This window comes from Plectropomus leopardus, chromosome 20 (assembly GCF_008729295.1).
Source record: "Plectropomus leopardus isolate mb chromosome 20, YSFRI_Pleo_2.0, whole genome shotgun sequence".
NCBI lineage: Eukaryota > Metazoa > Chordata > Actinopteri > Perciformes > Serranidae > Plectropomus > Plectropomus leopardus.
This window is the reverse complement of record NC_056482.1, coordinates 17,535,890-17,596,837: the sequence shown is the minus strand read 5'-3', so window position 1 is coordinate 17,596,837 and position 60,948 is coordinate 17,535,890. Positions and strand designations below refer to the sequence as shown.

Sequence of the window (60,948 nt, the reverse complement as noted above, 5' to 3'; positions counted from 1 at the left end):
GTTATTGTCTTCCTGCAAAAACTCAACTCACAAGACTTCAGAATAAGACTTCTCCTGGAGCAAGACTTTGTTAAAAAAATGTTAAGAAAAGCATTTAATGTATTTATCAGACACTTATAACAATCTAAAGCTGTCAGTGGCAAAAACAAACATTTTAATGGGTGGACATTGACGATGCGCACTTGTCCCGTAGGGTAAATTGCAGCCTGTTTCACAGGTGCTGGCTGCAGTGCTCGTTTTCAAATTCTGGACTTATTTCATTGCTACGATTATTTACTTAGGCAAAGAGACATGGAAAAATAGGATATAGGATGAAAATTACAGAAGTTACCCTTAAGTCAAAAAGTTTTAGAAACTGTTCTTTTCCACCAAATCAATTAGATGAACAAACTCAGCTCTTTAAGATCAGACATGAGCAGATGGGGAAAGTTAAAAATATTCATGAATGACATTACACATAACAACACCTGGCAAGTACATTCATGCGCTTCTTATCAACAAACAGAACTACAAGCACTTTGACTTCCTAGGAACTTTTTCACTTTTACAAGATCGTTTTTGAGAAAATAAATAAAATTGACAGTTGATGTTGCAGAGAAGCACACTTGTTTTTCTGTTTTCCCAATCAGAATAAATGTATGATAGGCACATTTTAAAATGGCACAATCTGATTGAAAACAGATATCTAAAGGACAGTCCAACTTAAAAATACAATCAAAAGACAAGACTGCCGTTTTACTCTTACTTGTGACTGACAATCCCCTTTTCAACCGCTTTAACTTTGCCCATGAACTAGGAACCTTTTGAGGAACTCATGGCTTTTTCGACAACAGGGACCAGGATCTGAATTAAGTTCCTGGAACATTTTACCCTCAGAAGTCTCTGAATGGGTTCAGTACTTTCATCAAGTGCAGAAAATTTTGGGGTGACGTTAGCAGGTATGACGGTCACTGACTGATTAAACAGCGCTACTGTAATAAAGCTCTCCTTATTTGTGTGGAGAAAACTAATTGTGTCCCGCTGAATTAATTGCAAAGATAGAGGGCTCCATCATGAAGAGATGGGAAACACAAAATACAAATATCTTCCTCTTGGTTTCAGTTTTTACTCAAAGGAGACCATAGCACAAATGGAGCAGATGTTTATGCTGTGGCTGACAAAAATATGTAATATAAATTCAGTTGGACTTTAACAAACAACAAATTCCGGCTTTCATTTTGACACCTGAGCCACTCTGGCAGCCCACAGTGACTACATGCTGCACAATACTGAGAAACTGTGGTGCCCTTGGCTTATGATGTGTCCTTGTTCAACATTATTACTCTCCCATCTTATGGACCCTGTTTATACTTTGTTTTGAAATGAGTTTTGGTGATCTAAAAGCAAGTGTACAGCTGATAAACATTCCAGTCCATATCCATGTCTATTGTGTGTCCCCAGTTGACCACTTGTGCTCAGATTTCTTTACTGCCTAAAATCCACTAGAAGGTCAAAGGGCCCCTCGCAAAGTTATTACATCCACACTCTTGTCAGCCATGTTAGTAATTTTGTGGCTACAGCTGGAGATTGTTTTTATTATTATTATTTGCACATACATGTGTATTGAAAAGACAGTAAGAATTTTAAAAGTTTCAACATTGTGCAGAAAAGGGTAGAAGCCAAAAATGGCTTATGAAGATACCTCCCATATGAAATGGCAACAATCATAAAAGAAACTGAAAAAAACAAAGATTAAAATGTACAAATTACAAGAAAAGTTATATTTACAAGTTGAGATGCATTACAAATTTCTCAAAGAAGTGTTAAAACAATAATTTCGATGTTGATTGTAGCGATGGAGGAGATGATCCTCTGTATTTCAATGAATTTAATTAAAGAAAGTCAGAAATTACGGACAGACAAAAGTCCCTAGAGTGTATTATGGAATATGAGTGAATGTCTGCAGAAAACTTAAACTTTAAAAAGTTCCTGTAAGCAGAATCAAATACAACTATAGGGCAAAACAATGGACAGTCACAACACTTGATCCAACTTGTGATATAATGGGCAAGTTATAAAGAGTCAGCGCACTGTTACCAGAACAACGGACGCATCCTGCATTCTTATTGACATTTTTCCTGTTATGCATTGTCAGGAATGCACCGGGACACATCAGCGTGATTAGATTACAATGGATCTTTGTGGTCATTTACACTAGGGCTAGGGCGATGCATAAACACAATCAACATTGTTGATTATGAAAATACGTCAATTTGCAAAAAGTGCGTTCATCACAATAAGTTCAGCTGCATCGGAGTTGCACCCTGCAGGACATGAAGCATTCCTGAGAGTAATATGCAGTCCATGTCTGCTGCTTGAGCTTGAGGTCCAGTATTTTTAAGACATCTGACAAATAGGTTCTATTATAATTATTATTATTTCTGTTGATATCATAACACAGCGTTGATGTGGAAATTGGACTAATTTTTAAATATGCCACTATTATCACTGCTTTTAGTGTTGATATTTATTTGGGGGCAAATAGATTGTTTTAGTATTAGAGTAATAAAAAAAAATTCAGCTTTAGAATTAATGGAAAATAAGTTGCTGGATTAGTCAACTAATCAAAAAATATTGTTAGATTAAATCAAGAAAAAAATTATCGATAGGTGCAGCCCTAGTTTACAATTGTATTTAGCGCTGTCCACTTGTGAACCAATCACGGAACCACATTTAATAAACAAGTGTAAATAGGTTCATGTTTACTTCACTATAACCTATCAAAAAGAAGACGGTCACTGACTACTGCATCTACCCTCCTATTTTCATTCCACTTCCTTACTTGCTCTTAAATGAGACTTGTGAGATATCAGAAACATTACTTACATTCTTTTCACACCATCTCTCTAGACTCCTGTGAGTGTGTGTGTGAGAAGAGAACAAGCGGTCGGTTGTTTAAACTTTGGCAAAAGAGCAACAAGACACATGGGACGGAGAGAAAAGAGAGAAAAGAGAGCAAATTAATGCAAAGACTTCTTCCTGTGTAGCCAAATAAATCTGAAACAATGGCAAATGAAGGAAATTATTCAGGAGCAATTTAACCACTATTCAGGCCTGAGGCATGCAGTACAAACAACTTAGCCAACCAGTGAGCATTAGAGATGTAGAGTCATGAATAAATGATCCTCAGATCTCCAATTTGACATCACAAAGACGCACACTGGGCCCACCATCAAAGGGCCCCCATCAATGCCAGTGAGTTGTCACTGCAAAGGTAATAACTTTGTAATTCTGTCTCTAACTCCCTCCCCCTCTCTCCGTCTCCCTCGTTTCATTTTTCATGCAACACAATGTAATTACATCTCTCTGCCACTGAATCCGGGGTGGCAACGTTTGATACTGTCACACCAGGCCCACAGACGTCCTGTGGGTATCAAGACATCAGACGGCTGTGGAAGTCAACCACCTGCTGGGTGCACCCCCGCACGTCGCTGCCTCATCGGCGAAACCAATCCTGCACTATTTCAGACATGTAGTAATACTGACAATCAAAGTCCCATGTCTCCAAATGACACCCTCTTCCTCGTGATCTAAAAGCTGTCGTGGACAGCGCACCCATCAGTTCTGGTGACAAGTGCACTGATGCAGACACTGCCAGATGGGAGCCTGAGGTAAATATGTGGGTTTCTAAATAAATTCTTCTTCTGAGGATTGTTTCTTTGTTTTACCAGCACCATTGAGTTTTACAACCTAAACAGCGGGATCGACATGAGTTAATGCAGAAAAAGCATTTAAAGTGGCTTTTTTGAAAGTTCATGTTTGTACATCATACCAACAAGTGTTCAAGTGCTGACCACTGTATTAAGCTGTAATTGACTGCTTTTTAGTCCCCACCACATAAAAAGTCCAAGGGTTATAGCTTCCCAGTTACATGTGCCCTTTCAGACTTACTTTGTAGACTTGTTTTCATATCCTGCTCTTAACGGCAGATATTCACCTTTTGTCACGTCCATTTTGGCCAGGCTAAAATGCAGAGCTCAAGAAAAACAGCATCCAATCGTTCCAGGCGACAACAGAAAACATGTTTGGGACAAAAGTGGATTTTCCCCGGGACGCCGTCAGAATGAAAGAATGTAGTAAACTCACTATGGGTGCATCAGAGGACACAACAGTGTTTGCAGTGTAATGCTGCATGGTGAATAACAAATCCCTGTTGATGTCAGAGGGGAGCTAGTTGATGTTCGCTGTTGGCAGCCTGTAGTTGGAAGTAAGTTTTTTTAAGCTTCAAGCTCTGTTCAGTAAAAATGAGTATTGGGCAAGATAAATTCTTATGTCCTCATGATGTTTTCAAATGTAAACTTGTGAAATGTAGTTTTTGGCGAGGAACTTGAATAAATACAGTTGTTTGAAGGAGACATTTATTGATTTTTTCACAGCAATATAAAACAGATATTAGAAATTTAATTATACGATATATATTATAAAATGGTTTATATTGAATATATTGGGTTATATTAAAGGTTGTGTGTAATGAAGGACTGAATGACTTCAAAGTGGTTCAGTTATTTTTTTTAAATGAATATTTCTTTGTCTGGGAAAAAAAGGGGGAATAAATAACAACACAGTTAAACTAAACAACAAAAACAAAAATTCTTTCTGTAATGGTGAAAAGGTGGAACTTCCAAACTTTGACATCAATACATTTTAAATATGTCGGTGCTCTATCATAACATTTGCCATATACTGTAGAGACATGGAATCAAAAACCATCTGTCAAAAACAAATGAAAATGAAACTCAATAGATCACATTGGAGAGTGGAAGTTGGCTATATTTCCTTTCACTAGACCCCGACTGTTAGTACAAATGTAAATTATTTGACTGTTAAAAACTTAGACACAACTTACAAATAAAGCATTTTGGATAAGGATCTCTTACATTTAAAGTGTACTACCAGCAAAACTTTTCAGCTGAAAAATCTACCTGTAAGTGCTCTCTGGTGGACAAACTCTGTAATAGCGACACTTTCTAAATTACCTCTCAAACACTTATTTCTGTCCTGCTTAATGGCTGACATACCTATGCTGATAAGTTAAACTGGCTGAGAATATATTGGCAGTACATACATAAGTTTGTGTACAATACACTGTACATTTAAATATAGGCAGTAGCTTATAAATGTTAGGATATTCAAAAAACCTGACACACCTTGGTTAAGTTACGGTATGAGATTGTTATAATTATGGCTCATTCAACTGCTGTCCACCATTGTGGCTGCTTTGTGCATCAAGCCCAAAACAGCTAGCTCCCTTATACCCCAAACACAGCATCTAACACAGGTCAACCACGATTAAGAGACAGTTTTGACTAGTGTTAACCACCCACTTTGAAAACAGGACCCACACGTGCAAAACTGATCACTATCTCAAAAGGGCCACTAAGCCATGAGTAATTAACTGTGTATGTGACCACAGACCTGACAGAAACATGAGACTCTGCCTGACTTGCATCTCTAGTCCACATCCTGCGTAAATGGTTTGACACAGGGTTACTCCGGGTCACTGACTTCAGTGTGAGATAGATCCTCATAGATCAGCCCTCTGTTGGGAAACCAAAGTTTAACACATACTCTGTAATTGGTGTATTATTTTCTCCTATCACTGAATGCCTGCATTGCCCACAAGACATCACACCGAGGAAAGATTATTTGGCAAGAGAACAAGCTGTCACGTCTGAGTCCGAGAGACAGATTTCCTTTATCATTTACTGTGCAGGTAAAGTAAGTGTGCATAGTGTGTCATTCAGACTGTGTTCTTTTATGTGTGTTTGCTTTGTCATATGATGAAAAATTCATTAGATATGTGTCAATCAAAACAATATTAGGCATGTATCTGCTATCAAAATAAGTTGTCAACGTCACTTCAAAGCCTCTCACACTCCCTACAGCAAATCATTTGCATGAACTCAACTGATGGAGCTGCACACCACAGGTGTGGTCTGACACTCGCTGCGATTGCCCTACGGAGCTGTACTGCCAACCTCAAAGCAGCAGAAAAATTAATCAAGACAACTGCTGCAGTAAACACTACTGCTGAATTAGTATTATCTAAATAGAATCGCCCTCTCTTCTTGGCCTGGATAAGACAAGTTTAGCACCGTGGCACAATTAACATAGTGGCCTGCAGCCGAATGTGGGAGAAAGTATGAGACAGAGATAAAGCATGAGAGAAAAGAGAGACAGAGCAGCAATAAACCTACAAATCAACTTGATGCATTCATGGCTCCTGGTTGGTAGCGCACAACAAGTTCAGATGCATAATGCTTAAATATGAATAAAATATATTCCCAGCTTTATTTGAGCAAAATAAGTCTTTTCAGTCTGCCAGCGAACAAAGAACAAAGGTATTTTGTGAAAAAACACAGTACAACAAACACAAGAATAGGAGTGATTTGGCATCTTTGCTCTGACCTCATCACCACCCACAAGCTCAGGACAATAGTAAACACACACAAACCACATTTGTGACAGATCCCAACACAGGCTTTCATCGACTACAGTATTTGAGACCAACCGCTGTGTGCCAAGGCACCTGCTGAGCACCTCAGACCACAAGAGGAGCATTTTATCTAGTGACCTGACAGGGATAAATCTAAACCCAGCAATGCACCTGCACAGTGCACTGCAGCAGCAGCACCAGCAGGCTGAAGCCCTTCAGCTATGCAGCTGATAATTATTAACAGCATATCACAAAAGAGCAGAAAGCTCTCCTTAAATGTATAATAAGCAGCACTGACTAAGTGCAATGAGTGCAGCTCTGTGTAAAAACAGAAGAACAGGATATCAACTGTTTACATCTGAATACGACAAACAGTAAAGCAAGCTGTCAAATAAGCATATTGTTTTTCATTTAAAAATATCTCAATAGTTAGTCTAGTGGGCAAAGAAAATGTAAATACTATTATTTAATAGGGCTGCAACTCATGATAACTTCGACTGCTGATAAATTTCTTAAATATTTTCTTGATTAATCGGTTAGTTGTTTGGTCTATCAACTGTCAGAAAATGGTGGGAAATGTCAACAGGCGTTACCCAAAGCCAGAGATGACATCCTACAACCCCAAAATATTCATTGTATGGTCATAAAGGAGTAAAAGAAAAGACAAGAAAATATTTTTACATCTAAAATGCTGGAAGCAGAGAATTTTTCCTTCTTTTTTTCCCTAAAAATTATTCAAAACAAAGTCCAGAACAAAAGTAGCTGGTGATTAATCTAATAGGTGACAATTAATCCATTAATCGTTAAGATTGACAAACTGATATGATGGGAAAACAATTGAGCTTAGTCATGTAAAGGGAATGCAGTCATGTTTAAAACTCTGTAGGAAGAACAACACAAGAAAAGCAACAACCAAGGTAGAAATAGGCAAAAAAAAATATTATCACACATAAACAACATGAATACACACTCAACAGATAGAAAGCATAACAGCAGATCTCCTAAACAAAAAAGCAAAGACCAGCTTAACCACAATTAGCTGCCAATATCAATGCAAACAGTGCACATATAGGACTTGACAAAAAATATGCTATAATAGGAGGAGCATCCAAGGTTGAATAAGCCAAAAAACAATTTAACACGAAGACAACAACATGCCAGGGTAGGCCTACCCAAAAAAATAGAAAGCATAACAGCACACCTGCTACACAAAAAAAGTGAAAATCAGCTCAACCACAACATGAACTGGATTAATACTTAGCAACTAATTTTAAACTGCACATAAGGAAACGATTGACAGAAGCAAAGAGCAGAAATTAGCAGCCAGCATCACAGAACAAGCACTGCAGCCAGCAGCACTGATGCACCAAACACACAAACAACAAGAAAGCAAAGCCAAAACATCATTGCAGATATTAAAAAACGGCAGGCACATACCTTGATCGAAGTCAGCTGTCATCTCTCGCACTTTATCTCAGAAGTCCAGAAACTCCACTGTGGGTTTGAACAGGTGTTCAACAGCGCAGCCAGCACGCCGAAGATAACTTATGCATTAAATGCTGCACTAAAGGCCGCAGTGTTATTATGTCCAACAACGTTAAAATAACTTTTAGTTAACGAGGTGTCCGTTACAACAGCTGTGCGCAGGCGTACGGTGGTTTAAACAGCCCGCCATAGTCTTCTCCTGCTTCTTATTTTGCTTCTTCTTCTTCGTCTTTGAGATTTTCGGCAGTCTTGATGTCTTGCGGCATTTTACTGTCACTCACAGGTCAGTCAGTTTTAAAGTAATCCTGCGGAAGATATAAAATCCAGGGATGCATTCCACCAGTACATGTTTTACAGTTTGCCAGCCCGCAATATTGAAATCAGGTGTGTTTGATATGTTGCAGCAACGTGAGGACGTCAAATAGTGCGTGCACTGAGCTGTGTGCCATGGAGACCCGAAAAGTCCAACATTAAATAAGCCTAAATATTTAAGTAATTATCAAATCTATAAAACGTGGAAAGAATATTAATTATAACCATAATATGTGGGGGGAAACATCAGATTAGATCAGAAATCTTTTTTTATTTTTCTTTTAAATTTATTTGACTTTTTTTTTTTATTGGAGGACACAACACACAAACACACACAACATAGAGTACAGTAATCTTCCTGTAGTTTTTTCCATATTAATTATTTATACATATTATTTCTAATTTCATGACTGCATATATATATATAGAAAGAGAGAGAGAGAAAGAAAGAAAGGGAGAGTAATGTGTATAATGATATGTTAAATTTCATAAATGAAAAATATATATTTTCTTATGCCACAAAAAAAGTAGTGAAAGTGAACCCAATATTGTCAAATAATGAAAAAAAAGAACTATCATCTATTCTGCTTTTTATAAACACCAGAGTTTATCACTCTTTATCAGGTCATTCCTTTATTTGTTTAAATGTGTTTATTTTACAAATAACCTTATTCACAATGCCATGTTTCACCACAAACTATGTCAATCAAAACAAACCGGGCCAAACCACTTTGGCTGTTGTTTTTGTTAGAATGGGCAAACAGCCAAGACATCGGGTCTCCATTTGCTGTAAGCATTTAGTTTTGTTTCTTTTTTTTTTTTTCACAAGAAATCAATACTTAGGATAATATTTTTTTATATATACAGAGTCTGATTTTTTGAGTCTGGGATCTGTGGCAGTTAATTAGTAAATTAAGAAAAACTAATGATCAAAAATGAAAGAATAAACATGTGAGTCTCATGCTGTGGTCTTCATACTCACCAGATCACAATGGAATTGCACCTACAGTTTAAGAGAGAAACAGAGCTCTCCATCACTATCATGAAAACAACAAGTGATGGATTCTTTTTTCAAATAATTTTGTTTATTCCTAGAGATCTGGGAACTTGTGGCCTCTTAGCCAGTGTTTGCCAATCTGCAGGTCCTGACCCTCTCTAGGGGTCGCCAAAGCTTCACAGAAGGGGGGGTTAGACAAGTTTTTTAAAAATATACAGTAGGCCTATATGTCAACATTTTTTATTTCTGTGAAAAAAAACTAAATGAAATTATCATCTTTTAAGTTCAAACTATTATTCAAGATATAAACTTGAGCTTAAATCTCACTGGATAAGGGTGAGGTGAAGTCCGATACACAAACCATACTCAAAAAATAAATTGACTAATTTTGCATTAGACATATGTACATAAATTCCTCAAAATTGCTAATATCACACAAACATCCTTTTTTTCGTTCAGTTTAGGTTAATTGAACAGTTTATCAGCTGCTCTGCACTGTACTGTTGTGAACTGAATAAAACATGAAATATCCATAAAATATTCAACTTAATCACTCAATCATATTTTACTTATTGACAGAAATGGGTCCCTTTGGGTAAAAGGCTGTGAAACACTAACATTTACCAAGGAGCTGGAAGCTGTCTCAACTCCAAGAACGAAGACACCTTAAGTTGGTTTTTCCTTTTATCACATTGATTCATCATCTGCCATTTTTAAATTGTTACTTATTTTGAAAAACAAATGTTGTTACAACTTATTTAAAAAAAAAAAAAAAGACTGTTCCTGCAATTGACAATTGAAATAGGAATGCCTCCTAAATCTTGTAGTTTCACCTTGTCTCTGACACTGAGATATTCCGCAGACAGAGGAAAACACAGTGTCAGCAAAAAACTTGAGGGGGAAACAAATATCAAGAGTATACAGTGAGAGTGGCAGGTGTGAGGGAAGCAAAAGGAGTGAGGAAAATAGCAAGACAGGCAGTCTTTGTTTAAGGGCTGTAGGCAAGATGAATGCAGCATGTGTATAAAGTGTGAAGCAAGTAAAGAATCAAGTAGAAGAGAAAGAGACAGAGAGACAAAGAATGAATGGGTGGGAAATAATGGTCTGGTTATGGAGAACTGTCTGCTGTATACGAGACCACATTTCCAAAACAAATGGGCAGACTGAAGATGAAACAGTGATGCTCACTGTTGCTTCAAAATGTCCGTCAGCTAAAAAGGAAGAAATATTACATCGGTCTGATACATCTGTGTGAGCTTCAAGAAACTCTACCACACCGTCCGTGCCACCCTGTCATGTTTTGCTTATTTTTGCTGCGTCTGAAAAAATGGCTCTGTCTTTTTTACCTTCATCCTTAACCCACACCTACACAGGCACACACAGTCAGACACAGGCACACTCGCTTTGCAAGTGTGAGTGTGTGTGCATTTCTCTCTGGCACACACACACACACACCCACACACACACACTGCTCTTCAGATCTGAAATGAGGTGGAAAAGTAACTGCGAAGCCAGACGGGCGCCTGCAGCTATCTCAGGGATGAATACAACTATTCCATTACAAACACCTTTAATGTCGCCATGGTGCGTCTGACTTGCTATGCAGTCCCATCATTTCATTTTTCTTGAAGGTGCCAACACTATTATTTCTGGCTACAACTTTGCAGCATGTGAATAAAAAAAAAAGGGCCCAAACAGCAATAAACCAATATGATTTTAATGAGAAGGCATAAAAAGTCCTTCATGGCTTCCCCAAACAGGGTTTATTTTTGTGCGACACAATAAAGAAAATAAATTCAGATTATAGAGGCGAGGTGCTGGAGGTGAAAGAAACTCTGCTGTGATGTGTGAAAGACTTGTGACATCTGTGGAGGCAGGATTACTATAAATGCGACACTCCCCGTTCCCGTAGACTATTTTAATCCGCCCGTCACAGCTGTGTAATCTACTGTGAAGTTTGTGGCAGATTTTATCAATTGTTTTTGCAAATGATATTCCTTTAAAATCTCAGATTTTCTTAAACTGGGTTTTAGCAAAGCTGTCTTTGTGAATTTAATTTGCTGCAGGTGTGTTTTGCACAAAGATGATTGTTATACTAATGAATGACAATAAGTCATGAGGATCAAAACATTTCTCTGTTACAAACTTGTGACATGCTTTGCACCAACAAAGAATAACCTGTGAAGTACACTATGAGAGATTTTATATATTATGGTATTATGGCACACCCTCTGTTGTCTGACAAAAATTTTGTTTATGCCTGCATAGTAGCCTGCCAAAAAAATTACATTTTTCACTTGAGGTGTCAGTTTTGGATAAATTTACTTGGAACAGCCCAGCACCCATTAACTGGTAACCAAATTGTTATTTTTTAAGGGAAACATATTGTAAAATAGACTACAAAAGGTCTTTCCTTTTATTCTGGTGCTCAACTAACTCAGTGTGACCATTTCAAAGAGCTATTCATTTAAATGTGGTTACATTTTAATGTCTTATGCCTTTTATATTATTTTCTGCTGGCTTGCTGACAGACAGTAGACAAGCTGCGTCAGCCATATACTCTACATAAAGTTGTAGCTCTCCAAAAGTGAAGCCAAAACATTTTGAAAGCCAATTCGTCATTTTAGGTAGTTCACTGTATAGACACCATTGTATATATGTTCAAATGTTCATTTCTCTGACAAGTTTGATCTTAGTTAGTTATGTGATGCTATTAAAGGGGGATTTGATGTCATAAACTGTGTGTGCCAGTCGGTGTGCTCACAATTAATGACACTGCTCAGGATTGGTCAGACGGGCATAAGTGCCAGATATATACAGTGAAGATCGCTACTTAATCACTAATTAGCGGAGCAGCTCATTCCTGATTACCGCCGCAACTGACATGATGGTATTGCTGCTAAAATACTCCTCTGTCCCTGCTTGGTTGTGTGTCTCTGGCTGTGTGTCTGTGTCTGTGTGTCTGAGTGTGTGTGCGTCTTGGTGTGCACGTCTGTCTGTGTCAGCACGTTTCTCCCACTCTCTCTGTTAAGACACAATTGACAAGCATTGTGGAAGCACTCTGTGCCTATTTTTATAATTGATCATGATCAGATCATTCATATTATATCAAATATATCCTTTATATTGTTCATTATAGATTATCAGTGTGTTTTCCTGCCAGATAAAAATCAACCCTGATATGCGTAATGGGTCAAAAATATCAGAAGGTGATTAAACGATTGACAGATAACATCCTTGTACCATATTCAGAAGCTGCTTACAATACCAAATTGTTTCTTGTTGTTGTTTCCAACTTTTTAAAATCTCCTCCTCTCTTATAATAAATACCTAATGAAAGCATTAAAAAGATGTTGTTATCCTGCGAGGATGTTTCCTCTCAGCCAACTAGTTCCAAATTATACCCATGCACAGGGACACGATTGTCTGTACAAAATAAGCAGAAGGACAGTGTGTGGTTTTATTGATGGTTGTTAATGTAGACCAAACCTGAACAACTGTTGGCCTTGCAGCATGTTTGGTGTTAGTTTGTTTCAACCCAAACTCATCTCACTCTCTATTTTAAAGGAAAAGGAAACCACTTAAAGCCTGTCAGAGCTTCTTTTGTATAAACCACTCTGTCTTTCTCTCTCACTTTGCTAATGTGTGCCACAATGCCTGGTGTTGAATGAGAGTAAAAACGTACCATTTTGACCGTCACTTCTAGGGAATGTCCTTGCACTTGTATGTTTTATGTCTTTCTGTCATTGTAGTTTGATAGAGTAACACATCAGTAAACTAGCTTTTCTGGTGAATGTTTAAGCATCAGTTTTTGTTTTTTCTGCATCAATATATGGTGGAAATGTCTTTAATAGATTGATTAATTAATAATTATTATTTTTTAACCATGCTGTGCCTCTGAATTTCTATAGTTATTTGTTACTGTATGTTTTTTTTAGCATATCTTGGCTGCCTGTCCACCATTTTGGTCCTGAACTGGATATTTTGATAAAAGTTGGATCATCACAAAAGTTTTAAAGTCACCCTAAGGCTCATGTTGGTATAGCAAAACTTCGCAAGGATCTTAATCATTGTCTATGGCGAATTACCTTTAATTACAATTAATTAAGTGCAGAATTGATGTTTTCTTATGATGTGAAGTTGAGGTTTTTGTGTGGCATTAAGCTGCTTTCTTGTGACAAGAAGTTAATGTTATTATGAGTTGTGAAGTATTGGTTTTGTGAATTGAAATTGATGTTTTGTGATGTAAAGTTGATGTTTTCTTGCGGCGGGAATTTTGATGTATTCCTGTAACATGGAATGTAACATTCCTGTTTAACATGAAGTTAATGTTTTTGTGTGATATGAAGATAAGGTTTTCTTCTGACTTGAAACTGATGTATTTCTGTGTTGTGAGGCTGATGTTTTCATGTAACATTAAGATATTGTTTTCTTGTGACATGAAGATATTGTTTTCTTGTGACTTGAGATTGGTGTTTCTGTCTGACATGAAGGTGATGTTTTCTTGTGTCGTTTAAGTTGTTGAATGTTTTTTAAATGCTGCGCTTGTGTTGTTAAACTGGTGAATATGTTTCTTCTTTTTTGTCTATCTGCAGTGCATTGAGCTCTCAGGGCCACCATGATATGTTTTGTATATTGTCTCCTGTATTGTGACCATAATCTTTACCTGTTGCCCTCTCACTACTTCATCTTTTGCCAATTAAGGCTGTTCCTTCTACTGCTCCGACAAAGCTGTTTTCTCCCATCTGTCTCATTAACACAAAGAACTTCTCTGCTTTTTGTCCCCTTCTTTGTAAAATTGGGTGACATTATCTTATGATGCACGCAGAGCAATGTCACTGTGCTGACAAGCAATGACAGCGACGAGTACAGCGGGGAAGCACGAGGTACTTTGTCTTAATGAGCTGCCATACAGTCTGAGTTCCCCTCCACCTGTGATATGAGCGTTACCTATCTCGTCTTATTCATCTCAGGACTGACTTTTCTCAGTGCCTGTCTCCTTTCTTCTAACTTTGTCTGCCTATCATTTTGTGTGTGTGTGTTCTCTTTTAAAAATCAAGTTACAGTACTTTTTAGATTCACTCAGTTAAACAGACTGCACAATGGCTGAGAGTAGCATCTCGACTGCAGTGCATTCTCACAAGTGAGTTTTTCTATTTGCAGCCACACCTTCTCACAAACACCTGCCTCCATCTGTGATCATTTGAGTCCAACCTGTGAGAAAACAGCCTTGTGAAAGAAGCGACCTTGTCTCTTTTGGCCTACATTATCAGGAGTGTGCCATGGAGAGGGTCCACTAATGCACACTAATCCTCCAACACAATGACCCCAATCCCTTAAATCTGTCAATAGGGAAGCTGATGCTCCAGATTAGAGATCCTGCTGTAATGATACCGAGGGACTCTACTCCTGTCTTGTTGTTTGCAAGACAAACATACAAGGTTCATGATCTGCATACTTCATCATATGCAAATTAGCCCTAACTGCCACATCTATGGCCCCAGTGGATCATTGCCAAAATAATGTAACTAGAACTATACTACATTATGCTGTTTCCCAGCAAACTCTTCTTGCAGCCAAAGCTTGCATGATGAGTTTGATTAACTGAAGATCCTCCCAGTATTGTGATTAAGTCGAGCATGGGTGTAGATTTCATTTAGATGGATTGAGAAACAACCAAACTCAACCGAACAACCAAACCACTGCTCTGTTGGTGGACATCTGTGCCAGACACTGACACACAGAGGCACCTTTCTTTATGGTATGTTGTGTACCAGGCATGCCAGTTTCAGAGGCAGCGGGCAATAAACCCAACTCGTAAAATACCACCATTTTGTCAGTGGATATCAGGGTCAAGCACGGATGGACTGATGCACCTTTTGCGGTGGTATGATATGCACCAGGCACATCAGGTTTAAAGGCAGCAGGCAACAACCCAACTTGTCGAATACCTCTGCTTTGTCAGTGGACATGCACCAGACACAGAAGCACAAAGGCACCTTTCATAGTGGTATGATGTGCACCAGGTTAATCAATATTCGAGGCAGAGGGCAACAACCCAACTCATCAAATATTCCCGCTTTGTCAGTGCCTTTGGCACTGGCACATTGCAAAATGGATGCAAAGAGTCACCTTTCAAGGCATTCTGTTATGCAGCAGGATTATCATTATCAGAGGCAGCTGGCAACAACACAACTTATCAAGGAAGAAAGTCCAAATAAGGCAGAGTGGTCAAACAGATTCCAGCCAATCCATGATGTTTCTAAACCTAATCATGTGCTCTTGCTACCTAAGCCTAAGGAAATAAACTTTAAAGCAAAGTGTGTTACCTTTATTTTGAAAAAGACAGTATGCATGTAACATGTAGAGATTGCACACTTCCTGTAAAAATGAAAATGCATTTTGTAAGGACATGTCCATTACGTAAACATGAAATGACATGAAGCCCGAGAGCATCCAAAATAGAAGCAAGAAGGATATCAAGTATCCTACTTAGATGTGATAGTCCACCGACTTATTGATGTATTGTAATGAAAACATGTTGTCAAATTCACAATGCTTTAATCAATGCTCAAAACTTTCTGACCCCCCAAACTCCAATTTCATGTGTTCCCCACCAATGTTGAAACAAAACCTACACTCTTGAGGCAAAATACTTCACAAAGACAGCATAGACCATTTGGATTGTGGTCAGATTACATGGGGGAGAATAAAGGATGAATTTGAGTGTCTGAGGAATCAAGAAAAGCAACAGCATTTCAGTGGAAAAGCACATTGAGACATATTTTGTTCCCCCATTGTTGTCATACAAACTGTGCAGCTTTTATATCTTAATCATAACTGTGTCTGAACTTTTGAGTTCTGAATTCAGCGTCTTCTATGATATGCTGGGTCCGCAATCAAAGATGCGGGGCCACGATGCACCGCAGAGACAGCTTTGAATCACTGCTTATCTCCGAGGCAAGTTTGTTTACTTTTCCTACTGCTGCCGGACAGATAAATCGACTGGGAAGCAGAGAGAGTTTATACTCGCACAAAAAACGTTGGGGCCTCTAGGTAGAGAATTTGGGAGAAAGTTATTAAAATTGCTTTTATCAACAGTCTAAATCCACCCGATGCTGTTGTGCACCAGGGAGAGACGACGCTTGCTGTCATATCCACAGCTGCCAATTCCTGAGGTGCAGGGCATCAGATAATCTGGGTCTTCTTTAAGATGGGGACGCTGTTTCCGCATCACAGCTCCCAGAATGTAATTTTGAGAAGTGGGGCTGTGGTCACCTCAGAGACAAAGGAAGGGAGGGTGGAGGAAAAATAGACAAATGAGCCTTGAGTTATCATATGAAAACCTCCACCATTGATAAAATACCTGTAATTCTTTGGGGACACTGTCACAAAACACCAAATGAGGATCACTTTCTTTTCCCATCTCTCTCTGACTCTCTGTGTAGCAGTTATTTCGTGCAGCAGCACAGAATCCAAATATTGGCAAGCACATCAAGTACGTTGCTGTCAGTCTGACATTTCGCTGAATGAATGATGACATCAGCCTTAAATCACATTCAGAAGTGATTAAACATAATCAAATCCGACTGATTCATAGCAGAGCTTTAGCCTATAATCCAAACCATTCACTGTGCTTCCCTATGAATGATACTTTACTATTTTTAAGGCTTTAGAAACAATGATTAAATTAAATCCAACTAGAAGAAATGCATCTTTGTGTTCTTTATTGATAGGATCTTGTAGGAAATACACATCACATTTTGGTTTCAAAATAAGAGATTGTTACATAGAAAAGGCATCATTGTTTTCCATTCACACTTGAAAAACCTTACAGTTGAATATGTATTGCTCTGTCAAGATTAGACATTTTTACAAATTGTAGAAGCAGCCCCCCAGGAGGAGCCTGAAGCCTAAGGTAAATTTGTTAAAAAATTCAGAAACAATGTCCACTTCAAACGCAGCGCAGACTATATTTGCATAGTGTGCATTTGATTTGAATAAATATCTGGCACAGACTGCAGTGACAGATTGCTCAAAATAACTTGATAAACGTTGCATATTCTCTGACAAATTGCACAGACTCTTCAGGTATTCTCTGGAGGAATCCAAGAAAAAAAAATATAAAAAGGCTGGAAAAGAATAGAATTACTTACAAGAAATAATCCCTCCCGTATACTGCATTTACCCTGACAACTAGCAATATCTGGAGTAGTTTCTACAGGGGCAACAGGAGCGTAGAAGAGTGAGAAGGGATAAAAATTAATTTCTTTTGAGTTATAAATGTAGAAATAAGTTAGCTATATGTATATTTACAATATCAGATCTGCAGAGCAGAAGAATCTTGCATTTCCAGGGTAAATTCATGCTTTTAATATTTAAAAATCAACACAGTATCTCTTTTGCTCATCATGGGTACACCATTACATAATTTATTTACAGGCTTTCACCAAGCGCATACTTCAATATAAAATGTCCATTATCTAATCTCAATAAATACATCCTCTAAAGTTATTTATTAAAAAAAAACATAAGTCAGCTTTTTCTCTTTTAGACATTCACTACTAGAACTTGCTTTTTGTTCTCTTTTACTCATTCATACCCAAAAAACTCACTGCGGCTCTCCTAGAGGTTTGACTACAGGCCACGGCATGTCAGGTAAGGGTGTCTGGGGCTCGACAGGAGCCTGTGTCTGCTGGTTGGCCCAGTTTAAGTCAACGCCATTCTTCTTTAGCGCAGCCAGGTGCTTGATGTCCAGCGTGGTAAAGGTGGTGAACTGGACCTGGTTCCGCTTACTGGTGGGAGAATGAAGCGGCTCGCTGCGATGTGGCCGGGCCAGCAAGGTGGCTGAGCGGTTCACCATGGGGTCAATCGCCTTTCCTTGAAACTGCTGCTGCTGGGAGCTGGTCCGGCTGCGGCCCAGGGTGGCAGTTCTTTCGGGAACGGCGGGTGCGGCGCTCACAGTGGGCAGGGTGCTCTCCATGCCGTGGTGGCCAATGGAGTCTATGGAGTGACGGGACTCCAGAGGGCCATGAGGCTCATGTTTTAGCGTGGATTCTTGAGCCGGGGCGCCTGGTGCAGGAGTGCTGTGATTGTTGCTCCCCAGCCACACCCAGTCATGCTTGTGATCTTTTGGGTCACCAATGGGCGGCGGGCCAGCCTGTATGGGGGTTTTATGATTCCGGAAACAGAGGTTATACGAAACACAGTTGAGCAAAAAAGCAAAAATAGCTATGCAGGAGACCCCCACTAAGGCATACATGCCAATTTCCATGTCCGACATAGCTTTGAATGTCCTAATGAGGTCACTCTCGATTACTTTTGGAGTTTTAGATTTGGGAGGCTCCTTCTTTGGGGTCAGCTCTTGTTTAGAAATGTCTTTGTTCAGTGGCGAATTGGGGTTTCCGAGCACGTTTCCATAGCTTCTCTTCTGCCCTTCTTCTTTAATAACTAAACCCACTGTTGTGTCTATAGGTCGAGCAGTGCTCATAGTTGTAGTGGCAGTTGTGGGAATGACAGTATATGTGATATCTCTTGTAGCTTTAGTTGTACTTCCAATCCATATGATTTGCGGCTGCATGGATTTTGTTGAAAATGTGGTTGAGGTTGTAGTTTCTGCCACGGTGGACTCTCGCTGGTCAACTACTGTGCTTCTTAACAACCATTTATCCATATCTGTGACAGACTGCTGTGAAGTCACTGTCGTTTTAAGCACACCTACCAATTCTGATGCACCGTCAAAATCTTTATTTTCGTTGGCGCTTCCTCCTCCTGCTACGACTCTGCTGTTACTCTGGAAGTTCATTCGGAGGAGCCCAGTGCCCACCGCCAGCTTGCTCTTCCTCTTGGACTTCTGACATTCCTCACAGATTCTCAGTTCCACTCTCACAACCGCCCCCTGGCCTCCACCTTCGCCTTGCGCTACTAAAAAAGTGGACTGTGGGGTGCGGCGTACTGTTGCCACCCCCTCATCTGGGGTAGAGACCGTCAGAGAGTATATACTGCGGTCAAACAGCTCCAATGGGAAGACTGCGCCATCACTGAACTGGACCCAGCAGCTAACCACTGCTTCCTGAGAGAGAGAGAGAGAGAAGAAAACTACATCAACTATTGGACTTCTACCTCAAAAAATCTCAAAACCAATGCTTTTTGGATCAAAACAGACAAACACAACAGCAAACTATCTGAGTGCCCTGACAGATCAGAAACTGAGAAAGACACTGACTTTGTACAGACTCAGTGACCACTGCCTGGCCACAGAGACCAAGAGACACATACAGAGCTGACTGCCTGGAGAAGGCAGACTGTGTCAGCTCTGTGGTCAGCTGCTGGGTCCAGAGAGGTGGAGACAGAGCAACATTTCCTGCAACAATGTAGTTCATATTTAGATATTAGAACAAAGTTCTTCACAAAAATGACAAGTTAACTCCAATATTTTGATACACTCTGACCAGATTAAAATGCAACATTTGCTTGGAGGAAATAGAGTCAGCACCATGTCAGTACATGTCACAGCTAAACAGACAAGATACATCTGTATGTATGTACGTGCGTGTATGTGTGCGTGTATGTATGCATGTAAGTATGTATGTATGTGTGTATGGATGTGTGTGTGTATGTGTATGAGAGAGAGAGATGTAGAGTGACGGAAAGATTGATTGATCTATGAATTTCATAAATAATATAATAATGAATGAATGTATGTAATATGTGTAAAATTAATTTTTGTAAACTTTTTTGAACTGCTTCGGTGATAGCACGTTTGTTCATGCTCATAAAAGTATTTATATATGAAATTCGAATTTGAGATAGAGAGCAAAAGAAAGAAAGAGACTGTGATAACTGAGCAATAAAGAGTTCATATGTAAAAAGGAGGTCAGCACACACCAATCAATACCCCCCCCCCCCCCCGGCTTTCACTGAGTGCTACATTCCCATGATTGTTAATAGCACTAAATTGCCTATGCTAATCTCTTTATGATTACACTCAGTAGGGTGCTATTGTTCCATAGATTATAGTCCATTGAAGTTAGACTATGAAGCATAATTCAACCAAAGTTGATAGAGAGTGGAGGAAAAAATGGAAGTTCTTTCTGAACAAAAAAGTACAACCACAAGGGTCATGTTAAGAGCCAATCCAATCACATGAATACATAATGACCTATTTCCTGTTGCTAATGTGAGCCACTGGGTCACCACAGACCTAACCTATATTTTGGGTTTGAATACATTATGAATCGCCCTGAGCAGAACATTAACAGCTTGCCATCACAGACACAATTGGCTGGTCATCTGCACTGGCATGGTTCCAACAGTGTGTTATTGGCAGGGGCAGAGCAGCCCCGGCGACAGCGTACTGTAGGTAAAGTGAGCTGTCGCTCCAGCAGCTATAGACCGCCTAATTGCTGCCCCATGCCTGCGTCAGGGAGCTGGTTTAAAATGGGCAAGCTGCCATGGCTAAATGTGTGAGTGAGCTTTTAAAATGATCATCTGTGCACCCTGTCTGCCTCTTCCGCTCGCTCACACAGCATGGGAACCACAGATGATGGTCAGAGCTGTGAACACAATGAGTTCACATTCTGGGAGGCAAAGAGAAAACACAAATATTATTACACCCTTAAGGTGATTGTTGCGCAAATCTGCACAGTTGTGGCAATTAGAATAATTCAGCTTCTCTTTGTAGAATCCTGTTATGTCTTTGCTGGGGAATATACATTTAGGATACTTTAATAGCACACTATTTTATCATGGCAAGTTTAAAGTGTAATTTTAAGCTCCCCTCACGGAGGGTTTACAAAAAAGTTGTTTTGAATGATATTGTTTGTGGTGTTACCGCTTCTGCTCCCTGTGCAGAAATAACATCACTGGAGGAAACTGAAATGAATGTGAGATAGTGTTGTTATCACCTAACATAGGATTTTTTTTCTCTCTGCTTTTGGTCTTTAAAGTGCAGCTTGAACAAGTTGAAATTCATCTTGGTGAGACACTCATCCTGCAGTGCTTACAAATGTTAATGTTTCACAATAAAATAGCGATCACTGGTTACTATTGCCAAATTTCCCCCAGCACATCTATAGCTATTCAAAAGAATATACGTGGTGAAGCAAAATTAATAACAGTGGGAACTGTTCAAGGAAATATGGTTATCCAGCCCAGTTGCAGAAGAAAATGTTGGCACTGTACAGTTTTGCAAACCATGGATATGTTATATTCTATGTTTCATAAGTATTAAGGTTGCAACAATATGAGATTTCCACAGTAGAACAACCAACTCAGAAAATATTGTGGTTTCACGGTATCACAGAATTATTATTATAAGTGTCCCTAAAGGGAGCTCCCCAGAAAATGAGAAATAGCTTATTTTCACTATTTGATTCACTATAAAATTGAGTCCAAGGTGAGTAAAAGTCGTAACATTTTCTCCACAGCTATCTTCTCGACTGCAGTTGACAAATACAGAACTCTGGTCTTAATTAGGGGTCGGCTGATTATCGGCCTGGCTGATTATCGTGGCTCATATTTTGCATTTAGCAGATTATCTGTATCACTGTTTCATTTTAATGATCGCCAATAAAATTAGTGTGTGTGTCAGCATTGGAGGAACTTTTAGTCTGTAAAACCTCAGGTAAAATTTTATTTAATTCAAATTTTAATTTGCCTTTATAAACAAAGTTGGTGGGAACTTACTGTATTTGATGTTGAAAGTTCCAGTTTTGATTAAACATTTTCTAAAGGCATATAAACAAAGTTTTGTGTTGGACTTTGTTATATTCCAGATTCTAAATATTGACAGAAAGGTCATTTTTATTGTAAATGCATATTGGTTCCAAATATCTTTTATCGGTCTCATTAACTACTGATATCGCTATCAGCCGCGAACAAACAATATCGGTCAACCCCTAATAATACCTAACAACCTAATTTTTTTCAGATGGAGGTCCTTGAAGCAAATCAAAAAGGACCTGTGTCCTACTGTGCATCAACTGAGGTGTGCTTGACATGAAAAAGGTCGAGAACGACTGGTATAGTACAAAGTTTCTTTGTCCAAACATGAGAAGACATTTTACAAAAGATATTCCTACTTGAAAGCCAAGACTCCTCTGTGGACCCCACAAGTGGCATATTCTACAATACTGTATTATTCCAGCAGAGTTCAGTGCATACTTTCATCTCCAACTACAGTATGAGATGCCAAAATTTTCCTCCAGACACAAGATTGATTTTTCATTCCTTTATTCGGGGTTGCCAAATTTCTCTCAAAACTGTGTCTCAAAATGTCTTGTCTCTATCGTGTCCATCCAGATTTGAGTTTTTTAAACCTCCGACCACCTCTCTGAACAACAGGTGAGGGATCCTTTCTCCTTTCTATTCAGAGCCTTTTGATTCTTTACATGATCACTTTCTATTACTTTTACACACTGCACCCTAATACAACAAATAAATGTTTCATTGAACATAGCACTGTGTAACAATTCTCTCCCGACAGATGTCTTGCCAAACACTTGACATTCTTGCAGCATAACCACTGCTGCCTTAAAATAGTGATGCAATCAAGCTGTCTCCCTGCTGGTAACAACTACTCCTATAACATCCTAACAACATCCTCTCAGGGCACATGTATATAACCCAGTAGATTGAGGATCTAATCAAATTAAATTAAAATTAAATTCAATCAAATCAATTAAATCAATGTAGGTGATGCATTTGGCTCAAGCCACTCTATGATTAAGTGCTAAATCCAAAATCTAAATATTAATATGAGTACTTTAGTCTTATGTACAAGGTTTGATTTACAAGCGGGACGATCACAGGGCAGCAGCACAAATCATTTTTCTAATCTGCTAACAGTGCAAGAAGCGTGTTGGTCCTAAAACACAGGTCCATGACGATGATGATGTTATTCCTGCTGTTGCATTATACATGCATCTCTGAGTGTTTCCATGCTGGTCATAAAAGGAGGGAAATTGTCAGTGGTAGTCAGTGATGAATACCACCGGCTTGCTTGTTAAATGCCCACATTTTTAAGGAACAAGAAAAAAAGGGGATGTTTTAAGACTTTGCACACATCGGCAAAAGCATAGCTGCGCTGGTAGCAAGAGGAAACAGCTTACTTGTTAAAACGCCAATAAATAACTACATGGTTAGAATAAATGCAGACAAAAACGCATTGCGGGGGCTCCCACTTTTGATATTAAATCACAGCCTATAGCAACCTGAATTTAGCATTTGTGTTTCCACTCTTACATAAGTCCTCCAATGAAGGCTTGTCTATGGGGGAGACACTGAGAGGTGCTCTCGTGGCGGTAAGTTTTAAAAGCAAGAGAGTCAGTGATTTAAAGAACGAGGACATTGTTCAGTGTATTGAAGTAATATTAGGATTGTTAAATATCAGAATTCAGTTCATGGCATTCTTCATGTTATCTGTCCTTGTTTACATATTTTCATTTCTAGGACTTTGTGACATCTCTAGGTTTTCCAGACATTTATAGGATTCCAGGGCGTTTCAAGGATTTTAGGACATTAATCTGAGTTTAGGACATTAATCTGAGTTTAGGACATTTCTAGGATTTAAGGATGTTTTTTAATTTATTTTATTTTTTTTACATTTCTAGGGTTTTAGGACGTTTCAGTGATTTAAGGGTATTTCCAGAATTTTAGGACATTATTAGAATTTAAGGACATTTTTAGACATTTCTGGGATTTTAGGGCATTTTTGGGATATCAGGACCTTTCAAGGATTTCAGGACATTTTCTAGGATTTTAAGACATTTTTAGGATTTAAGGACATTGGCGGTTTAGTTCAGACCTCTATCAGAGATTGGGGGATCCTCCACTGGCAACTTTTTAATAAACAAGCTCTGTGTTAATGCTGTTCTATGCAGAAAGTACAAAAATTCCCAGTGTGAATCACTTTATTTTATATCATGTATTAGAATGGTTAGGAGGCCACCCAGTACCATATCGAGGGCCAGATTTGGCCTGTGGGCAGTAGGTTGAAATAACACTGCTCTATACTGTATGATTCACTTCTTTTGTTGATGTCTTGTCCCATCAGATTTTCACACCCTGTTGAATGGTCCTCCACGGGTTATGTTGCGAGGCTAAAAAAGAGTAACTGGAAAACTAACGGGCGTAAAAAGAGACGAGCACCATCACAAACAGCTGAGCCGTGCCCCACAGTTTTATGCTTTGTGTGTTACAATTTTCCAGTTACTTACCTGTTTGAGCTGCGTAATCATCTCCCGTGTGGTTGCTGTGGCGACAATGGCCCTGTTGCTCCCCAGGCTGGGCTGCAGTGACAGAGAGAGTCCAGAAACCAACTGCACCCCCAGCTCTGTCACACTCACTTTATCATCCACCACCCTGATGCTCCTCTCAGCCAGGACCGATGAAGTCAGAGGGGACAGCACCTGCAATGAGTACAACCTCATCCAAACTGCAGATGGATATACACGATTATAGCATGCACTGCACGTGCTGAAACCACACACACACACACACACACACACACACAAACACATAAACACCACGGCTCACCTGCACAGTGGTAGAGCCCACAGCGCGTCCCTGCAATACCACCCCATCCTGCACCCTGGCTACATCAGGATCAGCCACTTTTAGAAAAGAACGTACAAGCTTGGTCACATCCGCCTGTTGATCAAAAGAGAGAAAAAAATACATGAAAATACTGTCTGAAAAATCTAGATAAAGGAACATTTCAATCCAAAATCAATTTCCTTTATTATCCACATACCTTTAGTGATTTTTATCAACTTAGATTAGTTTGGTGTGAGATGCTGAGTGTTGAAAATTACAGTCATAGAGATGTCTGCCTTCTCTTAAACAAAATAAAACTAGATGGCACTCAGTTTGTGGAGCCTAAGGCACCAAAAAAGTACATTTGAAAAACTAAACAGTAATGTCTTTATCCAGAAACCAGCTAGCAGTACATGCATGCTTCCTTCTGCACTTTGATACGGTTAGTGGGTAGTTCATTAGTTCATTAGAAAGAAAATAGTTCCTACATAAACCTAATCACAGCAGGGTCTGTGGATTAATTTGAGTAAACTGGTCATTATTTCTGGAAAAAGACATTTCTTTAAAGTTTCTCAAATGTTTTTTGTTTTTTTTTTTCAGTTTTGAGCACTACAAGCTGAGTGCACAGAGGAGAGAAGGCCGACATCTCTATGACCAACGCTTAAACCAAAACAACTGAGATTGATAAATAGCACTATAGATAAGAGGAAAAAATATAAATTTTTTTATTTTGAGGTAAACTGTCCTTTTAAGTCACTTCAGTAATGACTTTTATATTTACCTTCCAATCAGGACCCAGGAAGTACTCAACAGGCTCTGCCCCGGTCAGTGGGTCAGGCAGCACCTCAGCGTCAGCCTGCGCTACGAATGGCGTTAGCACCCTCAGTGTCGAGTGCTGGTACTGCAGCATGCAACCCCTGCCCTTCCTCATCTCCTCCTCTTCCTCACTGTCCCATGTTGACCTGACGCACAAAGACAATCTATCTATATTTATTTCATACTTTTGGACCTGGACCGTTCATTAGGAGCAATACTGGAATACATATACTGTTTGATTATTCAGTGCACCACACTCTAGGCACAGAAGGAGCAGAAAAACACCAGGGGCAGTGAAAGTGAAACTTAATTGTTCATTCTGCTTTCAGTTTGCTTTCACTCGCTTCTGCAGCAGCTGTGCCTCTCATCGATTTTTTTTTTTTTTTTACCTGAAGAGATCAAGCCTGGTGACTTCCCACTGTATTGAGCCTTTATGCTAAGCTAAAGTAAGTTCAAAATAAGTTCATATTTAGCAAACAGGCATGAAAGTAGTAACGATCTTCTTTGGGAAAGCAAATAAGTGTATTTCACAAAATGTCAAACTATGATGGCTGAATCATGGGTAAAAGACATGACAATCATTCACAAAAATATGCATATATTTATGTGTTATGTAGTGTCTGTGATGTGAACTTCTAAATGGTGATTCTACTGTGCAGCAGAGAGACTAGGAAACTCAAAAACAATGGAGACGAGTGGTGTGATTGTTGATGCCGAAAAAAGGCACAAAACATTTGCTGAGTGACCTTTCCTCTACATGAATTTGAGCTAAATTAACCAGGATTCCACAGCTGATTGGTTTGTTTGTGGGGGATGGAGGTTAAGCTGTGAACCATCCTCAAACCCCTCAGCAATGATCATTCTGTATAATTATCGTAAGCACAGCTGGTCTGCCACGCACCGCACCACAGGTGTGCTTGAGGGCTGGTGGATTTTCTTTCACACTGCAGGCAGGACGCGACTGTCAGGTGCTGCAGTCCAAATAAACATCATTATTATATAGCCTAAGGTCAGAGCTTAACATGTGATGGAGATGCTGTTGAATTAAATAAGTGTGACTCCACACTAAACAGCAAACTCACTCGTTTCTCAATCCTTTTGTCCATCTCACGAGGTTATTATTAGTTCAACCTGCAGAGAATAAACTGCTTATTTCAATTTCAGTTCAAGTCTTTTAAACATCAGCAATCATTCACAGAATTAGCGGTTTGTTTAAATGCTTTTATTTTTACTCGCCAAAAACACTTAAACACAAAAGACTGAAGTTTTAGTGTTGAGAATATTTGCCATGGTTACTCAAATTTGCTATTTGATCTGTGATCACCCTTGAGCGATACACTTTCTATTGGGTTGCCAGGCAGCTAATTAACATCAACTTATACCTTGTTATTTTGTATCTGTTAGTGTCAGTGTGATTACAAGTTTATTTCATGCTACACTGAACAAAAATGTAAATGCAACCCCCCCCCCCCCCCTACAAATTTTGATTGCAAATTGGTTAAATATCTGTGTCGGTGGAAATCTAATCGCCCTTCTACATTATTAGATTGGTTACATGAATTGTCAAACTACATGTCATTAGATATAATCTGCCGCAAATAAATTTATAGCAAGAAGGGCAGCTTCAGGTGCTATTGGTAGATAATGCTGTGCTATAAGGCACTTGTCTTTTGTGGCCATATACTTTAATGTTAAGATTCCCAGTGCAAATTGTAATGCAATATGGAACAACTGCCTTGTTATCAAAATGTCAATCAAATCATGTAAATCTTTGAATTTTTTTTCTTTCATCCTTTCTTCTTTCTTTTGTTGTTGTCAGTCATTTTTTGTTGTTGTTGTTGTCTATTTTCTTACTTATTCCTGACTGATTATTTTGTCTAGTTCTTTGAATATACTCACACAACTGGGTAGAGGGTGGTTGTATAGAGCTTAAGTGGGCTGAGGAAAGTGGGCACAATTGTATCATGGACTGTTTTCTGTCTATCTTTGTGAAACTACATAAAACACTCAAATAAAAGAGTGAGCACTTCTTTTTGAAGATAATCCATACATCTGACAGCATGACAATGGCACAGAATGAATGTTCATTTCACTACCATAAGAAGTCTCCAAAGTCATTTCCATGAATTTGGCAGTTCATCCAATCAGCCTCACAACTACACAAGTTGGTTCTGATGATGACCTGCTGTCAGGTCAAGACCCTGATGATGACAATGAGCCTGCAGATGAGCTTTCCCGAGACGCTTCCTGATGGTTTGTGAAGAAATTCTTTGGTTGTGCCTTCCTACAGTCAGAATGCTCCCTGAAACCCAAAAACATCTGTGGCATTGTGCTGTGTGATTAAACTGCACATTTTAGAGTTGAATTTTATTATGATCATCTCACAGCACACCTGTGTTGTAATGATACTCTTTAACCAGCATCTTGATATGCCACACCTGTCAGGTGGGTGGATTATCTTGGAAAGGGAGACGTATTCACTAACTCAGATTATAACAAATTAGCAACAATCTGACAGAAATATATGTACTGAATGCATAAAAACATCGAGATCTTTAATTTAAAATTTGTGAAAAACTGGAGCAAAAAAAAGTGTTGCATTCATATTTTTGTTCAATGCATTTTGAATCCAGCAGAGATAAAAATAATAGTGGGAACTTTACTGCAAATCATAATCTGTTGCGACCTGATGGTACACACAAAACTACAGAATTTACATTTTGTGTATGAAGCCCCCAGTCTGTTCTGTTGCTACCAATTAGACAGAAATTCCAGTTGTTTCTCTGCCACATATATAACACATCCAACACAAGCAGCAACACAAGCTTCACCCAGAAGATTCCACACTCGCAGACACTGGCCATTACAGTCGCTGTAGAAATTTCACATCTTTGACCTCTAATCTTTTGTGGGTATTGAATGTTTTGGGAAATGAAAGCATCAAAGAGTTTTTTACCCTGGAGAAAACTAACAGTTGGCCATCATCATTAGTATTGAGTGAAAAAAAAATGACTTTACTGTAAGTATTGAGTGAAATTCCACTAACCTTTGTCTCCAGGGCAACTGTGTTGGCTCTGCAGCGTCCTGCCCACTAATGCACTGAACCAAATGTGATGTTTCTATGACTGACTGCATTACCACTATGCAGACGGATATTCGAAACACACCTCTCAATGTGCTGTAATTCAACACCACCACTAACTACACACTCAAAAATTACCATACAGCTGAATCCACATCCCTCTGACACTGTGTCAACAAAGCCGATTATAATAAACTACACCAAAAAAAAGATTTCTTGTAGGTCTAACTCGATGTACATCACTGCAACTAATGCTTTCTCCTTTTAAGTATCACTACAGAGTCAGCTGCATAACACAATGACTGGTTGTTAGGGGATAAAAGCTCACTTTTATGACATTTCATTTGTCACGAAACAAAAAAAAAACAAACAAATATTTCCTAGAAAATATCTCATATTCATTCTGCACTTTTCCTAAATTCCTACAGCACTTACATGGCTTGTACTTTTACCTATAACGACTTAGAAAGAATTAATGTCGTCACGGAGTGTATCTGTATGTTGTTATATGTTGTTGCATGTAAATCCGTTTCTTTGTACTGGCTGTGAAAACAGTTGCACTGTTCTCACTTTTGCACCACATATCCTTATAAATTAAGGATCCAAAGTGATACCTGCAGAGCCAGGAGTACTGCTCAGAGATCAGAGAACAATTTTGGAGCTTAAGCTCAAATTAAACATTTCACTTCAACAACATTGTGCACCAGCCATCCTGTTTCACGGCACCACATTATTTATTTCTCCTTAAACTTTATTGAATACACTAAACACATGTTGTTTTGCCTCAATAATACCTTCACACCCTTCAGGGTACAGTATTACAGCTGAACATCATTAGTTAGGACGGTCAGGATCACCATTGTCTTGACATAGGATGTTCTGGTCTTGGTAGGTTTTTGGGACAAGTCCACTGGAGTAAATCTGACTCATAAAGTATAACAGCACCGTAATATGTCTCTGTTTTCAATTAACGTGGTACCCTCTGAATCAAAATGACGAGAACTATAGCAATAACATATATGTAGCAATGAAACTGGTCCGGCCTTACCTCCTGTTGCCTGTAGTAACCGGGACCCTCCAGCCTTTGATTTGGCTAAGTTCTGGGTCGGCCACATCGATTTGCAATGGCAGGCGGGGCATCCATACACTCATCTCCAGCTGGGCACTCAGGAAACCGTAAGTAAAGTTGAGCATCACCCTGCTCTTCCCTCTCGTCTCCTTCCCATTTACATACATGTATTCACATCGCTCTGACACCTGGACGTGGCAGAGAAGAAAAGAGAAAAAAGAGGCTGAATTTGAATCTGGCCTAAAAACTCAGAAATCAGAAATATTTATTCATCCCCAGGGGGAAACTGTGGTTCGTTACAGTCGCTCTGATGCCGGCATAGAGAATTATCGCAAGCAGAAATAAGTAGAAGCACATGCATATAAAAATAGAACTAAAGTAAGAGTAAATAATTAGCAGAGTATGTAAATGTGTAAATATTTAAAATGAAGTATGTATAGTATGTTTCGCATGTAAGTGTGGAAAAATATAAATGGAAGAAATACAGTAAAAGACAATCAGAACTAATATGTTAATATTTAAATTATAATATGGATAATTTGCTGAATGTATTGAGTGCGTAAAATATAAAACTTATGCTACAATGCAATGTATAAATCTAGTATGTAAGTTAGAATATATATATATATATATATATATATATAATATAAATATGTGTGCGAAGCTACAACACTGAAAAAGAAAGATATACATAAGCAAGAATAACAATTATATATATATACATATACATATACACATACACTATATGAACAAAAGTATAAGGCCACACTTCTTAATCACTGAATTCAGGTGTTTCATTCAGTCCCATTGCCACAGGTGTGTAAAATCTGGATGAAAGGGCAAAAAATTCCCACAGACACACTCCAAAATCATGTAGAAAGCTTTTCCAGAAGAGTGGAAGCTGTTATAGCTGCAAAGGGGGGACCAAATCCATATTAATGCCTATGGATTTAGAATGGGATGTCATAAAAGCTCCTGTAGGTGTAATGTGTAGGTGGCCCAAAACTTTTGTCCATATAGTGTATATATAATAATTATGTTAAATATAGCCTACAGGCACATGCATTCCTCTCTTGCAAGTTTCAGTCTATAAATATCTTAACAATATGCAGGAAATGATTTTGAAAAGTTCAGAATCACTGGATTTGAGTTGAGAGAGACCCATCATCAAGTGGTTTGAGTTCGACTTTCTCCAGACAAACACCTGCAGAGGTTTTTCTGTGTAAAGCCCCATGGAAAATGAGTAAAGAAAGTTTAAGCAACAACTGACAAAAGGAGAGGAGAGGTGGAACAGAGGCACCAATACAAATAAGCCAAAACCACACAGACACACACATTTTATTCATTTTGTACAACTTCCAAAGTCTGGCCAGGGAATCGCACAATGTTTCTGTTTATGTCATGTAAATTCAAAACCGCGGTCTCTATGAAACTGTTACGGAATATAAATGAGCTCCGCCGTACGACTGTTCCTGTAGTGGCTGTACGGTAGGCGGGAGCGGTGCGGTCCCCACCAGTGAGAGCAATGAGGTGAGACACAGCAGTTGGTGTGTTTTATTTAAGATTGGAGGCCTATCTCCTCTGCCGCCTCACTTATCTTAACAAACCAGTAGCTCCACAGCGGTAATTGGAGGGCACTAGACTGGAGAGTCGAGTGTAGCACAGGAGAGAGGGAGGTGCAAAGGGGGAGGCGGAAGGAGAAAGTGAGGAAAAAGCAGAGGGAGGAATGACTTCTGAGGTAAGTCAAGTTGAACTTCTGCGGAAATGTTAAAGGAAACTAGTCTGTAAAGACCTTTTTACATCATGCCGACTGATCCGAACCGAAATCTCTGATGTCTTGTGCAGCTCTCTAAAGCAGAATAATGTACTGTAGGGTCGATGGACACTGGAAAATAAACTTTATGAGCAGTAAATTGAGGTTTTTTTTTTAAGCTTCGTGATAAGTCATGTTGGTAAAAATCAACACACTCAAAACTTCTAAAAGTCAAAATAACTCTTCTCCCTGGTCAATATTTTAGCCATTTCTTCTTTACTGTATAAAAGATACTGGTGGCCTGCCTCCAGTATACATGCACTACAGTGTGTTTATAGTAGATTAACAACGTTGCACCTTAAAATATCACCTGAGGTTTTGCATGTTTCAGACCATCGACATCACAGCTACACATTTTGCAAATAATCCTGCTGATGCGAATGTTTTGCATTCCTTTCTGATCATCATGAATATAAGCAGCTTTAGAAAACATTAATTATGAGTCAGTTTTTGTTAACGTCATGTTAGGAGTGGCTGTATGATATGTTAGAAAATTATGAGAAAACCCAGTGAAGACTTTGCAAAGGCATTTAACATTTCTATGACAACACATTTATCTTATCATTTATTTACATAAGCAATCTCAGTGAGATCAGGGTCATTTTTTCAAGAGAGACCTATGCACAAGACATTATGGATTAATCATAATTATTTCTACAGTGCCAATGTATTAACGTTTTTCTCAAGGCATGTGCAATACCTTATCCACCCTTTTTATATTTTTGTTGTATATGCTTTTCTTTTTTCTGTGGTGTACCACTGCACTGTAATATTACTTTTCTAATTTTAACTTAATATTTACAGTTTAAATAAGCAAGGAATTCACAACAAACACACACAAATAAATACTGGGGTTGAGTCAAATACTCAGATTAAACAAGTATCCGGGACAGATTATATACTCTTTATGAGTAATCCCAATAAAATGTATCATAAAATGCATATGTCTTTAAGTGGTAAAAATCTATTTCTGTATATAAAAGTTCATTGAATGTATTCTAAATGGCAAATAAAAGTGTAAAGTGTGCATGACTTGCAAATGACATGGCACAAACTACTTTAGTGAAAGATGGGTCAAATGTCTATTGTATTTGTAATATGAAAGTGACAAACCCAACTCTGCCCTCCCCCTCCTCTATGCAACTTTTTAGCCTCTTTTAACACATTGTTGTTGTTTTGGCAGCTTTCTTCAGCAAAAAAAAACTAAGCTGTTCACTAACTGACATTAAGCAGATGGAGAGACAGAATCAGGAGATGGCGGAGACCAAATCAGGGCTCAAAGGAGAACTTATTTTGAACTTATATTCAATAGGTGCCAAAAACTCAAACACATGCACTGCATCTGCTAAATGTGCAAAAAAGCAACATTTTGCCTATGAGACATAGCAAAATTATCATGTCAGAATATGTTAATATGTATGTGTAGAATATTGTTCTGCTGCTCCCACGTGGCCAAGAAATATCAATATATGTTTCTTGAAAGAGGTCAAACGTGCAACCGCACAATGCTTCCTTAACTTGTTAACTACACACATATACCCATAATGTTCTGTCCTCTAAATCTAGGAGATTGTGAACTGTATGTGCCTCAGTCCCTAATAGAGATCCACCCTTGTCGCAATTACAGTGTAAAAGATAAGATTTGCAGTTTCGAGGTTTACTTTCCTCTGGTCTGTGGCATTGCTCTAAGAGGGGTCAGTGACTGCAGAAGCGTAAGAGGCTATTCAGAGACACAATAATAACTGGATTAGGTTCCTCTACTGATACAGAAAATCATTACAAACACAGTCTCCCTCTTTTTGGCTCTTTCTCGCTCTCTTAAGCTTACACACTTAAGCACACCGCCTCATACTCACAAAGCCAGTGGCTGCCATGTGGTCTAATGGAAAATAATATAATTCCTTTTCTTCTTCTCTGGTATTCTCTTTTCCGTCTCCCTCTCTCTCTGTTCCAACTGTGCCAGTAACATGGATCCATTACAGAAAGGTCAAATCACTGTGCTTACGGTCTGAGTGCTGAGATCATGAGCTCAGTCTCTATTGCCATATGGAGGAGGCTGCATTTATCCATGATACTTTGGCACACACACACACACACACACACGCACACACACACACACACACACACACACACACAAACACACAAACACACACAAGAGCTGGACCTGTTGTGTATGACGGCACAGTGACAGTGGATATCTTTGAGTTGTACACAAGGATCGATCTGTTTTTGTATGCAAATTAGGCCTTAATGATATATCAACTCAAGCTGGATTTCAGGAAGAAACAAAGGTTGCAAATGTTTTTTTGCATATATAAAAAAAAGCTTTGTGTCCATTTCAAATAAGTCCTTTAAAATGAATGCAACTAGACAACATAATGCATCCACTGGTACCAACCATGTCAGCATTGCTCATCAGAAAGGGGGATAAATAATGAAGTTAGGCTAAATTTTGGTGAGAAAACAACTGGCATGGTCTTTCAAAGAGGTCCTTTGAACTCTCACCTCAAGATATTTGAATGAAAATGGGTCCTATGGGTACCAACAAATCTTCCCTAAACTTGAGAGGGCTTGTTCCCAGTAAATGTTTTGTTCCTTATTATTCTTATTCAATTAAAAGCTGTATATTTGTCTTTTTAAAATCTCTTACAGACCATGAGATTTTTGCAAACTTTTAAGTGTAAACTATACTGTGCGACAATGATCTAACAAACATGGGTACGAGATCAAGTTTGATGTATGCAGACTGTACGATGACAACGCCTACTGAATAGCAGGCTACGATGCATGTCCATTGATGTCAATACGCAAAAAAAAAATGTCATCAGTGTTTGTCAGCCATCTACGCTGCAGTCACGGTAAGAGAAAAATTCAAACAACCAAATCAAGCCCTCACTATAGTGGCATTAATGTGTGTCAAAAAGTCTGAAGAAGAGGAAGGGGAGGAAATGTTTGAATCTCCAAACGTGTACAGATACATAAAAAAAGGATTGTTGTGGAACTCAAACTGTACAGGTTTTAGTCTACGCACTGTGTAAAATTTACTGTAAAAAAAGAACTCTTTAAATGACGTAGTTTTCAACCAGGCAGAATTCCTTAAATTCAGTTATAGCTTTTGGTTTTGGTGTACCAGCCCAAGAATCCAGTGGCCCCCCACCGGCCCCCCCTTGAAAAAATGTTGGGGGGGGGAGTGGGGGGGTTGGTATAGGACTTTTGAACATCAGTTCACGATTGTTGTCAGAGAATTGTCGGTCAGGAAGCCCCTCTTTCCATTTGTTTATTTCTGTTTGGGTAACCATCCACTCTGAAAGACACAACTCCCTCTATCTTTACTGAACGAGTCCAGGCTACTATCATCCATGACTGCTCGTTCAGCAATGGAAGTCAGCTCACGCGCCATCGCTCACAGACTGGCATAATCTGCTTGCTAGGGAGGCGGCATATAAACGGGTATGCGTCTCTCTGCTGGGCAGGATAGAATGGTATTATCTGAGAAAGGAAAGATTTCTTCACTACATTAATGGCCCTTAAAGACAAAGTCATGGCTGAGCTCCCTTACATGTACACACAAGTACCCACCCAGCACACAGCCTGTTTTCTGCTCTTATTTTTCTTATTTGTTTGATTTTTTTCACTTTTTAATGTCATCTCTGTTTTAAAGCATAGCATTTGTTGTCCATCAAGCTTTCTTTATATTCATATGTATCTAAAAATCCCTAAATTGTAGCACATGGTTGTGATAGCTTACCTTGAGTATATCTTCCTCTGTAGACCGACAGCTGGTGTAGTTGGTGACATCGGTGACGGTGCCATCGGCCTCCACGGCCAGAGTCTTCACAGGCACCGACACAGTTTCGCCCGTCAGCACAGCAGTGTTCAAGATATCTGTGTTCTGTGCAGAAAGAACAGCAAAATGAACTTGAATTACAAACACATGGATGTCTTTTAAGTGTTTTTTTTAAAGTAGTTTAAAGGTCTGGGGCTGAGATAGTTTAGCTTAATTGCTGGATGTCAGATGAAAGAAACCCAAACTTTTCTAAAGATAAGTGGCTGTTCTAAGTACACCATGTGTTATACATCCAAAAATATAAAGTTTGTCAAACATCCAGTCCTTTTCCTCCTATCCTTCTTCATCTTTGCAGCCAAAGCAGCAGATATAGTAGGCAAGTTCCAAGCATCCATGCAGAGCCTTGGATATAATCTTTAATATTTAGCTCCTTTGATGCTGAAGAAAGTGAATTAATGCCCTAAGGAGGAGCTGCTACCTGGTTTCACAAACCAAATTGAGCGAAGCTGTAGGTTAACTTGATTTTATAATTTAGCATGTTCAACAGAACTTTAGACTGCACACAGAGTAAAATAAAAAAAGTATCCACTGTTATCAAATTTACTGTAAGTAAGTACAAATATAGCTAAATGTCTGTAAAACCCAAACTACTCAACCAGCCGACTGCTGTGAAACAGGCGTGAGGGTAAAAACGAAAGAAAGACAGCTTTTGACACACATACGTTATACAAAACAATAAAAAAAATATACAATACCTCATCAATGTTGGAATGAAACTATATGTATATTTACTCAAGTATAAATCTGAGGTACATGAACTTTACTTGAGTCTTCTTTTTCATACCATCTACCTCTACTGCACTGCATTACAAAGGGGAAAGTTGTATTCATTTCAACCACTGCATATACTTGACAGCTTTAGTTACTTTTATCTCAACAAATTATTTTATTATTATTTCTGGCATACAAAACATGCAAAGAGATTATAAAATGTAACGATTTGTTATCAATGAAGTTACTAAACACTACGAACAAAAGTGCAGCTAAAACAATGAGCTGATTAAGAGACTGGCAGAAAATCAGATAGCAGTTATTTTGATAATCTTTGAAGTCATTTTTTGCTAAAACCTTCCATGGTTCCAGCTTCACAAATGTGAGATTTTGCTGCTTTTTTAAAAATTATTATTTCTTGTCATTTAGAATTTTCTACTGTTGGTTGAACAAAACAAGTGTTTTAAATTTATCACTTTGGTTTCTAGGTAACTGTATATTTATCATACGATTTGTTATATTTATTTTTGTAACATTTCTTACTGTTATCAAATGACAATTAATTGATTGAGAAAATAATCAGCAGAATAATCCATAGTGCAAACAACCAAAATAGTTAAATGATATTATATATAATAGTAAAAAAGTCACAGGGACCATTTTCTGTGTTTAGTATATTTACTCTAAATACTTAAAGAACATTTTCCCAATTATACTTTCACTGTAGCTAACCCTGCAATCCTTTGCAAGTCAGATGTCTATAATTCAAACCTGGTGTTCATAACTTTAAATCTATATGCATCGCAGTGCATCTGCTTGCCTGCAGCAAACTGATGTTTGTATGGTGAGTCTCTGAGGCTGACAACAATCTGCAGAGGACCTGCATCACTTACCACAGTGCTCTTTGCATAAAGAAATAGCGTATAAAATAAGTCAACTGTCTTGCTCATCTTTGCTTATTAAAATAATGTACATCGTGTAAACGAGTTAAGTTGTATGCATTTGTTTTGTGTGGATGGAGACAGATATGCATGCTCGATAAGACTTCAATAAAGCACAAATCAACTGAATGAAAATGGAAATTGCTGCTACAACATTGATACAGCATGTTTCACAACACAAATATAACATTAAGTAATAAATAAATTAAATGTTATTCTGCTCGGTGTGCTGTGTGCCAACAAAGGTACTTTGAGTTCCAAGTACAATGGATTACAGCATCAGTAGGGTTTTCAGTACACAGCTTTTCATTGTATACGACTATTTTTAGACTGTGGTACTATGACTTTCTCCTAAGTAACACATCTGAATACTTTCTCCACCACTGACCATCATCGCTATCTGTGTGGGGGCAGGGATGACAGGCGTAGGGTGTTAGCGAGAGATTAAAACACTCACAGGCTCACACACTTGATTTGTTTAAATCATGCTGATGCAACACACAATTGCATAGATGTGCTAAAAAAAATCTTTGATGATTATAGTACATGTCTACCTCTCACAAATTCACACATCTGGATGAAATCTACCCTCTACATCGTTATATTATCCATACGCTACAAAATCACCAATAAAACGCCCATTTTGCCACCTTGTGCTACATCTTTGTCAATGCTGAGCATCAGCTTAGCTCTTAAACACCAAGCCCGATGATGCGTTATTTATAACTCCTTCAACATGGATTTACAACTACTTTCCAGTTTACAAGATGTCTCATAAGGTCCTTTTAATCTATTATAGGTAATGGCAGTGTGTGTGTGTAAGGACCTCTGGGTGATCAGCATTTTTTTTTTCTCCTGATGCTTGTGGATCAGGCAACATTCGGCAGATGTTCCCAGGCAGATTCACATTCTGAACTCTGTCGGGCTGACAGCTGCTGACCGCAATTCAAAAAGGACATGCTCTAGTTCAGACTGCGACACTGACCCAAACATAAGCCACTGGATCAGGAGAAGCACAAAATCAGAAAACAATATCAGCGCTCGGCGGTGCTGCCAGCAGCGCCACGCTGAGAGATCTCAACGTCCGATGTTTCCTCAGAGATCTGCAGTAATCTGGCTCACAGTGATCAAGTTCAGCTTCAGCTCTATTTTAAATCTGTTTTTTTTTCTGAAAACAGAGTTATATTTATACTGGAAGGTAAGCCTTGGTAGTCTGCGTTCATTCGGTCATGCAGTTACTTTTCATTCAGTCAGTTTAAGTGCTAAATCCTCTATAGATCTAAATGTAAGGGAGACAAACACGTCTTTGCTGTGGAGCAACATCCCCCATGCCTTTCCTCCACTTTTCATCAATTATAACTGTGCACTTCACACTTGGTTATAACCAGTGGTGACATGTAACTGTACATTTAGTATAGTACTTATGTACCATTTTTAGGTACTTCACTCGAATATTTCTGTTCTATGCCACTTTATACTTCTTCTACTTTTCTCCATCTAGGAGGCAGATATTGTACTTTTACTCCACTACATTTATTAATCAGCTTTCACTACTGGTTACTTTACAGATTCAGTTTATTATTAAAAATATAATAAACTAATAAACCTTGGTGTATTCATACAAATTAAGCTACCCAGCAATATACGAACTGATAAAAATTGTTTCCACCTACACCAGCTACAATATTTAAGTAATGAACCAAATACTGCATCAATTAATATATTCAAATAATATAATATGTATATTATTCTGAAAAGGGACAAATTCTGCAAAAGGAGTAGTTTTACTTGCGGTACTTTAGGTATATTTAGATGCTAATACTTTAGTTCTTGTACTTAAATAAAGATTTGAATGGCAGACTATGATTTGTAACATAGTATTTCAGCAATGTGGTATTGCTACTTTTACTTAAAAGATCTTTGTCCATCACTGGTTGCTGTAGTAATTTATTCTGCTATAAATATTAAGCTACATCACCTTTTCTCGAAAGGAAAAGCACCATAGCCTGCTCAATAAATCTGTTCACTCCATCGGTGCAGGAGAAAATAATGTTTTTCACGCATGTGAATGCTGAGCTGAGACATATTTGTTCCCCAATGTATGTTTGATTCATGTTGATTCACCAGAATCTTGGTTTATATTTGATCAGCGTAGCTTAGTGTTATTTTCCATTTTTCTACCTGTTTTTACTGTGCAGGAAACCGCAAGGCGCCCACCAGCTAAACAGGGCACTAAAATATATTTCTGAAAAGACTTTTGGCAAGAAATAAGCAGTGCAGTAAAATAATCTTTAATGATATTTGATCAGTGCTGCCTAGTTTGTGTGATCCGGTGTGGAGCCTGTCTATAGTTAATAGATCTTCGCCATCCGTTTAAGAGCATAAGATTAAAATTGTACCAGAAAGCTCATGTTTTAAGCAGTAGAAACATTAACACAGATTTTGTCCTCACCATGACCAGAGGTGCCAGCCCCACATAGTCTCTCTGAGTTGTGTAGATCCGCATTATGCCCACATCCTTGATGTTCCCCGGCAACTCCAGACGCCAGGAAATAGTCTGACTCTCAGCCTGCTCTGAAACATCTTTTGGCACAAAGTCCAGTTGCAAAACTTCCAGAAGACCCCTGTTCAGAGAGAGAGAAAAAATTAAATACAACAGGGATAGACAAGTTGAAGCAAGCTTAGGTAACCTTTACTGAACAGCTGCCAATAAGGCCACAAGTTGCTATTGTGGGATGGTGCCAAATGCTAAAACACAGTGTAGCAGAAGCAAAAGTAAAAAAAGAGTCATTAAGTCAGTGAACTGGCTCAGTAATGTCAGTGACACCACAAAATGTATTAAAAGTTTGCTAATATTAGTTAACATTAGTCACCATAAGTTGCTTGTCAGACTAGACCAAGCAAGAATGTAGTGACAAAAGCCTCCGGCGTTTTTCATTGGCAAGTGTCTTTTAAGTTGCAGTCAGAGATTTAAACACAGTAGACTTTTCATCATATTCAGTGAAAATCTCTTCACAGTGTGCTAGCTGTCATTCCTGAGTGTGTGCTGAAAAAAAATCTGTTGCTCATTCACAGCCCTGGCTCTCTAAAAAGGAAACAAAGTGGCTTGGACCTATAGGGAACCCCAGTAATGAGTCCTAAAACCCAGAAATCCATGCCAGCACCTCCAGTATGGATGTTAACAGGTTTTTTGAATGGGTTTTTGGTTAGAGGCCTTAAATAAGGGGGCGCCAGCTCAGTTGGAAGAGCGGGCATCTCATGTATAAAGGCTAAGTCCTCGCCGCAGGGGCCGTGGGTTTGATTCTAGGCTCTGCCCTTTGCTGTATATCATCCCCTCTCTCTCCCCCTTTCATGCTCAAGCTGTCCTATTAAATAAAGGCAAAAAGCCCAGAAAATAATCTTTAAAAAAATTGAAAAAAAGAAGCCTTAAATAAGGTCTGTGGTTAACAGCTTAAAAGACTTTCACATTGTGTTCTAAAACATAAAATATGAAAGTAAGTAAAACTACCCCACTTGCAATTACTGAACGTCATCGTGGCAAACCAAAAATGGCTTTACAGCCTCATAGCAGTGGGGATGCAACTGCAGCGTTTTTGGTTTTGGCCAAACAATAGCTTTTTATTTCTGGCGGTTACATTTAGGCTTCAAAAATTGTGAAAGTGGTGTTCAACTGTCAAGATTATTTTGCTGAAGAAAATGTGTATGTATTACTAATGTTTGTTTGCCATGGATCTTATTTTCTGAGATTATCCAAAATCCAATAAAAAAATCACATGTACTTTTTGATGAAAGTACAGATAAACATCATCCCTGGGGCACTTTATTCCAGCCAATCAGCAACAGTGGGTGTTGCGCTCATGCACAGGACAGGGTAAAAGCTATGGATGTATACAGAGAAAATCATTAAATCTGGTGCATGCTAATGTGCTAATCGCCACAGCACACTGTCAACAATCTGTCTCAGGTTATGCTGACTCACCTTTAAATGGGACCTATTATGCTCATTTTCAGGTATATACTTGTATTTTGGGTTATACTGGAACATTTTTACATGCTTTAAGGCTGAAAAAACTTTTTTTTTTTTCATACTGATATGCCATAAAAAGTCACCAACAAACATTTCTGCACCTAAAATCTGCCCAACTGCACATGTTCTGGCAGGAGTATGGTCTGAAACTGAAACAACAGCAACCAAGATTACATGTTAATCTTATGTGAAATAACTATATGTATCTACATGTAGCTGTGAAGGCTATGTCATGTAAATACTTGCAGGTGACCGTATATAGAAATCTGTCAGGAGATGCAATCAGCCTGTCTCGAAAGTCGAAAAAAAATGTTGGAAAGAGAGTATTCAGAGTGGTCTGAAACTTATTACTTCAGACCACTCTGAAGTAATAAGTTATTACTTTTGTTTATGTTTCGCCCTAAAACTTTGGCCACATTTAATATAAAAAAATCCATCATTGTATCAAAATAAATAGAAAATATCATTGGTCCCGGTACATGTTTATGTATCCACAGTTACATAGTCTGGCTTTTAAGATTTTGGACACACATTTTACATCAAAACTATATTGTGTTGTGGTTGGACATTGACTGAAACAATAATAACAGCACTTGCACTAAAGGTCTATTGTAGAGCTAGTGTATTATAAATATAGGCCATCCTGTTTAAACAGTTTCACATTTTAATTAAAATTTTACTGCATATATTACAAGAGCATGAATAATAAAAACTAAAGTAAAATGAATTTCAATCAAGGCTTTATTATTATTATAAAAACATGAAGTAGCACTTAGCCTCTGCCTACATACGGGTCAGGTTTTATCACAATCACTACTTCCAAGTTCAACATTTGGACGGTAATATTGGTGAGTGATAGCACAATATCTAAAGGTAAATTAGTGACACTAGTGGATTATTTTATTCAATTTACTTTTAAATTACTAGAAGTGATGCAGTTTATATAAGCAAGACAAACAAATGTCATTTCAATCAGTTAGAAAACCAACAGACATCTAATGTTGTCCTCTTGAACATTTGCTATCAACCTGCTGGAAGCTGTCATATTTGACTTCCTTTTTTAATTTATTTTTTTATAAAACACTTGTCAGGAGACAAAGATGCTTCAGTGCAGAAGGAGCAGAGACTAGCTGTGTACTCTCTCGTGTTCCATGGGACAGAAATGTAAATATTTGTAGGCGAGACACTGCCTATGAAAATGAAAAAAAAGATTACTCTGAAATTTGTGAAAAACAAACTGTGGAGTTTGAACCAAAAGTGAACGCAATACACAAGAGGTCTCATTTCAGCAGCAGATGGAAGAATAAGGTGAGAGTGTGGAGGGGAGATTAAGAGAGCTGGCAGAGACTTGAGCCAAGTATTCTGGTCAAAGGATTGTCAAGGAAGTGGCATGTGATGTTATTTGATGCCGGGGAGTGTGTAGGCATACCTGCCAGTATGAGCAGATCAAAGGGAGAATAGAGCAGAGCGTGAATGGGACTGTGGCACTTTGAAGTGAAGCAAAACTTTGCATGAGGCAAAACAATGAACCTCGACAGCACATTGCTAAAAGTCACATTTTGAAAAAAATATTGAAATACTGAAAAGCAGCAACAAGGACAAACATAAACATACACTTAAATGTATATATATAGAAATATTCATGCTGTATCAAAAGGAACACAAGGACTGAGTTTTCTGTTTTACTTGTGTGCATCAATAAACTTTGGACTGTGCGGTTAAAGATTAATAGTAGTGACCTTAGATATTATAAAATCAAAAACCCACTCATAAGGGTTAGACAACAACTGAAGCTTCAGGCAGTAGATTCGCAATTCAATCTAAGTTCAATTAGGACTTTTTCTTTCAACTAATACTTCAGAGTAAATCTCGAGCATGTTTGACAGGGAGAGAGGGTCAGTGATACCGTGTTAAAGCCCCACAAAGAAGAACTTTTGCTGAGTCAAGTCACTGACAACTTCACAAAAAGACCTAACAAGCAAAAACATGGAGACCAGGGAGCACAACAAAGATGAAAACAAGTCTGGGGCCAACTGTGCAGTATGGGAAGTTACCAAAACAACCCAGCAGTTATGGGAAGATTGCTTTGAAAAGGAAAAGTCAACATTTTGGCAAATATGCTTACTCACTTTCTTAGCAAAAGTTATATGGGAAGATTGATGCCATCCTGGTGTTTGTTCATTAAGCTCGCATCCATGTGGTGCCGGAATAGACAACCCCACTAATGAGTCCTAAAATGTTGAGGCCTGCTTAATTTCTTTGATATGGTCTGTGGCTTCGTGTTTTTTTCTGAAATAAAAAAGACTTTGATAAATATGGAAATACTGCAGGAGAGTGCGTGAGAGCCAGACAGAGAAACACAGAAGGGGTTAATGCCCTTATTTCCTGGAAATCCATCTATTAGGGGGGACTTTAAACCCCTGGACATATCATCACTTCAAAGCACAGTGGCGGGAGTATATGTGTGTGTGTGTGTGTGTGTGTGTGTGTGTGTGTGTGTGTGTGTGTGTGTGTGTGTGCGTGTGCGTGTGTGCGTGTCCTAGCGGGAGCTCAGCACAAGGGACATGACTTGGAATATCTCTCCTTTCTAATCTCCGCTTCTGAACGTGCAAGCGCTTAAGCCTGGATAACGTAGCCGTGATTATGGATGATTACAGATAAGTGGGTCGGACGGACGGCGGGTGGTGTGTGTCTGTGTGGGCGGGAGGTTGCTGGGCAGAGGCGGCTGCTGATGTGTGCCCACATCAGCATTAGGCGAAACTACAGTAATCAACTGGTGTACATCAGGTAAGTCAGGCAGTGAAGGTGCTATGGAATTAATATTCATTTGAATTGAAGTGGAAGCACTTCTGCAGCACTTTTGATTTATTTACTGCTGATGCTTAAACTTCTCATTTACAATTTATTTCAGTCATATCAAAATGGTGATCCTATGGGGATGACAGGAACAGAATTCAGTTTTTGAGGTAAATTAAGTTTCTAATAACTACCTATTTGAATTAGAATCAGAAAAGATGGTAAAAGCGGACACAAAACTGGGGGAATAACTGAGATAATATATCTGAGCTTCCATTGTTAGATGAAGTTAGAGAGGAAAGAGAGAGTACAAAATATTATGAATTCAAAGCCAATTCCTCTCAGGTTTTCTTCTCCCTTTGCTGGCCTTTCTACACTTTTTGACATTTATTTCTTTTTTTTGTGGTAGGTATTATAAACAGACATATGACAGGCGAAAGGGTGTTGGCAGACCTAGCTGTTACACATACATATTCTTTTATTGTGATTATTAACAATTAAAGTAATAATGCTCCCACCAAAAAACATTTGTATACCAATTACTAACTCCATGTTGCATTAAAATTATAACAACATATTAAGTTTTCGTGTGTGTTTCCGGTGAAGAATCCAAAAACTGTGAAAATTCTTTATGAAACGGCAAAATTGTATTTAAACACTCACAAAACTAATGCAGTATAATCCAAGTCTTTTGTTCTTCGCTCACTGGAGGCATGCGAGAAAAACGTTTTTATAATGAATTCAGCGTGACACAGCATGAGTAACTATTATACAAACAGTCATTCGGGGTATTTCAAGAAAATTAAAGGCACTTTTCCAGGATTGCATACAGGAAGCCTCCCGGTCAGCAGAATCAAACATAACAAGAAACTGAACTGTTTATATGATGTCACAGATTTATTCATTCCTTTGCAGTTTTAAAATGTTCTCATGCTTGCAAAATCATTTTAATATTCTGCTGAGATTTAGACATCAAGTGAGTATAAGTGTGGTCAGTCAGTGCAGTCAGGAAGAACTCCTGCACAAAGTACGATCTGCAAAAAGCAGAGTGGGCATGAAAAACTGATTTCTTCTAATGCTGATTTTAGAGATACACATCATTACTCAATAAATAATTTCACCCAAACAAAAACATAAATGTGTACTTGAGTGCTCACAGTCTCTACATCACAAAGTCCAAGGCCACAAATGATTACTTTTCCTATAAAATGTAACACTGACGGTATTTTTTGATGATAACTGATTGCTTTTCCTTACAGCAGCAGCAGAGTGGCAAAAGATAAAGCTTGTTTTCTATGTGTAGAGAAAGGACATGACTGACCTCTTTGCAGTGACAGCGACCTTCCTCTGGCATACGACGGAGACGGTGTTGGGAGTCGCTCCTCTGCCGGGCTCCACCACGATGTCCCACAGCGCTGAGTCACTGGGCCGCGCCGCACTGAATGATAAGCCTGTTTTTACTGTCGCCCTGCAGGTTAAATGAAAAAAACAAACACACAATCCATTTAGCACAAAGAGTAAATGTTACACACAATTACTACTTTTACACTTTGGGAGACGTATAATTGACTAGCTGAGGTTTGATGTGACGAGCTGTGTAAAAATAAAACACTGAAGAATTGTTTACTGTTTCTGAGTCTTTAAATACCAACAAAAGATTTCATTACTACAAGTGCAGTGGTGTGATGTAAAAAAAATAAAAGTAATTTGTCCTTACAGAACTTACATATTTTTGTAAATCTTTACTCTACATTTCCTTAATAAAGTGTATGCTTATATTCCAACAAGCATCTTTGTTGCCTACTACGAAATTCATACATTTGTTGTAAAAGAAAAGAAAAAAACATGATACAGGCTCCATTTTTGAGGTGATGTATGTTACAAAAAAATACATTTCAAAATTCTTAGAATCCTGACTGCTTCCTTTTTTATTCATACCATTTACTTGTACTTTTACTTTCAATACTTCAGTACATTCAATATCATAGTTACTTTTGATACTTAAGTAGAGTAAATATCAGACAGATACATTCAGACTTTCACTTAAGTAATATTCTAAAAGGTGACTTTAACTTTTACCAAAGTCATTTTCTTGTGAGATATCTGTACTTTTACTCAAGTGTAGTTTGAAGGTACTTCATCCACTACTGCACAAGTACATTATGCACAATACATGCTGCATGGTACCTTGTACAATATTGTATATTTATTTATATATTTCAGTTCCTGGTTTTAATGAGTACTCTTACTTTAGTTCTTTGCTTAATCACAGAGTCTTATTTTTATTCATGTGCTTGTGTGTGCCTGTGTGTGTGTGTGATGGGGGATTTAACTTGCATCTGTTGCCTGTATATGATATAAAAATACTACAAAGGTTCTTAAGAATGTATGCATTTTCTTCCCTTTTTTCTTCGTATTTCTGTGTGTGTTTTGGATGTGTTTGTGTGTTTGTGTTGAGCCTAACGAGGTGAGTCACACAGAGACTGTTGTGTCGCAGGCTGCCGGCAGACGCACAGGTATTTATTCCCATTAGCCCTGGGGACAACTGGGAATCAGTTAATCAGATGTCTGATTCACACACACACATCACTCTGCTGGGAGAGATAAAACACTTATTATAAATTATGTGAATGGACCAGACAGTCCTGGAGGTCCCACAATCACCAAAAGCCTTTGTTGTTTGAAGCAAATGTCTCGTTACATCAAATAATATTGGACAGGGTCGTGGAGCAATTATTTAAGTCATTGGCTGAAAAGTGATAATAGGCTTCTGATGCACGTTTAAAATGCAATATTTCACTAATCAGCACTCACACAGGCACCTCGCTACGGGGTGCATTTCCAAAACAGGCCAATTTCCTCATGGCGGGGATTCAATGACGTGCTGGAAATGTTCCAGAGGGAATTCAGCTCATGGTTACTCAAGATTATCACTCAGCTCCTGCCGTTTTGTCAGCAGGATATATTAATGCTGAGAATACTCTGACAAACCTACACCCAAAGAAGGTGCTCTTTCAGGTTCGCAAACTGCAATTGTTGTGGATTAAAGTCACCGAGACAATCTTGAGAAGATGTGTGACATCCGTGTGACAAACTGCAGCCATGAGAGGATGCTTATTGTCGGAACAAAAAGAAAGCAGATTAAATACATTCAAAATACCATTAATTGTCCGTCACTTGTCTCATCTGTTGATCCCAGGAAGGACAGATCTACGTTTTCATTATTTTCACCACAAATTCTGGCACGTTCAGAGACAAACAGGATTTATTAGAAGTGTCAGTTTCTAACAGCAGCCCTGTACTGCGTCGACTTCATGTTCTGATAGTGACAGATTCAATTAATATACCACTTAAGATAAAAATGAGACCTGAAAAGAAGTTAATATACCAGAAATTATTCTAGAAATGCTTCATTTTTAAATATTTGCTGCCTGTTAATGGTTAGGTGAGGCAACCAGCTATTTCACAGCAATCAATCTTTCTCCTGTTTCTGTTTTAACAAGCTGTATTTTGTCATTTTAGAAACAAACAGCATTTAAATGGCTTAAGAACATGAAAACTGACAGACGGACAGACACAAAGTCTATTGCTGCTAACTTAGGGGTCAGTACGCCTGCCCTCATGTTCAGCACACAGACTTACAAATACTCATTTGTAATCAAACAGCAACCAGACTGATCAATAACTATTGAGAACAGGTCAAGGTCAGAGTTGCTTTACAGGCAAAACATAACAAGTGAACACGCACACACACACACACACACACACACACACACGATGGTCTTTCAAGCAGACTGACAACAAGTTGAGAATACAACAAATGCTGGATAAAGACGTGCTTATGATGACGGTGATTTCTGGACTAAAACCTTATTGCTCAGGGCAAAATTAGTGCACATGTTTATTCACAATGTGGACTAATTTTGAAATATGATATATATAAAAATTTAGGCAGGGTAATCAAGAAAACAAATTTTAACAAACTGAGACCTAATTTTGGAAGGTGCTTGATAGATCTGTTGTTTTCTTAAATCTTAATTTTTCTGATATTTTTATTTTAAAAGAGCAGCTATTTATTATTTTACACAAAAAGTTCTGCTTCAGTTAAGGACAACTGTAACATACAATAAGTATGTTTCAGAAGTTTAGCATTTATTTCTCGCAAATCACAATTTAAAGGTCTAATGTGAAGAATTTAGTGCCATTTAGAGGGGAGTGTTTGCAGAGCTGACACTGTGCCAAGCATGTAAAAAAACGCGAATGGCTCGATTGGTTTGTCCATTCTGTCAGCCTGTCCTTATTTTGAACGTGCAAATACCACAGCTTGGTCAGTGATTTCGGCATAAGACAATAATACAAAAAGGCACCCTTTACGTCAGTATAATACGCCGTTTGCCATAATAAAGACTCATATAGGGTGGACAGAAGGAGAGGTGGATGGGTCCAACAAACTCTAAACAGCCGGGAGCCCATTGTTTGCTTCTTGTATGAATGTTAAACCCAACCGTGATGTTTTTTTCTAAATCTAACCACATGCTTTTGTTGCACAAAAACCTAAAACTAAATACGAGGTGTTTAACCAACAAGACTGTATGCCTCCAACATGCAGAAATTGTACATTTCCAGAGGCGTGTTTTGACACAATGCACGTAATAGCCATAAACTGCCACAGCGTCCCAGCACATCAACAACAGATGCAGGAGGCGACCTAGAGCATCATATATAGACGTGAGAGTTGACTGACCAAACGGCAACATGTGACGAGATGGGCTGAGAACGTACTTACTCTGGCCTACTGTAGTCACAACATGGTGGACTCCGTGGACCACATTCTGCTCCGCATTTAGATATAAATTACTCATTCAACATTCAAAAAACCCCAAATTCTTATTTTCAGGTGATTATAAAGTAAGGAAAACATAGTTCTGAATATTATACAGCTTTGCTGTCAATAGATGCCCCTAAATCCTACACACTGGACCTTTAACCAAACTACCTACATCCACTGACTCATTTTCTTGCTGCTTGTCGAGCACAGCGTCACAGTGACAACAGCACCTGATGACTACGCATCCCAGGGGTAGAAACTACTTCAACTGGCTCCTGTTGAGCGTGGAGGAGCAGTAACTCGATGCCAGAATCTTCTCGGATCACTGAGTTTCTCGCCCATGAGCACACATGAGCCTCCCCGTGGAGAAACCTCATTTCGGCCACTTCTGTCCTCGCTCTTTGTCTTTGTCAGTCACTACCCAGAGTTCATGACCACAGGTGGGGGTCGGAGGACGGCAGAATGGATATCGACCGGTAAAGTGAACAACTCTTCACTGCTGTTTTACCAAACTCAGTCAGTTTATCTCTTTGTTTAAAAGTGTGAAAGTGTAGAAACTCTTTGGTTTGTCTGGTAATTTCATTAGCCATTCATGCAGGAGAGGAGTTTCTCTCTTTGTAAAAGTGTTGTCTGAGGCATGAACATGGCATTTTGTGTTTTACTGATACTTCAACACAGTTTATTTTCGCTCTCTGATGTCTTTTTCTCTTACTTTTTTTTTGCTTAAATGTGATCTCCAGTGTGACCCTGAAAAAATGCTCATAGCGGTGACCAGATGGTGCCACTGAAAATCTTGGGTTGTCACAACAAAACCAAAAGCCAAAACTGAGTTTCAGAAAGTTGAATTACGTAGGCCGGTCGAAAACTAAGCAAATATGACAGTTACGGATTTATACTTTGGTTTCTCTTTTTTTTTACAGTTAATGTTATTAATTAAACAGTTGTATCAGGGGCCACTGGAGAGCTCACAAAAGGTTTGATATTATTTCATGTGATGAAGATATTGAAAATAGATTATTTCCATTAACAAATGTCATCTTTACAAGCTTCCCTTGCACTTCACAGGTGGGTATGATGGCCTTTCAAACCACAACAGATCTACATGGTTAATCCTGGCAGTCAGCCCAGATCATCTCTACCCTAAAGGGTTAACCTCTTGATTCATTTTCAATCAGGGCTACAGATTATCTGGCCTAACCCTGCTGGAGTGGACTCAATCTTGGGCCAAAGAGTGAAGTAGAGCAGGGATTTCTCCCAGGAGGAATCAATCACTTTGCCAAGCTCCTCAGAGCTAGCCTTCACTTGGACTAAACCGTAGGATTCAGTCCCCTCTTCTTGTCCAATCTCATTCTGGATGTGGCAGTAGGTCAGAAATACATGAAGAGAAATCACTGACCTGACTGGAGGAACTCCGTCAATTCAGCCAGTGAGTCACAATTTTGGGAATATCAGGTGGAGAGGCTGCAAATCCTCCCAAATAGTCAAAACAACAGCAGGGTCAGCGTCTCTACTAAATCTTGTATCATGTAATTTCAACAATACTAGCAGAGCTACATTCAGGTCAGTGGGTCTGTGTGTGCAGGCATGTTTGTGTTGGTGGATGGTAAATCTGATATTTGAGAAAGGATTGACTGACACACAGCTACAGGTTTAACTATGTGCTCTATGGATTAATACACATATCTTAACATTCCTCTCCATTTGCCTGCATCGCGCTGCAGATTACTGCGGGGTTGGTATGTTGTTTGCAGCATGATATCACTAAATCATGGGATTAGAGAAAAATTTGTCTTGCGTTTCGAACAAAACCATTAAGCTGAGTAAAGATGGGAAACCTTGCTGCGATGGCTTTACACTTTACTGATCTGAAACATTCTGATAAAAAATGATTTTACTCCACTCGGTGATGTGCATCAAAAGGCAGAAAGCAGAAACTTTGAAACAGATTAAACTGTGGGTGTCAGTGCAACAGGGCTGCTTTTATATTAACTTCACTTTCACCCACAGGAGCGAGGGAGATGTTAGTTATTTGTTTTCCTGCTCCATTAAATAGATGCATTATTTATGAAGTCAAATACCCAGAGAACCTTGTTGAAATGTTAGTGGGATGTTGAGATATGGAAACCGGTGAATCATTTGCCAATTATTTCCCTGTTTATGGAAGAGTGCTTTCCATAACTCCCCCACTAACTGAGAAGTTGAAGTAGACAGGATATAACATGTGAGTGATTTATGAAGCGGGTGAAACTGGCAGACAACACAAGTCGTGTTGGCGCTCGAGCATTTTACTGAATGGCCTTGATGGCGAGCCCCATCAGTATTCAAGTGCCTTAAGTAACCATTTAAATGCATGGAGCTTATCCTTCATGAAGATGCTCAAATACACCGTTCATCATGGTGATTCAACTTGGTTTCAGTCTCTTTTTCTGCTTCATATGTTTCAGTGACAATTAAATTTTATGTGACTCCTCCTAAACTCTTGGCCTCTGCAGACTCAGCAACATAGTTGAATAATTATTATGTTTTCTGGGGGTGACATTTTAAGCTAAACACCCTCCTGCTTTATTTAGTAATGTTGGGCTGAGATGTGATGCTGACATACTACAGAGGGTAATGTGGTTTTCCTGGTTCAGTGTATTGATGGTTTGTTGTTTACCAAGATCACAAGTACTATAGCAACGCTATCTGTGACCTAAATAGCTTTCAAAACCTGGCAACAGCATGGCCAACTAAGAAAAACAATGTCCAGAATTTAGTTGTCGTTATAAAAAGATGTTAAAAGATGCTAAAATCTAAATCTAATCTAGTCTAATTTAAAGGTCCAGTATGTCAGATTTAGGGGCTAAACTGGCAAAGGGGTCCCTTGACCTCTGACCTCAAGACATCTGAAAATGGGTTCTGTGGGTACCCACAAGTCTCCCCTTTACAGACATGCCCAATTTTGTTGCTGTCATTTAATTTCTAATGGAGAGAAGAATTGCTCCTTTAAAATGTTTTATACAATTTGTTCAGTCTGTGCAAAAACATATGTAAGTGTTCAGACAAGCTGTGTTATGGTTTTTTATTTATTATTTTATTATTTATTTATTATTTATATTTTATGTGCCAGACTCCGTGTTGTTCTTGAGGCTCAGCAAGTCTGCTCAAGGCCAAGAAACAGACCATCACATAACCCCCTGCAAAACCGCAACTGCAACTGCTTATCTAACTCAGCAAGAAACCAAAATTTGCTTTTTCCAAAATGTCAAACAAGTTTTTTGACAGCAGCCTAATAAAGAAAAATGAAGATCTCTCACCTGATAGTGAAATTTTCCAAGGTGGATGTGCTAGCCAGGAAGACATAGAAAGTTGAAACGTCTGTGGCTTTCAGGGGTTTGGAAGAGGTCTGGACCACCACGGCGCCTCCAAGCCTCAGTCGAAAAAAGGTGGGGTTCCCAGGTGGAGTTCTGAGCAGATTGACACTTCCTATCCGTCTCATCGGTGTCCCAGATGCCCCAGAGTCTCTTCCTCTTCCCACTCCAACACGCTGCAGGCTATCCTGGGGGGTACACTGCCCTGTCTGATCCCTCCGACTCTGGAAGTAGACCTCCACAAGGTTCCCCTGAAGCCCCTTAATTCCTTCGGTTCTTCCTGCTTCCCTGCTCGAGCTGCCTGACCGGCTTCCAGAGCTGAACCAGGCCGGCTCTGGCTTCAGCTGTGCCACACAGAAACCACCTGGGGACACCAGGCATGCCCCACGAACTTCCCTCGTCTCCCAGAAGGCGTATGCCGTGACACAGTGAGCTCCATCCTTCGCCTTAGCTCCAGCACCTTTCCTGCCATTATCTTCTCCCATTCTTTCTTGCCCGACAGTGATGCCACTTTCTGTGGGCATGTGGAAGAGAATCTTGACTACAGGGGATGAAGAACGAACCTGGCGGGCCAAAATGACTGGCAGGATTGTTCGTCCGCTGAGGAGCAAGTCTGGAGGAATCGGGGCGTCCACGGTCAGGGGGCCGTATGAGGCGTTGACAGCTGGTTGGAGGAGCCCAGCGCCTTTACCAGTGATGAGAAAAGTCTGAGTCTGAGCCTTCAGGCTGGAGTTCCCCGAAGGCTCGGGACTGTCCTGCCGCACAAACATGTAGTTCACATTGAGAACCTGAAAGCTGACAGTGGGGTAAACTGGAGATGGGTTGAAGGACGTCCCAGTGTCCACAGCAACCTTCTGACTTTCAGCAACTGTAAGAGGAGAATATAAAGAGAGATTAGTGCAATAACTACTCAACAATTTGGTTTTAGGTCTCAAAATCTGCCGTTAAAGCTTTACAAAGATATGTTTTTGTAATATTTCAGATCATTTGTTTAAAAAACAAAATCCTCTGCCTTCTCATAGTGCTCCTAATGGCATTTGCAAGAATCCACCGGGGCTGAAAGAAAACAACCAATGAGTTTCTAACACAGCTAATGCCTCTCAAATGTTTTCACAAACAAATTTTAGTGTACTGTTTAGCTGTAAAATGAGAAAAAGTGCTCTACTGTTGGGTGAGGCTTTGTTTTTGCTCATCTGTTTCCAATATCGCGGCCAGGTCACCTCTCTCATTTTACAGCTAAACAGTACACTAAAATAAAGAGCTGTACCCAATCCAGAATTATGTCAGCTGAATCAGATTTGGCAGTTCTATACGAATATATAACTAAAAAAAAATAAAATAAAAAATTTTTTAAAGGGATGTTTAAAGGTATGTAGGATTTTGGGGTTATATTGGCAAAGACCTCTGACCTCAAGGTACTGGAATGAAAATGGTTTCTGTGGGTACCCACAAGTACAGACATACTCACTTTATGCTAATCCCATGCAGGTTTTTGCTGTCATTTGATCAAGACAATCTGGTAAGAATTGCTTTACCTTGTCAATATGGACTTCATAACTGTTTTGAAATTCAAAATAATGGAAATAATCGCAATGAACTATTGAATTTTTCTTTTAAAAATTCATAAGTTCACAGCCCTTAAAATAACAAAAACTTATTTTCAGAAAAGTTACCAACCGTAGTTTTAATATACAACAGTTGCCACTTACAAAATCAGTCAGTAACTTTAACTGGGAGTATTTGATGAGGATGGCAGGAAGACGAAAGGTTGACAAAAGGATCACGGCTGGAGAAACAGAGCAAGGGGTCGAGGACGGGGGTGAATGTCACAGAGATCAAGAAAAATTGATGAGGGCAGGTGGGTCATCTCGAGAAGCCAAGGACGGTGAGTCTTAGGGTAAAGACAGGGACTTGTTGATGGCTAATTTCACCATGTAGCTCCTGCATGGAGGAAGAGAAGAGCAAAGAACAACACACAAAATGTTCATAGTGGAGGAATGTAGGAACGGAGACAAACAGGAGAGAGAGATTAGGCATGTAAATAGGTTTAAACAGTTCAAGGTTTGGACTTTGATAGTAAGAGTGCTCCCTAAAACTGTGTGAGGAGACAGACTGATCTACACATTTGAGCATCAAATGCATGTGGAGAAAAAGTCTAAAATTAATTGCTGCAACACTAAGATCATTAATTTTTAGGACCATCATTACTGCTGCAATTTTTTTAACCGTTTAATGATGCTCAGCACATTTTTGCTCACACTGCCTTTCGAGCAACTGCAAACCCTGCCATTCCTATCTCTAAAAGCTGAAGAGACGATTCAAATAAATATTCGCCAAACGCTGCAAAAACAGACACAATGTAGTCCAAAGTGATTCATTTCTATGAAATGCAGATAAACAGTCTACTGATTGCACTCAATGGTGCTGGACTCATGGATGGATTATTGAATGGCCCAGGGGACCGAAGTCTTGAGGGCCCGACTGGATTTTTGCCTGGATGCAAAATGTCATTCAAATTACTGTAACATATACCAACCAGTAAGGGACTAAAAAAGACCACAAAGGGATGCAAGAGACTGCAATGAGATGCAAAATAACCACAAAGTAGGGCTGCACGATTCTTGCTAAAATGTGATCCACGATTTTTCTCCCTGCAAAAACACGTCTGAGATGCTTGATGTCCAGACGGCTTTAAACAAACATTAACTTAAGACAAAATCAAAGTGCTCGACTTACATATGACATATATCAAAGTGCTGGACTTAAACTTAACTCTCGTAACAAAAAAATAAACTAAATAAACTAAAAAGACCTCAAAAAGATGCCAAACAAAAAAAAGGATAAACCACAAAGTCTGTGTGTTGCTCGTATGAAGAAGAGGTGGCGGAGTCTTTTGTATTTCTGTGCCCACGGGCCCATCATCTCATTATCAGACTGTGCTTTGACTGATGGGAAAAGACCTAACAGTGTAATTTCTATAGCATACAATGTAACCAGATGGTACCAATTATATTAAATCCACAGGTCGCACATTAAATGCTCAGCCAAATGACACACTACAGCTAAATGGCTCCATTTTAGAGAATTAAGCACATTATATTCCTAATTATAGTTATCATTTTTAGCACCAACACCCAGGACTACTACATGTATAACTCTTATGTGGTATTCTGTGCACTTAAGGCCTCAGTTATACTTGAAAGAAATTAAATTCTTCCACTCTCCACGTACCACTTCTATGTGATGCAATAAAGGGAATGGCAAATTGAGTCTTGATGTGGTTATATATATAAAATAAACGCTCTCTATAACTTCCATGAGCTCATGACCGTTTGTCCCAACAGGATGCTGTGTATGACAGCTCCGAACCTCCCTCTGCAACACACTAGGTTTTTGTTTTGCCTTCTTCTGTGTTAAAATGAATGTGCAAATTTCTTAAAATCACAAAAATAATTTATGAGGGTAAATGTAAGGTAAAGCAAAACCTCCATTCCCCCCAAAAGGTCTCAGAAGTGATATATCATTCTTTTCTGATATTCTAACCATTTTCATGAATATATCCATATGTAAATCAATTTTCTTTCAGAAGGTAGAGAAAAATCTATAAAAGATACAGATGTCAGAGTTGATATGAAAAATGTAGTATTCAGAAAAGTACAGAAGAAACCTTCTTATAGATTCCACAGATCAGACTGACGCCTTAAGGAGTTTTACATTTAAAGGTCAAAGTAGGTATTGGCTGGTACACATCGAATTTGCATCATATCTGCAGAAATACAGCAAACCAAAAGTGAAGTGAAGCAGAATGCAAAGTTGATCCTATTGTGCACTGATGCTTCATTTCCTATCTGCTGCTGTAAATTTGTCTTGGCGCTGTCAAAACAAAGACTCATCGTCTCATTTGTTTACATAAACTGACATTTTTACGAGACTCTTTATTATCTCCACTAAGAGGATGAAGTTTATCTATGAACAGCCCGTTTTAAACAGGCCCCAGGCCAAGCATCACCTCATTAGATTTTGGTGATGATCCAGATCTGAGATTTCCACTTTTAGATGATTATTGGCTTTTAGCCATAAACAGGAATTAATAGTTAAAACATCATAATCAAGGGTCTCGATTCAACATCCGAGCAAGTTTTATAAAGTTCACAAATGCTGACTTTGGGTTTAAGAATTTTTCTGAAGCAGAAGTTTGTGCTCTGTAGTTTATTTTATCAGCATTTGGGCTGCTACTTTGGACTGTAAAAATACTGGATGTAGCTACTCGGAGGCATTAATTTGCCGGCTCAGGTTTTAAGCCTTGAGTTAGGTATTTTGGCCGTCGCCATCTTGGCTTTTTAGAGCAGGAATATTTGGATGAGGATGACGTGGGTTGGATCTGACTGAGAAGCAGAGGACACTATCAACAGACAGCCTGCCCTTAATTATGCATAACTTTAAGCCTCAATAAAATGTAAACATGTGAGTTAGATAAAAGTTTATCCTCGCACAGTTCTCACGAAGGGCGAAATAAGCTACAGTGTGAAATCTGACAAGTTTACTTGAAAATGTAAATATAACTTAATCTTGAGTTATGTTTACTTTATCTTATTGTTAAGTTTACTTAATATTTATTTATATTTACTTAATTTTGTGAAGTTGTTAGTTATACGTCTTTATTCTGCTGGTTGCAATCATCATATTTCTTAAACATATTACCATGATAGAGACCAAAATTGTTTTACTGTTTACCAGACTGTAGACATGTTTATTTCTGCTGCTAAGTTGGGCATTTTAGCATCAGTCTATGGGGACTGACCGGCTTCTGGAGCCAGCCTCAAGTAGCCATTTGAGGAAGCAGTTTTTAGCACTTACATGTTGGCTTCATTAACCAGTCCCAGTGATTACTTTGATTGCAGATTGATCTGCACAGTATTTTATTTTATAAAAAGATAGAAAATAGTCCAAAATGATCAGCTGTGTTTTCCAGCGTTCAAAGTGATGTCTCTGAATGTTTAATTTTTTTTGTTCAAATCCCAAAGATGTTCTTTCAAAAGGACATATAACAGGAAAAAAACACAGAATCTCATATTTGAAAGGCTGAAAGCAGCATTTTCTGCCATTTTGAAAAACAAATTATTTCAAAAATTCATTATTAAAATAGCTGGTGACTATCTGTCGATCCGCTTATTGATGAGTTGACTAACTGTTGCAGCTCCCTTCAGTATTTTACTCCAACGAGTCTGTCACAGTGCCTTCAATTGTTTTTTATACACATAAGGCATTTGTTGGCTGTTAAAAAGAGCTGCTACTGTCTCAAGGCCCTCGCTTCATCTTCTTAGAATAAGTCCTCATACTAACTGGCCCCTGACAGGTTGCAGGTGTAAAATGAATTCATAGAGGAAAACACAAAAGAAAAAATATTCCTCAGTCTAGTTCAAAACAAGTCCAAGACCAAAAAGTAACTGCAAAACAAAAGTTCATACTGAGATGATGATGATAAGAAATGCTCACACACCAGCTGGTAAACACTGGTGTGTGTGAGAAAATCATTAAAAATAAAAGTGTTTGAATGCAGCCTTCCCAAAACTCTTTGGTAGAAATTCATGCTTTAAGATCAATGTTAATTTGTAGTTGCAGCCTTTGATCTGAGGCTCAAAATGAGTCCACTGCCGATATACACTGCTGTCCATAAGTGAATGTATTATTTATTGATCAGATATTAATTCGGTGAGTCCTGGCTGCTATCTTGACTTGTGACATCAGAAGAACTATTTGAAATATTTTCAACTACTATTGTAGTTAGTTGTTAGTTCCACCTCAGACGGGCTCACTGACAGAACGCCTGTGACTGGACTGAAAGATAAGGCTGCCATGCATATTCATCGGATCCCATGCAGAGGCAATATCAAAGGCTGAACTCTATCACTTAGACACGCATTAAGAGCACAGCTGCACAGCTGAGTCCTGCACGAGCAGAAATACAGCAGTCCCGCAGTCCGCATGATGAAAAATGCACACACAGATATCATGCACAGATATAAACCCAGGCAATCTCAGAAAAGTAGTCTCTCGCATGATATCGGTATCACAGGGAGACAGACAAGCTTACTGTGACTCCATAGCTCCCAATGCAGGTTATCTTTAAACAACCAGAGAAACAGCTGTGCAACCACAGCTTCAGGCCTCTTTAATCCCACAGATGAGGTTTGCTGATGCACACCGGAGAGCGGGCTGTCTCTTTCATTCAGACAGAGGGACAATGAAATGGGCACAGGGCATGGACAGTGGCAGTAAAACACTCAAAAAGAGGGACACACAAGCATACATTCTTATAAAAGCCAGCCACCTGAACACTGTGCAACAAAATGGTTTTAAAATCCCAATGTGAACAGTTGAACTGGGTCTGTATATTTGAGCACTCACTTCACGAACATATCATCCTCCTTAGGGAGTGCACTTTGTCAGAGTAGGGGGTGGCTGGGGAGTGACTTTGGGTTTTTAATGTTATGACCCTTCACTGAGCTACAAATATTTTTCCTGAGCCTCCTTGAGTGACTGGGGGAAAATGCATGAGCCTCCCTCCACCATAAATAATCACATGTCACACTTTCTGGCTATTATAAATGGTGTGATTTTGGAGATTTTTAAAGAACACATGCCTTTTAAACCCACTTGTGTGTTGTTGAGTTCTGAGGGTGTTGAAAATACATACAAATTACAACAATTTAACGTTGAATGTTGCTCCCTGAAGCCAAATCAAAAAACATAATTCCCTTCCCAGTGCTAAAAGAATATTTTAAGTGCCTCCTTCGTTTTGCACCAACCCCTACCTTTTCAAAAATTATGAACAGTCCCATATGTACACAATAACTGCATAATCCTTTAGTGGGCCTACTAAATGGCCTACAAAGTGCTAACAATAGGCTAAAGGACTCATCTGCATATCGTCCTATTTTGTTCATATGATTACACCATAACTTCAGCAAAGCATATCTTTTACATCAGATTTCTGTGTGTTTAGATCATCAAAGCATACACAAGAGCATATGTGCTCATTCCATCTTTATTTATGGTGCCTTGTAAACACAGCTAAAGCCTTTAGGCTACTTCCAGCCCAGTTATTTCAGATATACCAAGACGTTTCTGTGATCTTGTCCAACACGTGTGACCAGTACATAAATACAATCAGACAGAGATCAAAAAGCAGGACAAAACTCACCTTTCACAGCTGTAAGAACAGCCACTGCGACCACTGGGAGCAATGCACGGAGAGAAAAGTTGAGCATCATTTCAGAAAAGTTGCAGGTTAAGTTGCAGGTTCTGCTGAGCCCTTTGGTCTTGACAGAAAACGCTGGGAGCAAAATCACTACATTGTCCGATGTCCGCTGAAGTTGCTTCAGAGGATCACGTGAAGGGGGGGAAATGTCGCTTTACTTCCTTATTCTTGTACAGCTTCGTCTTGTTGCATCTGGAATAGTTCAGAAAACGTGCTCTGCTCTTTTTGGTTCCTCTGAGTGAGGAGAGGGATGTTTTCCTCCGGGAGCACACTCGGCTCGAGCTGGCACGGCAGGGCAGCGACAGGCACGGCTATTCCCATGATAGAAATCAGTAAACATGTGCCGTCTGTCAGATTAACGAGACCCACGTGGTTAATCGCCGGTAAGGGAAGAGCCGGGAGCAAATTAAATGCACATGAGGTCAAAGGGATCAGTGGTTTCTCCACGAGTCATTTTAATGTTGATTTAACAAATTAAGAATATAATTCTGGGATGGGGAGCGAATTAATATGTAATTTACATAATATAATAACAATAATAACAACAATAGCCTCACCATTTATTATTACAATGTTGTTATTTCAATATTATTATTTTAATATTTTTTAATTGGGGGGGTTGTAATTGTTTTTATTTCTATTTTTTTTCTTAATATGATAATAATGATTATTATTAATAATAATAATAACAATAATAATAATATAACTATTATTAGTAGTAGTAGTAGTAGTAGTAGTAGTAGACCTTAGAACAAAAATAAAGTAAGTTTTCATTGATAGTGTTTGTTGTTGTTGCTTTTGAATACTATAAAGTTGTTCTAAGAAACTTGCAGCTGTTCATATTACACTCAGAGGGCCTTTGTATTAATTGCGACTTTACTTAAGCCAGTTTTTTTTGGGGGGGGGGGTAAAAGTTTAGTGCAGGTTTTGCCAGCTGTCAGCTGCATACTCTCAGTCCACAGCATCACATGGGATCATACTGTGTAGGATGGAGCAGATGGATGCAGGCACTGTAGCTAAAGCCTCACAGTGTCACAGCACACTATACATTTGGCAACATGGTACAAAGGATCAGCAAACACTCATACAAACTCCACTTAAGTCTGGTTTGAGTCCTGCTAAACTACATAAAATTGTTTTCACTACTGTTTGAGGCAGCCTCACGTGTGTTCAAATAAAGCAGAAATATATTTTTGTTTCTGTGCTATATCAAGCCTTCAGGCCACATTTAATTTCTTAACACTTTGGTTAATTATGTTTTTTTTCATCTCTCTATGTGTATCATTTCATCCGCCTTGACCTAAAATCCCATACACTCATTATAATGAGGTACACTGAGCATAACTATGAGTTCAAAGCCTGAGCTGAAATAGCATGGTGTCTTGTTGCAGTGTGCCCTGCCACCAGGGAGGCAATAATAGGAGCAGTTTTATGTCTTCATGCCGTTAAAGCGTTGTGGCGTCCATCCACTCTGGTTGTGCACAGAGACGTTGAACTAAGTGCTGACATCAGATTCACGGTGAAGAACACCTAGTGTTTAATGAGCTTGGTCAGACTCGTCTTCACTTCTCCGCTCTCCAGCATCCCCCTAAATACCTGCT

The 60,948-nt window shown here is 38.8% G+C and overlaps 1 protein-coding gene across 1 annotated transcript; it reads right to left on the bottom strand.

Annotated features, from left to right (window-relative positions):
• Positions 1 to 16,987: 16,987 nt before the first annotated feature.
• si:dkey-1d7.3 (transmembrane protein 132D) lies at positions 16,988 to 59,684 on the bottom strand. Its single transcript, XM_042509923.1, is given in 12 exon segments — positions 16,988 to 19,341; positions 24,488 to 24,679; positions 24,807 to 24,920; positions 25,588 to 25,768; positions 29,753 to 29,961; positions 35,335 to 35,478; positions 39,538 to 39,709; positions 45,230 to 45,376; positions 52,033 to 52,956; positions 53,827 to 53,849; positions 53,851 to 53,914; positions 59,293 to 59,684. Coding segments are annotated over 12 exon segments (3,699 nt in total). The 5' UTR covers positions 59,361 to 59,684; the 3' UTR covers positions 16,988 to 17,880.
• Positions 59,685 to 60,948: the final 1,264 nt, after the last annotated feature.